This window comes from Chenopodium album, chromosome 24 (genome assembly GCF_948465745.1).
Source record: "Chenopodium album chromosome 24, dcCheAlbu1.1, whole genome shotgun sequence".
Lineage (NCBI taxonomy): Eukaryota > Viridiplantae > Streptophyta > Magnoliopsida > Caryophyllales > Amaranthaceae > Chenopodium > Chenopodium album.
This window is the reverse complement of record NC_137857.1, coordinates 5,750,405-5,822,077: the sequence shown is the minus strand read 5'-3', so window position 1 is coordinate 5,822,077 and position 71,673 is coordinate 5,750,405. Positions and strand designations below refer to the sequence as shown.

The 71,673-nt window shown below is 33.6% G+C and overlaps 6 protein-coding genes across 9 annotated transcripts in view; all 6 read right to left on the bottom strand.

Annotated features, from left to right (window-relative positions):
* LOC145611087 (dicer-like protein 4) overlaps window positions 1–12,233 on the bottom strand; it is a 17,447-nt gene extending 5,214 nt beyond the window's left edge. Inside the window, exons 1-19 of one of the 2 annotated variants that reach the window (XM_081666327.1) lie at window positions 11,987–12,233; window positions 11,567–11,744; window positions 11,343–11,456; window positions 10,748–10,888; window positions 10,594–10,666; window positions 10,011–10,051; window positions 9,525–9,665; window positions 9,301–9,429; window positions 8,486–8,624; window positions 8,197–8,299; window positions 6,865–7,051; window positions 5,858–6,018; window positions 5,564–5,770; window positions 5,223–5,479; window positions 4,871–5,145; window positions 4,265–4,692; window positions 3,366–3,466; window positions 876–1,081; window positions 526–735 (exon numbers count right to left, since the gene is read on the bottom strand). In XM_081666327.1, coding sequence (XP_081522453.1) covers window positions 526–735; window positions 876–1,081; window positions 3,366–3,466; window positions 4,265–4,692; window positions 4,871–5,145; window positions 5,223–5,479; window positions 5,564–5,770; window positions 5,858–6,018; window positions 6,865–7,051; window positions 8,197–8,299; window positions 8,486–8,624; window positions 9,301–9,429; window positions 9,525–9,665; window positions 10,011–10,051; window positions 10,594–10,666; window positions 10,748–10,888; window positions 11,343–11,456; window positions 11,567–11,744; window positions 11,987–12,093 — 3,198 coding nt within the window. In that variant the 5' untranslated portion in view covers window positions 12,094–12,233. Of the gene's footprint in view, window positions 1–525; window positions 736–875; window positions 1,082–3,365; window positions 3,467–4,264; window positions 4,693–4,870; window positions 5,146–5,222; window positions 5,480–5,563; window positions 5,771–5,857; window positions 6,019–6,864; window positions 7,052–8,196; window positions 8,300–8,485; window positions 8,625–9,300; window positions 9,430–9,524; window positions 9,666–10,010; window positions 10,052–10,593; window positions 10,667–10,747; window positions 10,889–11,342; window positions 11,457–11,566; window positions 11,745–11,986 lie in introns of those variants that run through there. The other variant, XM_081666328.1, reaches the window with a different exon arrangement.
* Window positions 12,234–14,971: 2,738 nt separating this feature from the next.
* LOC145611249 (uncharacterized) lies at window positions 14,972–18,809 on the bottom strand. The gene is made up of 2 exons (XM_081666559.1): window positions 15,721–18,809; window positions 14,972–15,601 (listed from the first exon to the last, which is right to left on the bottom strand). The coding sequence occupies exons 1-2, from the start codon at window positions 18,188–18,190 to the stop codon at window positions 15,306–15,308; spliced, it is 2,766 nt and encodes a 921-aa protein (XP_081522685.1). The 5' UTR covers window positions 18,191–18,809; the 3' UTR covers window positions 14,972–15,305.
* A 3,866-nt stretch (window positions 18,810–22,675) lies between these two features.
* LOC145612056 (uncharacterized) lies at window positions 22,676–23,810 on the bottom strand. Of its 2 annotated transcripts, none has more exons than XM_081667432.1 (3): window positions 23,434–23,810; window positions 23,198–23,221; window positions 22,676–23,104 (listed from the first exon to the last, which is right to left on the bottom strand). In XM_081667432.1, exons 1-3 carry the CDS (start codon window positions 23,645–23,647, stop codon window positions 22,800–22,802), a joined length of 543 nt encoding a protein of 180 aa, XP_081523558.1. In that variant the 5' UTR covers window positions 23,648–23,810; the 3' UTR covers window positions 22,676–22,799. The 2 variants fall into 2 exon arrangements, with proteins under 2 accessions (XP_081523558.1, XP_081523559.1); XM_081667433.1 differs by having other exon boundaries at window positions 22,676–23,101; window positions 23,434–23,807.
* A 5,684-nt stretch (window positions 23,811–29,494) lies between these two features.
* On the bottom strand, window positions 29,495–57,548 carry LOC145611070 (protein ENHANCED DISEASE RESISTANCE 2-like). Of its 2 annotated transcripts, none has more exons than XM_081666300.1 (22): window positions 57,114–57,548; window positions 55,536–55,610; window positions 55,329–55,382; window positions 54,596–54,661; window positions 54,231–54,289; window positions 52,830–52,906; window positions 51,401–51,523; window positions 46,444–46,478; window positions 45,299–45,399; window positions 44,795–44,890; window positions 43,770–43,834; window positions 43,508–43,579; window positions 40,126–40,299; window positions 39,458–39,651; window positions 39,318–39,381; window positions 38,440–38,615; window positions 34,565–34,666; window positions 34,283–34,330; window positions 33,315–33,458; window positions 33,104–33,199; window positions 32,499–32,600; window positions 29,495–29,823 (listed from the first exon to the last, which is right to left on the bottom strand). In XM_081666300.1, the coding sequence occupies exons 1-22, from the start codon at window positions 57,336–57,338 to the stop codon at window positions 29,737–29,739; spliced, it is 2,235 nt and encodes a 744-aa protein (XP_081522426.1). In that variant the 5' UTR covers window positions 57,339–57,548; the 3' UTR covers window positions 29,495–29,736. The 2 variants fall into 2 exon arrangements, with proteins under 2 accessions (XP_081522426.1, XP_081522427.1); XM_081666301.1 differs by having other exon boundaries at window positions 55,548–55,610.
* A 4,933-nt stretch (window positions 57,549–62,481) lies between these two features.
* On the bottom strand, window positions 62,482–65,676 carry LOC145610321 (sugar transport protein 7-like). Its single transcript, XM_081665648.1, has 4 exons — window positions 65,344–65,676; window positions 64,155–64,474; window positions 63,290–63,916; window positions 62,482–63,086 (listed from the first exon to the last, which is right to left on the bottom strand). Exons 1-4 carry the CDS (start codon window positions 65,486–65,488, stop codon window positions 62,631–62,633), a joined length of 1,548 nt encoding a protein of 515 aa, XP_081521774.1. The 5' UTR covers window positions 65,489–65,676; the 3' UTR covers window positions 62,482–62,630.
* A 4,865-nt stretch (window positions 65,677–70,541) lies between these two features.
* Window positions 70,542–71,673, bottom strand: part of LOC145611328 (adenylate kinase 5, chloroplastic-like) — a 5,316-nt gene continuing 4,184 nt past the window's right edge. The window contains exons 16-19 of the mRNA XM_081666650.1: window positions 71,628–71,673; window positions 71,367–71,504; window positions 71,210–71,236; window positions 70,542–71,117 (exon numbers count right to left, since the gene is read on the bottom strand). The exon at window positions 71,628–71,673 is cut by the window's right edge and continues 64 nt beyond it. Of these exons, the coding sequence (XP_081522776.1) occupies window positions 71,090–71,117; window positions 71,210–71,236; window positions 71,367–71,504; window positions 71,628–71,673 (239 nt within the window). The 3' untranslated portion in view covers window positions 70,542–71,089. The remainder of the gene's footprint in view (window positions 71,118–71,209; window positions 71,237–71,366; window positions 71,505–71,627) is intronic.

Below are 71,673 nucleotides of genomic sequence, written 5' to 3'. Positions count from 1 at the left end.
CCCATGACACGCAAACAATGTCATCCCATGGAATTTCCATAGTATTCTTGCCACCTCAATATTTCCCTTTTCAATCATCATCCTCATTGTTGTAGAAATTTCACATAGAATTTTGAGAGATGTTTATCTAATTTTTAAGTTTTTGAAACTTAATAAGTGTGAAAAAATCTTTATTGAAAATTTGTATTTATATAAGAAGAGGGGGAAGATAAGGGGTCAAATTAAAGAAATGAATTATGAATGTGAATAAATTGAATTGATAGATGGAATAATGAGAAGAGGAGAAGGTTTAGGAAATTTAATTTGTTATTGAATTAAAATAAAGATTACAAAATATTAAAGTTATTGAGAAATAAAGGGGGAGATGAAAAGAGAATTTCTTTGAAAACATAAGGAGGGAGAATGAATAAAGAAAGGTGAGAAAGAATGATGACATGTGTCAATTTTGGTTTGTGTTTTTAAATACTAAGTATAGATATAGATATAGATTCATAAAAACAGAAATCCAAAAATCCAGCTATTAACCTGCAATTTGTTCTTAATAGCCAACTTGCATAAATTTGAATTGTTCACTAAATTTGAACGCCTCCTAGTCAACTGCCCTTCGTCAAAAGCTTCATGCTTAAGAAATAGATGTCGCCCCACTGCAAACTTGAGAAAAGAATCACCAAGAACTTCAAGCCTTTCAAGAGAAAAGCCCTCATGGCATCTTTCTGTAGTCAATGCTTCAAAAACCTGGAAAGTAAAGCATAACGTCACCACTGTCTAAGTTTATACCGAAATGCATCTCTTCTTCAAGTTGAGAAAAGCAGTCAATTAATTAGACACAATCATAGAATTGAAACTTAATTATCCATCCATAAGAGTGGCCTTACACGTTCAGCAGTTACCACCACTCCCTCGGTAAATGACTTGGACAACATATCTTTCAATTCAAGTGCTACAAGAAAGCTTTCCATGCGATGCATGACAGATGGCAACAGAGACAATGAACTCCCGATGTCCTTAGAGAAGCCAATTATCTTGAGTTCACATAGCTCAGGAGGCAATTCGAAGAAGTGCTCGTCTAGTTCATGTGACTCTGATATTGACCAAGAAAAGTTAAAATCTCAGTAAGCTATAAACTGAAAGTAAACAGCCTTAATTGAGTGAACTCTGTATCATACTCAGTGTAACATAAAATAACTTGCTGGTGAAATTAAACTTCTTCAGTTTGGCCATGGAAAAGTTTCACAATTTCAATGGGGATTTCAATTACTGCAATCAATAGCCACAAACCCCAAGCAAAGAGTACAAAAGTAAATGACATAAATGAGCTTCATATTACATTTGTCTTTATCTCTATCCAAATTTCTAATGCAGAGAACATAGAAAAGGGAGCTAAATTTGCAATTTGCATTACAATATTTTTAAAATAAATACTACTTCCCTCCGTTCCCTTTTGTTTTTGACGTTTGGAATTATGCGCGGTTATTAAGAAATTGTGTAAAGTAGAGCAATATTGGAATAATTCAATGATTGAAAGTACAATTTTACTTTGGAAAAGAATATTGTACATGTGGGGAGAAGAAAGTAAGAAGGAAAAAGAAGAGAGAGGAGAGAGAAAGTAATAATGAGTATTAGAAAACCATTAAAATAGAACTAAAAATACAAATGCACATGACAAAGTAAGGATATTTGAGTATTTAAATTGTAAAGCAAGGGTAATTTTATCTAAAATTTATGACTATAAAAGGAAAGATACTAAATATAAAGAATAAAAAAGAACACCTAAAATGAAAATGTAAAGAACAAAAGGGAACGGAGGGAGTAGTAAATAAATAAAATCAAAATATTGGGGGGACAACATCTCAAATCTTCATCAAGAGTGTTAATTTTCCTCTCAATAATGTATTTTAATATAGAAACTACTCCCTCCGTCTCTTTTTGTTGTTCTTGTTTCGACTTTACCCGGTCTTCAAAACATAGCTTTGAATTAATATCTCCAATTATGTATGAACAGAAATTATCAAAACTTGAATAAAACTACAAGTTGAGAAGAAGTAGAAGAAGAAGAAGAAGAAGAAGAAGAAGAAGAAGAAGAAGAAGAAGAAGAAGAAGAAGAAGAAGAAGAAGAAGAAGAAAAAAACTAGGGTCTTATTGGAAACCCCAAGCAAAGAGTACAAATTAAATTTTAACATTAATAAGCTTCATAAAAAATTGTCTTACACTCTTTCCTGATTTTAAATTCTAATGGAGAGAACATAGAAGAGAGACCTATATAAGCATTCGATACAACTTACAGCTACAAGTATTTCAATCTTGGATTGATTAATATACAAAGAAATTGGAAGCCCTGTAGTAAACAGAATTTGATGATAGATTGCTTTGTGGTTGGGACAGCCATCAGCTATCCTACTATCCTAGCCAGTGGTAAAATTCTTCTTGACCATTTTTTCCCCCACTAAATTTTCATCACATATTTTTTAGATCTTAAATCATCATCGAGCGTGTTAGTTTCTTCTCAATAATGCATTATTATTTAAAACTACCTCCTCCATCCCTTACGGTAAAAAACCTCATCCTCATGCAAATCCATTTTCTTCATATCCTTTCTAACTCCTTCCAACCAAGTCAATTTCGGTATCCCTTTACCTCGTTTTAGCTCTCCATGATCCCACTCTTCCGTTTCTCGTATCAATGCATCCTGTGTCTCCATCTTACATGCCTAAACCAACGTAGGCAAATTTCACTTAGTTTGTATGCAATGCCTACAAGACCCATTTTCTTGCGAATAGCATCACTTCTGATTCTATCACTTAGAGTGTTCCCGCACATCCATCTTAATAAACACATTTCCGTAACTTCCATCTTTTTAAAATGCTTCTTTTTAGAACCCAAACATATTGTACTATAAAGCAACACTGGTCCTATGGCAGCCCTATAAAATTTCCCCTTCAACTGTATAGGAATGCTTTGGTCACTCCCGTGGACGCTCTCTATTTAAGCCACCCCAACTTAATCTTGTGGGCCACGTCTTGATCAATGTTGCTATTCTTATGGATGATTGAACCAATATATTCAAAACACTCACTCATGGTCAAATCCTTTCCACTTAAATTCATTACATCATCGTTGTCCCCCTCTGTGTACCAAAGCAGCATACCAAATACTCAGTCTTACTCCGACTTAGCCTAAACCCTCTAGATTCTAATCTATAAATTTTGCCCTAATATTCAATAATTCTTCTCAAAATTTTTCTTATTTCTAATATTAAGAGAATTCATAGAAATAATAATTTTCAACCAGAAAAAAAAAAAAAAAAAAAAAAAAAAAAAAAAAAAAAAAAAACCATGTGAAATCTGTGTAAGCAAAAGAGCCAGTACCTGAATTCCCCGTTGCACGGTCATGCAACAAATTGTGTAGGCAAAAAAGCTGTTTAACTTGTAGTAGAGGTTGTCCAGGGTGAGTTAGATTGATTTCAAACCTGGTTCAGAAAATGCATGAACAACCAATACTAAGAAAAAGGCCTTACAAAATTTGAGATCCACAAACAAATCCATTATACAGCATCGCCAAAGTCCATACAAAAGGAAAGAAGTTCCAAAGATAATTATTAAATTAAGAAAAAGGAAGTTCCCTATATTGAGTGATACACTGCTCATTTTCCTTTAGCTGGCCCATTGGTTATAAGCCAATTAGCACTTCCCGCATGGTTCCATTTACCTAACTTTTCCAACACAATTTTATCTGTCACTCAACACCAATGTGCTATTACTGATCATTAAAGAATCTCAAAGCAAAAATTAAATTATCATGTGACAGTTTTGATACCAACATGATACTGTCCGTGGGCATAGCCTTAAAGATACTTGCTAAGAAATGGAAGGAGCATATCTTGTACCTCTTAATCTCTGATATTTCACGGTTCCAATTCATTCATAAATTCTTCACTATTTTCTTCCCATAGCAAATGATATACTTTCCTTCCTACTTGAAATTTTGGAGGGTGGAAAAAAGATGAAAACACATTTGACCAAACATCACAAGGTGGAGAGCAAAAAAATGTGTTGCTTCATATGACTTAAAACATGTGGTAACTGCAACTCAAAATAAGGACTATAGTTGCTTATAAGCATTGTTATAGCGAAAAAGTTTCTCCCATCTACATAACTCATATTGCTTCATCCATTAAGAAACAGCTAGATAAAATAGTAATTTTTTCAGAAACAACATAAAACTTAATGGTGGATTATCAAATGAGACAAAGAAATTTGATACATACTTTTCACTCAGGTGATCTATATGGCTTGTAGAACTGTTGACAAGACTGTAGCCATTCTTGTCAGGAAGAATTTTAGAAACAAAGAAGAATGACTTTCTGTGGTCAACATATATTAAGCTATTTAGGATATCATTCACACTGGCAGGTCCATCAGCAAGCTGCAAATGACTATCCAGAGAAATACAGGTATCCGCTAAATGATCAGGAGGCGCGAATATTGGCGATGACAGACACCTCCTAATGGTCATCCAATCCACAGATATTGAGCTGTCATATTGTCGTGAAATGACAGGGAGCAACAGATAGAAGACAGATGAACTTGATTCATTAACTTTATTTTTCTCGAGGGGAACATGACCACACATAAATTCAGACCGATCAAGGATGATCTTCAGGTACATTTCTTGAAAATTCAGAGCCTGCAGCATCTGGGTGCAAAAAAACAAAAAAAAGTAAAATAAATAAATAAATAAATAAAGATGAAGTATTTCAGATTTTCAGCACTTCACCAGAACACATTCAATTCTCTATTTTCCCTCCAATCTCACATGAGAACTAATAATTGTTAAAAGTAATTGCCATGAAATGTGAAAATGATATAAGTACCTCTTCTTTGCTAAATTCAGCAGCTCCAGAGGGAACCAGATCAGTCAACACAGATCTACCATGGGCAAGATGAAGATCAATCTTCATTTGCTCAGCCTCATAAGGCAAAGGTGATTTTATAAAAAGTCCGAAGTCTTTATACTTTCTATCGTGTGGTTTAGGTTTAAACCTTATAAAGTAGGAGTTCAGACAAACAAGGTTGTCCACATCAGACCAAGGTTCCTTCAATGCAGCAGGAATTACCATCTCCTGTAGCTCATAAGGTGAATCCTCATCTGCATATAATTAATCAAACACTACCAAATTCATATTCAATAAGCATGGAAGAAATATCAAAATGACAATAGTATACCTTCAGTGCTCTCAGAATCAGAAACATCACGGCTTTCCCTCACATCATCTTGTTCTGGCAACAGATACTCAGTTAAGGCACCAACTTGATGCAATTCTTCACATGCCCTTAGACAAGCATCTTTCTTAGCTGCTTCTTTAGAAGATTGAGGTGCACTCACTATGTGATTAATAGGAGCGTTAGAAGGAAGAATAATGTGGCATATGATTCCTTCAGTATCATCAACATTATAGAAATCAGGCATAGGGGTAAAGTACCTGCGAAGATTTAAAAATATGTAATTTATCAGTTACTTCATTGACTAAAACTGGAAAACTCATTGGAACATAGGAAACACATACTCATCATGTGGCAATTTCGAGCAATAATGGTAGAGCAATGAAACGCCAGTTTGAGTACTAATGGTAGCACCAGTTGAACCCACTGAATATATTTCTTCTTTGTTATTGGCAACAACTCCGTTGGGTTTTCTGTCTCTAATATTCATGTTCATGAGGTTCTCATCTTTCTTGAAACTGTCCATCAGATTCATTTCTCTCTCGCTTTCACTGCAATGATATAAAAATGTATTCCATCTTACATAAGAACACACGAAATCATACTATATCATAGCACTCGTAAGCTCAGGAAAGAACCTGTCAACCAAAAAAACATATTCCGATTGAGGCATTCGAGCACGACCTCTGGATTGTATAAAGCTAGCCAAAGTTTCAGGAAGATCAAACCGTATTACAAGACAGCATGTCTGTATATCAAGTCCTTCTTCACCAACTTTAGTAGCAACCAACAGATTCAGCTGCCAAATCACATTATTAACCAGAGTATGGACATCATCAATAAGCAAGGAGTAAATTTCATTTCTTCTTTAAAAACAAAGAATAGGGATACATGTCATACAACTACTAGTTATTAGTGTCCAAAAGGAAGGATATGGGTTCTGCAACAGCAGGTTTTGAAAAAATATTCAAACAGCACACCTACATTTCACAACGATAAACTGTTGGTAATGCCAGTGCAATTCCATTCATTCTAAACATAATGTTCAAGTCATCCAAGAGTGATACAATAGCAATGTGCTACTTGCTTACAAAACAATATCTTGATCCCCTACCATGCATAATCTACATAATGTTGCAAGCATGCAATTCTGGCTAACACACACACGCACGCACGCGCGCGCGCACATACATACACGCACGCACAAGCACAAAGATAAAAGGCAGACACGAGAGGGAAATTAATAAAGTCAACATCAAAAACTTGCTTAGATTCTCCCAAGAAACATAAATGCTCTCCAACACAAAAAAAACTAATCCCTCTTTTTTAAAAAAAAGCTAGAGTTGGGATTGCGCAGAGGTTTAATAAAATAAGATGTATGTGGGGTAGATAAGGTAATAAAAATTGTAAGAACAGATAGTGGGTTATTATTTTATTGTAAAGTGAAGTGGTGTGAGAGGGAGTGGGGACCATTAGTGGGTCAAGATATATAATTAAATTGTATAGGTTTCCAAAAGAGAAAGTGTAGCTTTTAAAAAAAACGGACGAAAATAGCAATTCTAGCTTTTAAAAAAAACGGAGGGAGTATATTCAAGTTTATCTTGGGAAGCAGATGAATACAAAGTATCACAGCAAGAAATGTTACCTTTCCAGACCGGAATTCTTCTAAAATATTATACATGGTTTTTCTGGACATGCGCTTAGAGTGGACTCCAACCAAGTAATCGCACTTCCAAGCAGATAAGATCTTAATTTGTCCAAGGATATATGCCAAAGATCTGGCAATGATAATCCTATTCACAAATATTATACATTTCATATCAGGCCTTGACCTGAAAAGGAAAGCAAACCAGCTTAGCTTTGAGCAAAACAAGAAAACATGAAAACAACAGTCATGAAATGTGGACTCTGACATACAAAGGGGATTGGAAGGTGTAGATGTACACTGATGAATTTAATCTGATAGAGAGACCAGCTAACTGGAAGCATACAAATGATGAATCTCCACATACCAAAGAAATAAATTAAAACAAACCCCCAGACAACTTTGATTTTAATATTTCCCACTCATAGTATTACTAAATCTGTAAGCTATGACAAGGATAACAACAAACAAAGCTTTCTACATTAGCTATGATCCAAGCAATTTAACGTGATAATTTTCTCTTTCCAAAAGCTCTAAAAGAATGCAACAAACTCCAAATCCAAAAACCAAGAATAGGCAACCTAAAATGTCATTTTGCACTGAACTTATCCAGTCTGCTTATTTCAGTGAGTCTCACAAACAAATAACCTGTCAACAGATCTAACAATTACAACAAATTACAATGGCTCATCAGAACTGGATAATTTAGCAAGGTATATTAGGTAATTGTGGGTTTGGAGACTGGAAAAGTGAGGGGGGATTTCATAGTTGGTGTTGGAAATTTTGAAATCACAGAAAAGAAAATAACAATGACAATAATAGCCTAGGCCAGCAGGCCCAACATAACATATGTGTTCATTAACTCTTTGTTGTTGTAATTGGTGGACATTGTATTTGGAAGACTTTTGATGAGCATGGGTAAATGGGGTAGCCTTGAGTTGTTTTTTTCTTTTCTTCTTTTTTTTTTTTTTTTTTTTTTTTTTTGGGGGGGGGGGGGGGTGGGGGGTGGGGGGGTGGGGAGCTGTAGGGGATTTTAATTAGTGGCCTTTGAAAGGGCGAAGGAGAAGAAAAAACAATGACAAAATGCTTTCATCATGACCCAGTGGTGTCTGTGCCTAGAACAATATCCACAAATACTCTTAGGAATTGTTTTTAAGTGATTTGTTATGGGATTTAGTCAGCTATTTATCCCTTAATTGAAATTTGAAAGATCTCTTAAAAGACTCTAGAGCATGAAAAAAAAAAGGAAGGAAAATAAAACTCGATTTCAAACAACCACTACTTAGCACTAATGTCCAGCACGATCCCAAGCCTAAGTGCTCAAATACGAACCTGAAATTTGACAAGATTCCAACAAGACGCAAAACCTTTTGCGAGAAAAATGGCTCCCTTAGAAGCTTGTTACAATGCATATCAGCCGTTCCTTCAGTGACTTCTGCTAAATTAAGATATTTAAGTATAATATGTTTGCCAATTATAATACTGAACATGTAAGAAATGGTAGCACAAACAGAAATTTTCCAGTAAGAGATATTAAGCCTTAAACAAGACAATAAATTAGTAAGTTTAGAACAAAGTCATTAGTATTAACAATGCTAATATGCTGCACAATGCTTCATACCTCCCATACATTCTGCGTCTAGAAGAGATGCAGTCTGAGCAAGATACTCATTTTGTAACAAGTCATCACTGGAGTTTCCTTTTGCATCTATCAGCTCATCTCTCTCCCAGACCCCACCTTTCAGAAGGATGTGACATGCCTGAAACAACAACCAGAAATATGCATATATGAAGAATATCACATCTGAAATCAAAATCTATATATTTTTTTTCCAAAGTACACAAAAAACAAGTGTGATTTCTTATGATTTTAATAACATTGACATAAATAGTACATTCAGGTCACGAGTTCACCTCATTAATTTAAGACAACCATCTTGTGTGTGTGTGTGCGCGCGCGTGTGTGTCCACGCGTGTGTGTGTTTGTGTGTGCGTATTTAATAGGTGATACTGATTTGTATTAACAAGCAACCAACGAAATGTTACCCATGTTCAAGAAGAGGGCTGCAGAAAGCATCATGCCTTCAACCACAAATTGCATAGCAAAACATCTACTACCTCCGTTTTTATTAGTTGACACGTTTTGACTTTAGCACTATTCACACACCTCCCTTTGACCATGTTTTGTGATTTATATGTAAGGAATAATATAGTCAAGTGAAATCATGTTAGATTCGTCATAATGTATATTTTCAAAATATCAACTTTTTATAGTCTTTGCTTATCGGTAATTAAAAATAATAATGATTTAATTTGTGCATTGGTAAACGAGACTAAATAAACGTGTCAACTAAAAAGAAACGGAGGAAGTATTACTTATTTAGAAGAACATGGATTTCCATTGTAATGCTTTACCACAAGAGATATGAGACTTACTTGCAATGCTCCCCATAGGCCGAGGCTGGTTAATGAAAACACCATGTTGTTATGTAGTTTTTGCAGAAGTTTCTTGGTGTTCTGTACTCTAGCAAGATCATCTCCAGTCCTGGAAAGCATAGATGTACACTACTTGCAAGCCATAAGGCCCATAACAACTAACATATTAACACTAAAAGCTAAAACAAAAACCAGTATAAAGATGGTGTGCAATATTATAATACCTGACGTTTAACCTCCTCCAGTTTATCCAAACACTTCTTTTGAGAGCTCGACATTATTTCGCTTGAGCTATAGTGATACACTTCAACCACAGGAGATACAACAACTGTTTCCAGTTCTCTCTTGTCATTAACAGTATAAACCTGAGACAAGGAAGAAATTATGTTTATGGAGCCCAATGAAAGACGCATACTAACACACAAAACACATTACACAAATTGATACATGCATGCACACACATAGATGAGTACATCCTTGCATGTGAGGTATATGTACACATGCATGTAATATAGTGTGCTTGAATGCACACAAAACAAGCATGGGTGTGTATCTACCATGTGAAACACGTGCTGTACATCAACACTGCTGAAGAATTAAATCGATGTGTTATAATTAGTTTATTTATAAGAAGATAATTGATTCTATAATTGTAGCATGATGCATTATAAATGCATATGTTTGCAAGTTCTGAACAGTCTAACACCCACCTTAGCATGAAGTAAAGCTTGAAGACTATTGATAGAGGCGCCTGAAATGGAAAATCAAAAGGTTTGATTAAAATGGCCAAAAATAAATGACAACTGGCAAGCATATACTTTCATATAATTCCAAACTTTTACAACGAACAAAATATCATGATAATATCATATCCTGAAAGAAAGCACATTAATATATTTTGTTCCTAATGTAGAATATCTGGTCAGATGGAAATACAGTTTAATAGTAAGAGTCCAGCATGGAGAACAAGAGAAGACTCTGTCAATAACACCACCTTGTCTGAAGACAGTGTGTACAAGCAAAGTCACTGTTGGTGTCAATCATAATTAGCAGCGCTATTGCAATTAAAAAATATAATTAAAACTCTAAGCAAATAGCACATTCAGATGACCTAACTTACTCTTTAAATCCTGCAAAGTCGCAAAAATCCAGCAAACCATTTTTTGGTAACTCTTAAAGATGCTAACTTTGTTAAAAATAAATATTAAACGAAGGAAAATTAGAAGTTATATTTCCTAGAAATGGAGGAGGGTAGAAAAGAGAAAAAAGAACATATACATGAAACTCAATTACCTTTCCCACAAATAGGAGATGCAGTCATGCCAAAAATGCGCGGAACTTTATTTTCCTTCATATCGTAAAAGACCTGCAATTTGTTTATGCAAATAAGTCAAAATCTATGTACCTTCAAAAAATGGCATAAAATAAACATATACTAGACCTTTACCTTCATAATCTCTGCGTAGGGATGATTACTCTCAAGTTGTGCATAATGACACTCATCAAATATTAAGAGAGCAACTGTCTCCATCCTGATGAAGCAATGGCATAGATTACGTAGCAAAACTTGTGGAGTCATAACAAGAACCTGCACTCAATAAGAGATAACTTTTATAGTAGTCTTTACGGAGTCAACACAATTAATGCAGTAGAAGTGCAAGGAATTTATCAGACAGTTAACGGAAATTCTTCATTGATAAAGGTAAATGTTAGGTCAACACCTTAGCCAAGTTAATTCCAGGGTGTCCTGTCTAATGGCTTAGCTAAACATGAAAAATCTTTTATCAGAAGGTTTGCCGATATCAGACCAAACCACTCCCTTTTTGATTTCTCAAACCATTTCAAACTCTATATATTAAATAAAACTCAGTGGCCACATCCTAAACTTCAATCATCGTTGTAACTGTATAGTAATTCAACATAATCTTTCACTTTTTAAAGGCCATATAGTATCAAAACGTTAATCCAACAAACAAACACTACAGACCTAAGACAGGAAAACATAGATAAATACTAAATAGACTTAAATGATAAAGTGAAACCTCATATTGCTCGAGCTCTCTTTCCCAGCCGATATGAGTCTTCAAATGTTTGGCATCATCACCACAGTAGGTTCCAACCTTGAAATCAGTGAAGTGTTGAATAACCCTAGCTTGCTGCAAGAACAAACACATGACACGTAACCGCCATACAATACATTATAAACGTCGTAGAATCCAACTCGACAGGAACAAACAGAGAATGGATAATAGGAAAAAGGACAAACCTGATGAACTAATACGACAGTAGGAGCCAAGAAAATACAGACATTGTTCTGAGGCTTTCTTATAAGGTGAGCCATATCACACATTAACAGTATAGCAATAAGGGTCTTCCCACAACCAGTCTCTAAAACTACAATCACATTTTCATCCAAAGCTTTTCTTGCCAATTCTAACTGATACCTGCATAAATATATGATGACATCACTTTTAACAATTTGACAGCATCATACCCAGAAATGCAACGTATCCCAATAAACTGGAACAATTATAATTGAAAATGACAGATATCCACAATAATCTTACACACTAAGCAAACCCTTTACCAATAAATAAATAAATGGTATGAAAAAGACGATCATAATAAAATCAGAACACTGAAATGAAGTCATCAAAATAAAAACAAAAATCGAATGAAGTCATACTTTCTAGCAATAATCCAGGGATCTTCCTTCGGAATAGGGGGTGTTGAAGTGATCTCCGACTCAATTTCTGGGGAAAAATCATCAGCAATAGGAGAATAATCGCCCATGACTGTATAATTTAATTGTTAGTGTGAAATGTGGTCAACTCGAATCCAATTTCTGGGGAAAAATGATCAAGAATTGGAAAATTGAGGTTGAGGAGAGAATGAAGTGTAGAGAGAGAAAGTGATGTATTCGAAATCAAAGTAAGAATGGGATTCGTTTCGTCATGTTTAGGACGACGGGACTATTTGCTGAACCCAATGGTGGCCCTACTTTCCACCACTAGTCAATCTCAAGTCTTTCTTTTCTTTTTCAATTCAGGCTTCACACAATCACACTAGTAAGAATGGGTTTCGTTTTGTCGTGTTTTTCAGGTTCTGACTCGTTAGGACCCTTCTTCTTGATCTTTACCGGTCAAAGTTATGATAAAAAATATAGATTTTTAACATTTCTGTGGATTAACAAGCGGAATTTTGATAGATTTGTACTTCATGTGTCTAAGATTATTTTAACATTTCTGTGGAATAACAAGCGGAATTTTGATAGATTTGTACTTCATGTGTCTAAGATTAAGTAGTCATTTTGGAGTTTTATGATAACACGATAAAGTACACCTTTTATAGGCCATATTTATATGATATTTGTCGTGAATTCTTTCTACATTTAATTATTTAAGCGTTAATTTATATATATTTCGTTATTGCTCTCCTCGGGATCTTTTTCTTTGTTTTGTAGGAATAAGCTATTGTGTGAGTTGAGTTATGTATTGGAGATGTTTTAATATGACAAAGAAAAGGAAATTACACAAGGATAAACTACTCCACAACCGAGGTGTGGCATATGCCTTTCTACACAGCCTACCCGCGGAAGCACATTATAAAAAAGAAGAAGAAGAGTGGTGTGGCAGCCCATTCCACAGCCCGCCTGTGGCCAGAAGAGGTGCGCCACAACCAGGTTGTGGCCTGCTCGTGATTGGTACTTTGTACACGAAATTGGGCTTGTATGGGCTTGATTTCTCGGGAGTTTTAATTGTATTCAACTACTCTAATATTATCTTTGGCTCATTGCTTATATATAGCTTGTTATTAGGGATAATAAGGGGGTAGCCGCATGATGCAAAACTAGGAGCAGCAACTAGTTAGTTGTTCTTTAATGATTTTCTTCTTTGCTTATTTTCACTTTTCTTTTATTATGTATTTCTAGTCTTATTTTCTAGGGTTAGGTTGAACCCTAGCCATGATTGATACTTGATTTGTTCTTTTAAATTCTCAATTAATTGTTTATATTGTTCATGCTTAATTGATTGTGCTTATGCCAATACTATATTAGGGATAATTGGTATTGTTATTATTCCATTGTCTTGATCGCAACGGGAGTTGGGTTTTGACGGATTTGAATAGATCAATTAAGGGTATGAAATTCTCCACGGAAGTAGGTAGAACGGATTATTAGGAAGTTAGGGTGCCGAACTTAATGTCTTTAATTTACATGATTCCACGGAAGTAGGTTTGATTGTTAATTAGGGAAGCCATTGACAACTCGGGAGAGATCTTTGGTATTTTATAGGGCGTACCTTTCCTTGTGAACGTATAATTAATTGATTGGGGTAAGAATTTATCTTGTATTGATTATGCTAGTGGTATACTTAATTCTAGATGTTTTTATTATTTGATTTTCTTGCTTTAGTAGTATAATATTTTCAACCCTATTTTGATTGACTCGACTAGTTTTAATTCATAGTAATCCAACATTGATACTACCTTCTCTGTGGGATCGACCCTGACTTACCCTACTACATAATTAGGAGGTTTAGTTAGGTATTATTTTTGATAGGTGTACGACCGCCTATCATTTTATTTTTCATAAATTTACATATGTGGTAGTTTTATCTACATAAAATACAACAATTATAGACTTGTAATTTTTAGGTCATAAAATTCGTTTTACAAAGTAACTTAAAGTTAGATTCATTTTCAAATCCTTTTTCAATTAACTAATTATAGTACTACGTACAAAATAAAAGCTTAAAATAATAATATTCGAAGTACTCCGTATCTAAACTTTTAAAGATTACTCATCTTCCACAAATTTTAAAATGGGGTTGGCTACATCACATAACTATCCAACATGGTGTATAAGAATTGCAACAGGCCAACAGTCTTTGTATTTATTAGAAACTAAAAATGTACCTGTGCTACTGCACGGGATATACGTATGTTTAGTGAAAAAAAAAAGAGGAAGTTAAAGTTTTTTTTTTGTTAAGGAATTTATGGATAAGTGTTAATTTGGAGTTGTAGCATGCACTTATTTGGAAGTTATTTTATTAAACAACCACACATAAAAATAAAAATAATTAAAAAAAGAAATAAGAGTGCATGAGCATTGAAAGTTGGGGTTTTGGAGTGATGTGGTTAAGTGTTGCAAAAATGACTTACACATTAAAATACAATTAAACTTACAATGAGCTATAGTTACCATTAAATTGAAAGTCTTACAATAAAATAAACATAAACTCGTCTTACACAAGACTTATTGCAAATTCATATGCTTGTAAGTTAATTAATATGCTTGTTTATTATCTCATATTCTCATTGAAAGAACAGTCAATTCATATGGTTGGTCTTGGTCAGCTGAAGAACCTATGAGAGGAGGGTCTTGAATAAATCAGCATTACTGCACTATCAAGATTATTAGGCACATTAAAGAGATTGTACCTCACAAATCAAATTTGGTCGTTCATAAGGATCATCTATCCCAGTGAAATCTGAATGTTGTGGCATGACTTCGAAATACAATTCCATTTAATAATATCATTACTTTTTTTTTTTTGGTGGAATAATATCATTATGAATCAACAACGTTTCATTGCCGTCCAGACTTGCCAAAAGAACTTGACAAGGTGAGTTCTAGACTTTGAATACAACTTCAAGAAGACGACGGAAAGATCAGAAACTGTAGTATCAATTATTAAGAAATCACGAGCTCGATTTAACATCTATGTGAGCTTACATCACAACAAAAATAATTTACTTCTTAAACATGTCTTTTTGTCACAAATCTGCTAACAGGCAGCAATCTTACATGACAACAAAAATCAAGAAAAGGAAATACAAAAACACAGCAGAAGGAAAGAAAAAGCTTAGAACTATAGCCATCAAATGCATCAGCAATCTTAGCTGCATATGATTGGTTGCAAAGTCACTGCAGCTGTTGCCTGTGTATATTAGTATGTACTTTAATTTCTATAATCTAAAGTATGCTCTTTCGATTTTTACATTCAACTATTCGATCTAGATAAAAGATTCACGACATCCTTCATGGACGGTCTGTCAGATGATCTGCTTCTGGTGCAGAGTAAAGCAACTTCAAGCATCAAACTTAATTCCTTCCTCAAAGTATCTTGACGACTCACATCATTTTCCCTGCATATCTCCTCTAAGAGATCTTCAGTTGGCTTGTTTAGTATACTTTTACTCACATTTTGTGTCTTTCCATTAGTCAGGATTTCTAGGATGATGTTTCCAAAGTTAAATATGTCCATGTACAGCTCCTCATTAACTGATGTGTATTGACCTGAAAAAAAGAATTCAAATGAGCTTTATGTTTGCTTAAGATTGTCAATTGTGATTTATAATCACCAGATGACTAACTGCTATATGATTGAAAGAAGCTAAGAAAAAGTAGAAGCATACCTGGTTGCATTTTGGATACTGTGACTGGAAATGAACCTTTGTTAAGCTGCATCAAAAACCGGAAACCAAATTCAGTCAACTGGGGTTCCATATTTTCAGCAAACACTATGTTGCTCGGCCTAAGGTCGCCATGAGGAATGGCTGGATAACAGTCGTGATGAAGATAGCATAGGCCCTTTGCGATGCCCAGCACTATCTTATACTTGGAAGTCCAGTCCTGCCTTGCCAATATCTTCTCAGCTACATTTCCATTCGGCAAGTAATCATATAGAAGGTACACAAGATCCTTGTTGTAGCAATAACCAAGCAATCTAGTCAAGTTTTTATGCCTTGCATTGCCCATTTGGATGATGAACTCTTCCATCACTTCCATTCTCTGAGGATCCCACTCAATCTTCTTCACTGAAACCGTTATGCCTGTTGGCAAGGTGACTTTGCAAATCGGAGAAGATACTAACGGATACTGTAATGTGTCCATAAACTCTGGAGAGCTTAAGCTTTTCAAGACATCATATGCAGTGAAGTTAGGAAATCCAGTGAAAGATACCATTTTCCATTGGCCTTTTTTTCTCTCTTTCTGGATATAGTATACCCCAGAGACAGCAAGGGCTATGAAAACGACAACAGCTGCACAAAGTACCAGTACCCACAATAACTCAGTTTGGATTTCCTTAGAATTCCGGCATGCCTGCAATGGCACCCCACATAACTTTGGGTTGCCCTGAAAAGCACTGCTATCCATCAATCTAAAACGGTTGTTCTCAGGAATTGAGCCAGATATATCATTGAATGACACATTTAGTAGCAACAAACTTGCGGAATGACCTAGTCTTTCAGGAATTTCACCACTGATGTTATTATGAGATAGGTCTATGATACTAATGCCTTGGCAATCTGAAATAGTTTCTGGCATATTCCCTAACAGGTTGTTTGCACTAAGTTCAACAACAGTAAGGGATTTGCAAGATTGGAAAGGGGGAATATTGCCTGATATGTTACAAGAGGAGGCTGAGAAGTTGCTAAGAAGTGGCAAGGACCATAGTTTTGGTGGGAGTTTACCTCCAAGCCCCGGGTTGTTGGAGACATTGAAGTACTCAAGCTTAGAAGCCTGAGTAATATCCTCAGGCACACCACCTGTTAACTTATTACTAGACAAATCAACATATGAAATATCAGATAGACTGCCAAAGTTCAATGAGATAGGACCTGATAGTGAATTATGCTCGAAGCGAATTCGCACCAGAGATGAACATTTGGAGAGAAAAGAAGGAAGCTCACCAGTAAAATAATTATCGAATAAAATAAGCTTGGAGAGCATGCCATTAGCACAAAGATTAGGGGGTATGCTTCCACTGAAATTGTTTGTTGAAACGTCCACCAATTTCAGGTTTGAGTTAATCCCCAAGCTATTAGGAAGCAACCCAGAGAAAAAATTGTTCCAAAGTAGAAGAGTATCCAACATAGGAAGATCTGCTATGGCTTGGGGAACAGTGCCACTCAATTCATTTTGAAAAAGGCTGAGCAAAGAGAGATTCTTTAGCTCTGAGAAACTCTCTGGGATTTTCCCAGAAAGCTGATTGTCAGAAAGATCCAAGCTTTGCAGAGAAACCAACTTGCTCAACTGTGAAGGAATTAAGCCATTAAGCTGGTTTCTGAAGAGGAAAAGGGATTGAAGATTAGCCAAATTGCTAATCTCTTTTGGGATTGGACCTGAGAGATTAGCACCAGCAATATCAAGGTACTGAAGTTGAGTCATATTACCTAATTCCCAAGGGATGCCTCCTTGGTAGGAGTTATACCCAATTTCCATGTGTGTCAGAGTTTGAAGCTTGCCTAGTTCAGGAGGAATTTCACCACCAAGAAGATTCCCAGCTAAATGGATCAATTCTAGACTCTTAAAATTCCCATATTCTGAAGGAATTGGGCCACTGAAGTAACTTCCAGCAAAGTTGACAACTTTGAGTGACTCAACCTGTGAAACCTCAGCAGGCAAAGGCCCTGAAAAGCCATTGCTAAAGGCATCAAGTACCACAAGCTTCTTTAACCCTGAAACACCACTTGGAAATTTGCCAGAAAAATTGTTCCTACTAATGTCTAAATTCTTTAAGTTTGTGAGGTTAAAGATTGAAACAGGAAGCTTCCCAGAAAACAGATTATGGCTGAAATTGAGGCTAACAAGATCAACAAAGACAGCAAACTGTTTACCAGAAAGTTCGGCGGCGAGACCTCTGCCTGAGAGGTCCAACCCAATAACCATGGTGGAGTTGCTGTTGCAAGAAACCCCAGACCAAGAACAAGCAGTGATTTCATCAGATGGGTTTTTGTTGGAAGGCATAAACCAATCACCCAAGGCATTATAATTATCTGAAAACTCAGATTTTAAGCTCAACAATGCATCAGAGAAGACATCAGCAGAAGCTACTGCAACAATGGAAGCAACTAGAAGAAACAGCAAGGCTGAAATATCCATTGGGACTTGGAGTATCAGTATTCAGTGGCAGCAGCAAAGGGAAAACAAAGAAAGAGAGAGAAGAAAGACTTAGTTTTTGGTGGGGAGTTAAGTGGAGTGGTGTAGCTATTTTCAATTAGTTTAAAGTAACCAAAAATGGGGAATAGTGTTGGTGACTTTGTGTGGGGTGAATGAGGAGGAAAGAATCATCAATCATAATTCATAATTCATAATTCATATTTCATATTGCATGGGAAACAGAGATTAGTAGTAAGTATTACTCATGGTACACTGCACTACTCAAACATCAGTAACACTAACAAATAAAGGAGGGAACAAAGGGGGACCATTCTTGCTTTTATTTAATCTTGACTTATTGGGGTGATTTAGTATAAAGTTGCTTCATGATTAACATCTTTATCTTCCTTTTTCATTTTTTAATTACTGTGAGAATCCAATACTAATACTAATTGCATTGTAACAATGCTTTGGAGTTTTAAAAGAAGGCCCATTTTATATTATGAATATATAAGATGTGTTTTCCATCCCATCATCAAAATCAATGATTAAACATAGAGTATATAGTCATATGGCAGAAGCTTGCCGGAGAAGGTGCTAATTATTTAAAAAAAATAGTGCATGATTTCATCAAAATGTTTAATACTTTAATAGCTTATTCAGGACTCCGTATTATATAATCTAATGTAAGAGGTACATGTATAGTTGTATACAAAACTTTGTAGGAAGAAACAGGGGAAGAAAGTAGTGCACAAAAACCGGGGTAAATAATAATGTTAGCGAAAATTAAGGCAATGTACAATTAGTAGTACTTAATCTAGTTTAAATTAGGAGTAGTTTTTTTTCAAAATAAAATTAGGAGTAGTTTAAAAGTGAGAGAATTAGTCAAAGAAGAAAGAATATTAGAGAGGAGTGGCAGGGCAAGTAGCAGAGGATAGTGATACTAAAGAGTAAAGAATAAAGAATCATCTTTTTAGTAACTTGCTTTATAATCAGCATTTAGATTTCAGCCACTGCTTTTAATTATAAATAAAAATCCACGAATTTAGTAATTGAAAAATAAATTTATGGCCCGTTCTAATTGACTGAACTGAATTGAGCTGAGCTGAACTGAACTGAAAATAATTTGAAGAGAACAGACCCTTAATGATCACCTTAAAATGAGTAAAAGTGAGGTATTGGGCAGTTGTTGGATTTGGATGACAAACTCTATGTTATTTGGTTTCAAAATCAAAATATGTTATTCAAAATTGTAATGGAATATAGTAATAAAAGAAAAAGGTTTAGTTAGATAGTGACAGCAGTTTCCTTATTTTGAGGGGATAAGATTAGATTAGATAATAGCAACCTTTACAGGATTACCAGAATCCTTTAAACACAGACAGCTTTTAGGATGATTGCATTCAAATGGTATACTATACTTGTATGTAATAGGGACAAGTAACCAACTCAAGTTTGTAGACTGTAGTGTAGTAGAGTGTATAAACAATCAGCCTGAATAATTTAAGTGAACAACGGGTTTTTGGCGTGATAAATCAGTTATCCGTTTAATAGCAAGAGTAGTGATATTTAATGTAATTTCGTTGGTACATATTTATTTATGTACTTATAACACAGGAGGACATCAAAATCATGGCATTTATGTTATTGGCAGATTGAAGATGGTAAAATGCACTGCATTTATGATTTTACTTTGCTACTCTCTATAGTAGTGCAATCTACTCAACCAACCCAAGCATTTGCATTTACATTTGCTGCAACTAACAACCATTTATCATTTCCAACTCTTTTTTCTTTGGACTAAAAAAGCAGAAATTTTGAACTGGGTTGAAAAAGAAACATGATTAAGGCCCTATTCTATAGAGCTGCTCTGCTCTGCTTTGCTCCGCAGTATGTGGAAGCCTAGCACTGCTTTGCTCTGCTCTACTAAAATCTATTCTGCTCTGCTAAAGAACAGAGCCTAAATCATCCATTTTCTTTAACTCATGATCTTAGTTCTACAAATCAGCTTAATAGTAGGGAGGCTACAAAGCCCACTATTCAACCCACATAGCAATATAGCATAGCTAATAACTAGCAAGCGCCTGTAACAAAGCCCACACTATCAATCTCTAACTACTTTTTAATCAACGTCTTACCATTACTTCAGCTATGAGGTCTTAGCATAATCATACAGATTGAGCCAGATTCAATTCCCCTAAACAACATTCTCACATTTCAATTCATCCTACCCATTCTAAATATAACCCGATCGACTCCAATGCCTTGAGTGGACGCTGGGGGGTTACATCTAAATTTAAGCTTCAAGTTTTAGGTATATAAGATTTATTAGGTGGTTCAACTTGTAGCTAAAATGATGCATCAAAACATGATATAAAAAATAAAAAGCTCTACAGCTTAAAGAACACAGAGGGCCTTCACAGACATTAGGACGAAATTAAAGTAACTTCAAAAATAGCGTGGGCCACTTATCTATTACAGAATCTAATTACCAGAATATCAACAAATGAAATACAGGACAAAGCAATAATTAAGTGATAAGGAGTAATTTCATAAACCCTCCTGAAAGAGAATAATTGTACAGAAGCAGCTATTTATATAATCACTAATCAGGATAAAGTAAAGCATCAAATCGACAGCTAATTGCCAAAATAGCCGAATGAAAAATATCACGTTTCATAATAATGTTCCTGATATACTACCTATTATCTCCTAAGTACATTACTGTACATAACATTGGACATATTGCTTTGGGGTCAAGTCCATAAAAGTGTACCAATTTCTGTAACTGAAAAGACCACACTTTAACTTTCTTAAAAGAAAACACAAGCCATCAGTCACACGGGTGGGAAATTACCGTTAATTTACCCGCTTGAGGTAAACTTAAAAGGGTCGCCCAACTTTACCATTTGATTCCAAAAACATCAAACAACAGGGCAAAGGAAAATCAAGTAAAGCTAAAGAAAATACAGGAAAATAAGGATACATACAGAAAGGGGCATTCAAGTAAGACTGTATCACTTTTATTTGTTTAACGAAAGGAAACGAGATAAAGAAGACAAGATGCTGAGTTTGTTTTAATGGAGTTATGCTAGGGCAAATACCTTGTATATATAGTACAGTATATAAGTATGTATACAATTTGCAAATCATTCTGAACAGCAGCTAGGATTTATCACAGTTTCTATGATCACAGATTCACAGCTGAAGCAAACAGCATTGAAGAATACATTCTGATAAAGCAATAAAAAGTTATCAAGCAGTAAAGTGATAAAGTAAGCCAACTCAAATAATGGGGATGCAAATGAGTAAGGAATACATTATGGTTTGAATGGAGATCATATTGTCGGAGTATTGAACCCACCTCAAGTCCCTATGGGTGAATCAAATTCTAGACAACTTAACCGTAGAGTCCTAAGAAAGTGATGAGGAAGTTAAGACTTTGTTTGGATTGAAGGAAATGGAGGGAAAAGAAGGGAAGGGAAATGGAGGATAGAATCATCTTTTATTTGGATAACAAATGAGGAAGGGAGGTTTTTGAAAAGGAGGAAATAGGAGGGATTAAATTGTAAAAAGTTGATCTCTCCACTAATGGAGAGATTAGGAAGAAAAACTCATCATTCTTCCCCTTCTCCTTCTTTTCCTTCCCCTTTTTCTACCCAAACTACTGTAAGTCTCGTAATATTCCAGCAAAATTGACTAACACGTCATTTGGATAGAAGGAAATGGAAGGAAAAGATGAGAAAAGTAAGGGAGGAGCAATTTCTCTTATTTAGGTAGAGTATTAGGGGAACGAAGGTGAAGAAGATCTTTAATAAACATAAATCCATCCATAATTGGAAAGATTAGGAAGGAAAATGGAGCCTCACCCTCCCTTTTTCCTTTTTCTTCCCTCCCCTTGTTCCTTTTTCCCTTCCCTCCCCTTCCCTTCCTTCTTTGCTAACCAAAAAAAGGTGTTGGGTGTGTTTGGACTGAAGAAAATGGAGGAAAAGGAAGGAAAATAGAGGGACGAACCAACTTTAAAGGAATTGAGGGGGGTGGGGGGGGGGGGGGGGGTGGGGGTGGGGAGGGTGATTAAGAATTTGATCTCTCTAACAATTGAGAGATTCCCTCCCACCCCTTATTTTCCTCTCCCTTTCTTTAACAAAAAGTCAATATTTGAAACATGCATAACCATGATCTAGGCTAGCAACAAAGATGAAGGACATAAAACGAACATCACAAATAATCAGGACAAGTCAGGGAAGGGAATTATAATAGTACACTACATAATGAAATGTTTTGAATTCTTGGTCCTTGAGTACAAATTAAGCTGAATGCATGTTATGTGATTGTAAAACAGGTTCATAGATGAACATCAGTTCAGTTTTCTCATCAGTCCACCAACCAGCACATAGTTTAACCAAGGCGACATAGCCAAGTTTCAAACTATTGATCAATGAACCATAAGACAAGGCTAGTATACACTTATAACACATTGAATTGATCTGAATATAGACAAATGCAAACCATATATATAGAAACCATGTGTAAAAATGTAAAAAGTTATAGAATAAGATGCAAATGATCAAAAAAGAGTGAGGTATGAAGATGATACATGAGTTAGTTAGTATTAATGGTCCTCCCATCCTAAGTTACGAGCTCGACGCTCCCATAAAGAAGTAAGCTTGATCTCCTTCCTGATCAAATCCTGAGACCGCTCTCTGGCAGCCTCACAGGTTTCAGTAGCAGCAATACATTTGTCACCTTCTCTTTGATACTGAGAAGCAACTCTTCTTGCTTCTGTCAATGTGGCATTCATATGATGCGCGTGCTCTGCAGCAACACTCTCCTGTAGCTTCAGCTCTTCTGTTAGCAGATCCACAAATTGTTTCCCCATTTCTTTCTTCAGATCCGGGTCATTCTTCCCACAATCTGCTAGTGACAATTAATAACAATCTTTAAATAAAAACACCAATTCATCAATCAATATTGTTAGGGTTATGAATGAATGAATCAATGAATTAATACCTGGGACCGAAAGATTCACCAATCCTGGAACAAAAAGATTAACAAGAGATATTAGATATCAGAAAATATATAATCTTAATGTAAATAAACCCAAATATATTATTCTCTTAATGATATCTACAGAAATTACATCACACATATATATTCCGATATCTTATATCGGAAACAAAGAGAGTTGAATCGAAAATAGAAAGAAATTAAAAAATAGAAAGAGAGAAATGAATGAGTGAAGTTACCAGGAGCAATCTGAAGGAGAGAAGGAGGAGGAGGGCAATCGCAAGAGCAAAGAGGACAAGAAGAAGATAATTGAATTTGTTGATGATGATGATTGAACTTCCAATAAAGAGCAGGAGCAGATACGCAGAGTGCGGAGGTAACTGCAAACATCACTAAACACCATCTCAACCAACCACCGCCTGCTGCCCGAGAACTTGAACTTGAACCGCTCATTTCACCAAATCAATTGATCAGATCACAGTTATGTCAGAGAAGACGATTTTACAGAAGACAAATTATGGAGTAGATTGTAGATCCATCTTAACACCAACTACAGTGCTTTAACACTAACTGCTGTCACACACTACTGTCGACTACTACCCAGTCTACCACTGCTCTGTCGGCCTATCACTTTTTTCTAAAATGATATGACATTGGGCTATATTTGGAGTATGGGCCTTACTTCTAAATACATAAAGTATTAAATTGGGCTATGTGTATCATATTGATCCATTTCCATACCATGCTACTTACTGCCCTACAAGCCCAGTTAGACATACTTTCATCTACCTAGTATTTTTCTTTTTACTTCTTCCGTACTTTTTTACTTCCTCAGTTTTATTTTTTATTTTATTTCCGCTATTTACATTTCAGCCTTTGACTGTACTTCGTGTTTTATATGTAAGAAAATATATATTCATGTATGATTTTCTTAAGTTCGTCTCACCAAAAATTATCATACGAAGAATTATCTAATTTTTATTAATTTCATTTAATTAGAATTGAATCTATTGATGAATAAAGTTATGCATTGACATTTATTTTTATTTTTTGTAAAAAAAATAGTCAACCTGGTCAATGTATCAAACTTGATATACCACGTGGTTAATTCATATCCACGCCAGCAACGTATCAAACTTGATATTTTTTTTTTTTGAAAGATATCAAACTTGATTTACCCTTCATTTTTATTTGCAAGCTCATATATATTTATTGGAGGCCCTCAATTATTTTTGTATCCATACAGATTAATTTTGATACTGTCATATCTTCTTTTTAAGGAAGCAAATAAGTACTGAAATGGACATAATCACATCCCTTATTTCTAACATATCCATCCATCTAAGTAGTGTATCATTTAGGATTCACATATCCATCCATCTAAGTATTGTATCATTTAGGATTCATTGAATAATAATATCAACAATAATTCTGCATCATAAATGGACAGGTTTCCTAATAATACTAAATTATTAATATTAATGTAGGGGTAGTAAAAAGTAAAAACAAGTGGAATTAGGAAGAAATTAAAAGGGAAAAAATAATTAAGAGCATTAAAAAAAACAATTAAGATATTGTATATGTGAGATAATTTACCTTAATAATAATTTTATAAGATCAAAGCCGTCTAAGAGACAATAAACCTTTAAACGCGAGTCGTTTACCATCATTTTTTTGTGTGCACATTCACTTAAGTCTCATTTCAAAATTTCATAATAATATAGAGCCGACTTTTTAATCATCTTTTCTATCTTTCTTTTATCTTTTTTTTTTTCTTCAGTATTATCCATTTTTTTTTATTATTATTATTATTACCGAAATAATATATGTAACTGTTGGTCTCAGTCATGCTATAAGTACTTATACATTGTGACTATAAATACTGAACCACTGGCTTCATTTCTATTCTACTATAAAATTTTTACCAATCAATTATTCACATCTTATTTCTCTCTAATAATTCTATTCACCTTTTCTTTTCCTTTTTAATTTTTCCCCAAACTAGTGTGTGAAAATGGCCTCATTAGAAAATGAGCGATTTCCTAAAGGCTTGAGGGTTCTTGTTGTGGATGATGACAATACTTCTCTCAAGTTGATGGACAACCTTCTTAGAAGATGTCACTTTCAGGGTATGTATTTCTTTCACCCCTTTTTTATATTCTATTGATTTATTTGTTTTGATTTTTTCAATTATTATTTTCAAACCCTTTTCCTATTGAAGGTACCCCACCCCACACATACACACACAAAAATAGGTAGCATGTTTGTAGTTTTGAATCTTTTGATCTGATGCATGCCTTTTTCATTACACACACTTTTTGCCAGAAAATCTAGTGTATTCCAAAAATACTCTTTAAAAAAATTTTCATTACACATTTCTCACGCTAGGAAGACAAATAAAGTGTGTAACTTTGAATTATGTTTACAATTCTTTAGTCTTAGATTTGGTTTAAAAGATAAATTTGTATCAATGATAATCTAAAAATCATAGATTGTTCCTTTTTTTTTTGTTTTTATTACAATCCTAATTAATAATTGTATATATTTCTCGCATTGAATAGTTACTACAACCAACCAAGCAAAGGAGGCACTGCGTATTTTGAAAGCAAACAAAAATAAGTATGATATAGTGATCAGTGATGTTGAAATGCCGGACATGAATGGTATCCAACTCCTTCAAATCATTGGTCTTGAAATGGATTTACCCGTCATTAGTAAGATCCTCTTAACCCTTTTATTTTACCCCTTTCTTATCTCAATAACGAGGAAATTTGATAAATAAAATTTGTTTATCAAATGGCAAAATGATAAATAAAATAACATAAATGTCCAATCATCATGGCATTTTCGTAAATATATCAACAACAGTGGGACTCATATTTGATAAAAAGTTGTTGATTTATTTACAATTTTGCCATTTGATAAACAAATTTTGTTTATCATATTGATAAACTGGTATTTTCTGCTCAATCAACTTGATGAAATAATCTTTTAAAAATAAATATAATGTAATAATTACTTATTATTGTTATAAACATACCATCATAGATAAATTATTAGTACCATGCACCCAGATTAATTTGGATATCATTATTTCTTTGAATCTATGCTATATGCTAAGTATCACAGTAAGTATATTCAGTCAAGAACATTATTATTATTATTGTTGTTGTCGTTGTTGAGGGATAATGACATGAGTGTTTTCAACATTGACAGTGCTATCAGCTTATAGCGATATAAAACGGGTGTCCGACGGAGTTATGAATGGTGCTTGTGACTATTTGGTGAAACCGGTGAGGATTCAAGAGCTCCAAAATATATGGCAACATGTTCTTAGGAGGAAGCAGAAAGCAGTTGGTGGTGGTAAAATTGGTCGTAATGCACCCGGAAATAGGAGAGATGGCCCTGGGGAAGGTTCCAGAGATGACAACAACAACAACGATGACGATGATGATGATATGGATGACGGAAATGAAGACCCAGCAACCCAAAAGAAGCCTAGGCTTTTTTGGTCTGTTGAGCTGCACCAGAAGTTTGTTGATGCTGTCAACCAATTAGGCCTTGATAGTCAGTACCACTACATACATACTATTGTTTTTTAAAATTAAACAACGAAATTCTAGTAGTTTGCTCATTATAAATTGCATCAATCTTATTTTCTTTTCTTTTTTGCAGAGGCATTTCCTAAGAAAATTCTTGACCTAATGAACGTTGAAGGACTTACAAGAGAAAAAGTTGCAAGCCATTTGCAGGTCGATCTATATGCCTCTTATTTGATTTCTTTCTTTAATTTCACTTTCCGTATTCACAAAGTAGATGATTTAAGACATGAAATAATTGACAAAGGCCTAATACTGTTTTTTTTTTAAAAAAAAAAAAAAGCAGAAATATAGGCTTTACCTCCGAAAGATAAGTTCAGGATCGAGTCTGCAGCCTGCTGGAAACAGGCCTGTTTCTGTAGGGACTGAGGATTCGCATATAGGGGGAGGCTATGGAGTGTATCGTAGCCTCGCAGGGCCAGGAAGCTATCCTGGTTACTCATCCCTACCAGATCAGGCAGGACTGCTAGGTCGCTTGAACGCTGCTACTGGGTTAAGTTTTAGAGGCCTACCTTCTTCTCCATTGCTTCAAACAACCCAATTCCCAAACTCAAGCAACTCCTTCAACCCTACTGTTGGGAGGTTTGATCCATTGAGTTTTTCAGCAAACCAAAATGCTAATTTGTTTCAAGGCAATAATCCTACAACTATGCAAATAAATAATAGGCCTCCTCTCCTTTCTCCACCAACCACCTCCTCTATGATGTTAAACACTAGAGAATTTGGCAGCCAATCATCTCTGATTTCACCCTCTTCAAATCTTGGAACCGGGAGTAGTACCTTTAGTGTGTTGGATCCTAGTCGCAAAGTAAGTTGGGGAAATCCTATCCAACCTGTTATTCAACCACTTTCTTGCGCACCAAATCTGCTTCCAACCAATACTGTCTCTGGTGACATAACTACTCCTCTCAATGCTCAAATTCAGAGTGTTGATAACGATCCGCTTGAATTTTTATATGGAACCGATCAAAATGCACAAAGCCAACAACGTCCAACTAGTCTCAACATCCCAGGAAGACATGGACAACAGATTCAAAAGCCGAATTATTTTATGAATTTGTGCAACATTTCCAACACTTCAAGCTCCTTGATCCAGGCTGTAGCTCCGACACCAGGAGAGAATTCGAGGCAAATCAACAACATGATTGGTGTGGAAGATACTTCTCCACAATCTCAGCAGCAAATCGAAGCTCAGAAGGCTTTCGATGACTCAACTCAATTGGGTGACCCAAAACTCCAATACGGTACTGACCAGAATACTTCTGAAACCTTGGATGATATCGTGGGAAGGTTTCTTAAGCAGGTATGACCCCTTTTCACTAACTACATGCGTTCACATTTGCCCTCATATTAACGCTTTTTGCATCTCCATTTTTTTATTGTTGCTGTAGGGTAATGGTGAAGCTGCATCAGCACAGGAAAACTTGGAGCTTGATCCTTTCCTCATGAAGTAGTTGCACTTCTGCTGGAATTTATGATTTACTTCAAAGGACGCCTTTTTTATATTGTAATGTTTTATGCATGTGTACTTTTAAGGACACCTTTTTTTATTGTGATGTTTTATGTATGTGTACTTTCGAGGACACCTTTTTTATTGTGATGTTTTATGTATGTGTACTTTCGAGGACACCTTTTTATTATGATGTTTTATGTATGTGTACTTTCGAGGACACCTTTTTATTGTAATGTTTTATATGCAACTTAATTTACTTTGAAGGACACCAATTATTTTATTGTAATAGTTTATGTGTTAGATGATATTATCAGTTTCTTTCTATCACAAACTCACAACACAAATTGAGTCGTATTGCTCCTTTTGCAGTGATGCCAAAATATAAAAGTGGTATAAAAAAGTTAATCAAAAGTTAGTTATAATATAAGACATCTAATTTTTACTAATAAAGTTGCTCTCTTAACAATAAATTTAATTCTTTGTCAAAAAACAATAAATTAAATTTACCCAAAAAAAAAAAAAAAAATCACTCCAATTAGTATACTAAGTATTTTATTAACCTAATTCCTTGAATATTGCCTTAATGTACAATAAGAACTAAACAAGTAAAAAACGCCCCAAAAGTCACACGCTACCCGTAAACTGCTCCTCTACAGACAACCCTCATAACCCATCAGGAGTTCAGGACGATATCAAAGAATGTTCTTGGGCCACTTAAGCTATTACATAATTTAATGAACAAATAAAACGCAAGACAAATGAATTATCAACTTTGAAGTAATAAACTCATAATCTCTAATGCAAAAACATAATTTTACAGTGCAGAAGCAGCTATTTATTTTAACAGGATAAAGAAAAGCATTGGACCAACGAGCTAATTGCCAAAGTAGCAGCATTCAATTATCAAGTTGCTTCCTAATGTGCTTGATCATGACATGAGTATATGAAATATAATCACCGAATTAGTATATATACAAGTATTAAAAGGGGCGTTCAAGATACTCTGTGTCACATTTATTCAACAAGATTTTCTTCATTATTTGACAGTCATTTTAATCTGGCTCTGGAATTCCTGAGTTCTATATTAAACCTTAAATTGACGCTAGATTCATCTGCTAGTTTCTTTCACTTGACACTTGGTTGGATTGTTGTTGTGTTCATTTTATGGAGTTATGCCTGGGCAAGTTGTATATACTTTGTATATTATACTGTATATTAGTACATATACACAGGCCGATATGCAAATCATTCTCAACAACAGCTAGGATTTGCATTGGTACACTTTCTATGATAAAAGCTGAAGCAATCAGCATGGAGGAATACATTACAGTTTCAATTGAGAGCAATATAAACCTATCAAGCAGTACAATAATGATTTTAAGCCAACTCAGTTGCGCGAGAGAATGGGGACGCAAATGAGTAAAGAATGTGTTACTATGCTTTGAATGGAGATCAATAATGTCTGTATCGAAAATTCTTTTGATACTGCCTCAAGCTTCTACAGCTGAGTCAAGTTCGAGACAACTTAACCGTACAGTCCCAAGAAGATGCTCAGGAAGTTCAGTCTCCTCATTTGCCTGCAAAAATGACTAAAGTCAATATCTGCTATAATTTGCCATGCATAACTATGATCCAGGCTAGCATAAAAAAAGAACAAAGAATAACACAAATTACTAAGAAAATAGGTCAAATATGATCAACATATACAAGAGGGGTACGTAATCCATATTTTGTGTATTACAGGTTGGTGTGGATGAACATCATTGTTCTTCTGTTTCCTTATATTTACCACTACCCTCCCGTCTCTCAGTCTCAGAAGTCTACCAGGAGATACCTTCTTCATCCTGGTGGCTGAGAACCAAGGTGCCAAGATTCATACTTTAACCACTGAATCACTGAGCCGACAAGGCTATATTATTCTAGCATTTTGATCTCTCGAGCAGTATCCCAATTTTCTCTATATTGGAAAATGCAGAACAGAATCTTACACTTAAAAACAGTAACCTGGTATGGACCTCGTCAACAAAAGGGTCTGGGAATGTCAGATAAGCCAATCAAGAAAACTGAATGACAAGCAGTTATCCACTAAATTGTTATTTTTAAAAAAAAAAAAATAAAATAAAATTAAAAAAAAAAAAAAGAAAACTAAAAAAAAAAAAGTCTAAGCATGTGATATTAATAATTATGCTGGGTTTGGGTTTGTGTTAAATTACAATCAAGGTTGTAATGGGTATATTTGGTGGTCTTGTTTTAATTCCACTAAACTACTACGGAGTAAAAATTTTTTATACTTAGTTATTGTTTTAATGTTAATCTAGTAGGTATATTCTAGAATTAAACTTGGGATTTTATTTTCATCTATATAAAGCCATATTATGTAAACATTAGATAGAAAATTGATTTATTCAAAAAAAAAAAAAAAAAAAGAAAAGAAAATTGATAAGTGTTATGCTTGCTTATTCAGTTTGTTAAAACAAAAATACTCAATTTGTGTTCATCTTTCTGACTGTGATTGACAAGAAACCCTAAATCCTGTGAGAATTGAGTATTATCATCGTTCCTTTTTTATTAGGTCTATTTAGATCCACATTAAATTCGTATCAAAATAAGGTTGTGAATCCTTCTGGCATCCAAGTGAGTTTGGTGGGTCAATGACGTGGACAGAATTTGAGATTTCTGCATTGAATGTATTCGATTGGTATTATTTTTTAAAAACTCTGTAGTAATGTTGCCGTGAGAGGTTGCCTTGCATGTTCATCTCATGAAATTGTTGGAGTATTGGAGTTACACATGAAAGTGCTCTATTAATTTAAGTGAGATATCGCATTGGCATTTGTGAGATTTGTTAAATTTTTGGGCACAAAAGAAATTTGGTGGCTTTTATTTTATTTGCTTATGTAATATTGACTTTGTTGGAGTTTAATCTTTTTCATTGTAAGTGTTATCCAAATTTGATTGGGAAATATATGGGCTTCTGGTGTGAGACTAGAGATGGGGAGAAATTCAAGCTTAAAATTTGTCAATTTGATGGATAATTTTGTCACAATGAATTTAGAAGATGGGTTGAAGAAATAGATCGAGCTTATAGCATCTTCAAGTTTATTGATTAAGGATTTATTCCAATTAGGATTTCGTCATTTACAATTTCTGCTATGAAGGGGTGGAGAAATTTAATACTCAAATGGTTACATGAAGGTGAACTTATGATATATAGTTGGTTTAAATTGAAACAAGAACTTGAGCAGTGTTGTCGAGAACGAGATAAACAACAGTTAATTTCAAATCTTACAAAATATATGACAAAATATCTTACAAATATTATTAAATCTTTGGAGTTACTTTTAAGGGAGTTTAAATAGTTTGAAACAGACGCAAAAGAATCAAATGATAAAACATTTGATATTTTACTGGGAAAAGGGAAAAAAATCATTTTGACCCTTCTACTGATTTTGTACAAGGTGAAATATCTCATATAAAACTATTTTAATACTATTTATGAGCCACTGTTGGATTGGTTAGTCCGTTAGTTCATACTTTTGGGGTGGAGAAGGGTAATATAAATCTTATTTTCATGAGGTTGTGAACAAAAAAATGCACCTCTGGAAGGCTGGAAGCTACTTTAAATGTTCTCAGTAGATTTTTCTTCCTTCCTTGAAGACACTATAAAGTTGAAGATACCCATGGTTCTTGTATGTGATTTGAACTCGAAAATGACAAAATTTGAGGTCGAAGTTATTGTAAACAAGAGGAAAATTATATGGTTGTGAAGGGGGGCTAAATATTAATTATCTTGCTGGGCTTTATTACAAATCAAGGTTGTAATGGGTACATTTTGTGGTCTTGATTTAATTCCACTAACATTTATTTTAATTAGTTACTGTTTTTATTTAAAACTAGTAGGATTATTCTACAATTATATTAGGGTTTTGTTTTCAGCTATAAAGACATATGATGTAAACATTAGACAGATTGAGGTTTATAAAAATTGATAAGCGTTATGCTTGTTTATTGATTTTGTTAAAACCAAACACACTTAATTGCGATTTGCGTTCATCTTGTTGACTGTGATTAACAATAAACTCTTAAATCTTGCAAGAATTGAGTATTATCATCGTTACTTTTTATTGGGTCTATTTAGATACACATCAGCAAGGACGACGAACAATAAGCATAAATTGAGAGAAACAGATTCCGTAGTCCACAATATCATAATAACAACAGAACAGCTGACAAGTGAAGCAGAAGCACTAACCTCTATCAGAATTGCAAGATCAACCACTAAGCTTGTGACATATCCAAGGACAAGACCAATAACACTTCTAGCAACTGCTGAGGAACCAATATCCACATCAATCTGCCATATCAACATAGAAGAGGGAAAATGAAAACTGCAAGTGTCACTCATTTATAAATGACATGCTAATATAACATTCTTCTTATTACTGTCAGGAAAGCTTTCATAAAATACACGCATCAATTTGGACTTTGTAAAAAAAATTCAGGATATCTAAATGACAGCCAAATAAAATTCAGAAAATCAGTGACCAGTAAACTAGACACATCAAATCTATGCAGAAGCATAGAGTATCACTTCTAAATAAAATATTTATGACCCCTGAATCAGTTTTGCAAAATATTAATCAGCTAAATTTCTATATACTCCAAATCAAATATATACACCCCGATTCAGTTTAAAAAAAGCATTTCCTTAGAAAAAGGCACATCATATATCAAACATAAACGATGTTTGAAGTGTGTTTGAAGTGCAGCTCAGACATGAAATAAGCATCAGAAATTTTTTAATCTAATGTGTCAAGTGCATCTGCCTTCAACGTATTTATATAACAGCTTAATCACCTCCAAAAAGTTGTCTTGTCTCAGGTATCTGCAGGTCACAGCTTTACCCAACAGGCAGGCTTTTGTTCCTACTGCACGTTTAACCATCCAATAGCCCTGAATCAATACAAGAAATTAGTTTCTGAGTATTTTCAGTTACAGTCAATAAGCTTCCTAAATTTACTGAACATGTAACGAACACTTCCATAGTATGAGCCTATATTGTGTTTACCTTCACGATGCTCGGTATGAGCTTGAACCTTGAATCACGGAATGCATCAGTCCCATCAATAAATTTGCTCAATAATGAATCTTTATTCACAGGCCTGTCAGAGGCATAATAAAAAACCAGATTGTAGTTTGGTTTGGCTGGGATCTGTAACAACAGGAGCAACTCTAATTTAGTTGAGGTTGGAACTTCTTATATGGAAGTAAATAAGAAGAATATAACATCATGATTGCATTCCAAAGATTCAGCATATAATAAAACCTATTAGCAGTCTATCTATATACAATCTTCTCGTCAAAATAAAAGCTACCACCCTTATATTTGGAATTTATCAAAGTCCTAGGCATTCCAGTATATCATTAATTCTCTGATTGTACCAAAATCATAGTCGTCAAAGCTTTGAGAAACATATAAAAGACTAAAACTAAAGATACATCTAAATGTATCGTTAAATAAGAGATCCTACATTTTCAACGAATTATTTTCCTCTCAATTCAAACAGATGAAATGTACTTTTTCAAAAAAAATTAATTAGGAAGCCAGAAATTCTTCATGTATTAACATCCTAGCACTTGACACTCGCAATTCTACACCTATGAAAGAAGACAATTATTGCAGAGTTCAGCTGCATAGAGAAGCACTCTCAGTTTACTGCACAAGTGCACAGAATAAAAGGACAACTTCTGCATCACCTGTTGACTACTGTAGACCATTCTTATTTATGTTTGCCAAGTAGCCAACAGAAAGTATTTTCCAGAACAGTAATGATTACTTGATAAAAATAAATCTGAGGCATAAGCATAGGAAGAAAAAATAATAATAATAATAATAGATATTCTAACATGCATAAAACCAAAAAACAAAAAAGAAAAAAAAAAGTCCTATAATCAAAGAGGTTCATTCCCGAATGCAAAGACTGATCTTGAGAAATCAGGGTTGGGGAAGAGAAGAATAAACCTGGACAAACATACCTGGAGATTAAAAACGAGAATGAACGGAAGTTTTCTTCCAGCTTCTGACTGAAATAACAGAAGAAAAGGTGAGGAAACAGAATTCTAAGGCCTTAATTAAAGTGAAACTAAAACACAGACTAGGTAAGCTCAAACCCCCTTTACTCTGGTCCTCATATCTACCCGTAAGTGGGAGAGGGGGGGGGGGGTTTAAATCAACAATTAAAAGTTGAGTGGAAAGCAAACTTGAATCTATTTGCTATGTCAGATGCAAAGTGGGTTGTCAAGGGGTATTTGAATTACCTGAACAACACAGGATGGGCGCAATGCAACCTTGTCAATGCTCTGGTCAGCCTTGAGCCAATCCACAGCTATGAGCTTTAAAAGAGGATCTCCACCTATTACCTTGAAAAAAAAAAAATCAAGAATTTGTTCAGCTATTCATTACAAAACACAACCCAATGATATACGTCATATAAAAAAACTATCATTGAGTGTGCATGAATACAAGTAAAATGGACACCGATCTGCTGTATATACTTCTTCCGTTAACTATTAATTGCAACAAAGGAATATTTTATGTCTCACAAATAGTACCCCTTTGTTGCAATTTATAGTTAACAGAGTAGATATTATCTGTAAGTCTGAATCAGTATCCAGTCAATTGCCCGGATTGAGGATCTAAAGAGACTCTTTACTATTGTGTAGTAAATCCATGAATGACATTATGTACATCTTACCACTTAACCTGCTCAGGGCAGTAGCTAGTTGGGAAATTGGTAACATATGGCATAATACTCCAGTAACGCACTAAATGCCAATGATGCATGAACTTCCTTCAATCAGATGATAGACTTCTTGTAACTATGACATGATATTGAAGGGTTTTCTAAAATTAATAAGCCTCCTAGACGTCTACCAAGATTGGCCAACTTATGAAATATAATTCTTGTGGAAAATATGTTTATTTGTCTGTTGACCACCAGTCCATCAGGAAGAAAAGCTCAAATTGAAAGAAAGGAAAGGTCAAAGGCTATTTTAACAGATGAGGCTAAATTGAAGGAAAGTAATTAAAAAACAGTTGGACATAAAATCAAGAATAAACACTTCTGTGTAATTTTTTTCTTTTGACAAAGGCTAAATCTGTGTGAAAATCTTAAGCATACATTGTTATACTGCAAGTCAACAAAAAGAACTATTCTAATCTAACTTCTTCAAATTTTGTACTACAACCTACTTTTAGAATGGGGAAAAAGCGAATCTTTCTCAACATGAACAAAAGTGATCCAAACTCTTTCTTCCCAGGATTTCTCACACTTAATACCCATAAACAAAAATTTAGATAGGATTAAACGTGATGATAGAAGTGAGCCAGTGATTGACAGAAACCCAAGATAATTTCAATCAAAGCTAGCCATCATCAGAAAAAAATAATTTCAATCCTAATGGATATCTTTGTTTTAAATAGATACAGAGACATATGGTAAGATTTCTGCATTATACGATCAAACCCCCAAAATAGAGAGAGTGACTTGTATACAGCTGATACAACTATACAAGACAGCTGCTAAAATAGACCCACCAGAACTACAAATTCTGTCAGAAAAATAACTCGTCTCTTGTAAATTCACATTACAAAGTGACAGATTGTAATACCCCAAAGGAAAAAGACCAAAAAATTGCTGGATGAAAATAAAAGGCATATTCTAATTCAATAACCATCTTAGGCAGGAAATTTTAACCATTGAGATCTGCAAATATTATTCCTTTTGTTCTTTGCACATGTGAGTGGAAAAAAGAAACTAATGCCACTGAAATTTTGTCTGCGCTTGAGTGTTTTCATTTGAATTCTTACACCAACAAGTACAAGTTAACAAAAAAAATATATTAACCCTTTTTTGTACTTCATTAATTTGACGAGAAAATTGGAACTCGTTTGGGATATGATAGGAAATAAACTAAACTTACCAAAACCAGCGAGTTTAGATTTGTTTTGGGAAATGATATAACATATCTTTTATTCACAATGCTTTCCTAGCTAGATAGGTTTTGTAATTAGGAAACTAGAAAGAATTTAGGTATGTAACTAGGCTTAGGGAGAAAGCAGACAAGTAGTTCTTGAAGAAAATATAAATTCACTCGGGAAGGAGGATGGAGGTTGGCTTGATCCCCCAATTACAAAGTTTAGATGAGAAAATTGAGGAAAAGCCAATTATATCGTTGACGTCTCTCCCTAAAAGGTATAATTTTGTTATAACAAGTTTACTTGTAGGGAAGACAACTTTGGTAGCCCTAATTAAGGCGGAGAGATTTATGAAGCAAGAAGAATATTGTGGTTGCCTTTGGACGATATTGTGGTAGCCTAATCAAGGCGGAGAGATTTATGAAGCAAGGAGGATCGCCAATCCATCCACGCTGAGAGTGGTAGCCGAACCAAGTGGTGGAAAAAAAGTGCAAAAGCAAGAAGGCGAGCAACCCTAACATCAAGTGATGGTGTTTTAAAGAAAAGGGACACATTCAAACAATGTATTCTATATAGCAAGGAGGACTTGAAGGCATAGGAGAACTTAGGCGAAGTTTAGTTTAACTTATTTTACTTATTACAGAATAAATAAGTTTAGATTGATCATCATTTTATGTGCAGTTTTTTGTCTTTAAATATCTTTAATTGTAATGAGAAAAAATTATGAAAGTTACATTTTTAATAAAATACACATTATTACGAATCTAACAAGACCCCGCTTGTTATATATTTTTTATATATTATCATACACATAAGGTCAAAGTTTAGTTAAATCAAACAACCAAATCAAATCAGACCACATCAAATTAGATGCAAAAATAAGATGAACTAAACAAGCCCTTAGGGATGGAATTGTTGCTATTACCGTAGATGATGATGATGTGGTTGTCGTAGTGAAAGAAAGTAAGGATTCAAAAGAGGGATAAATCTTTAGATTTGGAATGCTTCCAACATATTTGTTGTAGGAAGATGTGGTTTACTCCTTGCAAACAAACAAATAAAGCAAGGGATTGAGTGTTACCTTGCCTAATGGTGGTATAATTAAGGTTAAGATCAAGAAAAATGATGATAGGACTCAAAAATTTCGAGAGGTAAGGTATATTTTGAGACTTGATCGCAATCTTATTTCTTAGGGGCGTTTGGATGGCTTGGGTTGTGCTATTCGTATCGAAAGAGGTTGTATGGAGGTCACTAAATATAGAAATGTGATATTGAAAGGCTGACCAAACATATAAAAACGAGGTAGCGTGGGACGAATTATGACTAAAGTTGGTAAGTTAAGTTTAAGGAGAGCTATTTCAGGATATAAACTAAATTTACCAAAACCAACGAGTTTAGATTTGTTTTAGTTTAGATTTGTTTTAGGAAAAAAAATAACACACGTATTTTATCTATTTGTTTCTATCTTTTATGCTTTCCTATTTAGATGAGTTTTGTAAATCGAAAACTAGATGGAATTCAGGTATGTAATCAATCTAGGATTATTTAGGCTTAATGAGCAAGTAAAATATCCTAATTGATGAGGGTTTCTAGGTTAGCCTATAAAAAAGAGTTTTAACTTACTAGAAAAGTATGATGGATTGTTGAAGAGGAAAGTCATCAGGAGGGTTATAGTCTTGTTTTGTAGAAACTTACTAAAACAATATTATTTGAGGGGAAGAATCAAATTCCCTCATAAACACGTGTCCCTTATATTATCGCATTTTGTTATTCATTCCATATTGTGTTTAAGGGTGAGTTCCTAAATTATTTCGTGGCACGTATAACAGGATATTCCAACAAACAATATGGAAGTTAATCCTGGGACAAAGATAAAAGTATTAAATCCCCAACTGGCAACAGTTTGAAATCATTGAACTATGAAGTAATAACTATCATTAATAGGTAAGCAGGCCCTAAATCAACACAACACAATCTTAATCAGCAGCATTGAAAATAAGACAAAAAAAAGGAATTCAACAACATGGAACAAGGATTGTTGATATCAGTTCACTGTCTGCTATTTCCATTGCATCTTACGGATACTAAATTGTTACGGCGAAATAACAGATGCATAAAACACTAAAGTAATAAAAGATGTCTGCTAAGGACTCTTTTTTTCTTTTTTATAAATGATGAGTAAAAGGCAATAAAAGTTAGGAATAAGAAAACTTACTTTGACATAGTCTTTCAAGTATGTATTTCCTCTAATCATGAATCCCGCACCACCTGGATTTGTCCAGCAATTTGTGTCATCATCATCTTTTCCTTTACGCAATGAACCATTAAACTTGCTTGAATCGATTGACACTGGGGGTATAGCTGAATCTAGTACTTTGCTTGAATCATTAACTGCAGGATGAGAAAGCTAGTAATTTATTGATGGATTACACTGCATAATATGGAGTTAAAATAAACAGCACATTAACATAAAGCATATCACTAGCAACTGAGCCACAGATGAAGTGGTAAAGGTTCGTCTTTATGACAATTGGTTTTCTTAAATCCTCCCTCCCGCTTTATTGTTTCCAGTGCAACTTGGCACTAGGTGTATTTTCCCCTTTTTAAACAGCAAGATACTCAAGGAACAAACCAAATTCAACAGACATGCTACCATTAAAAATGAATATCATAGCCTTATCAGCAGAAGAGCAGAAAATATGAGATGATGCAACTGTCTTCTTCATAGCTAAAATACCAAAAAATGAAGGAAAAATAAAAAGGCTGATCCCCAATTGTGCAAATAAAACCTCAAAACGGGATGAGTGAGCAACTGAGCAGATAATTTTTTGTTAACGAGAACTTGAATGGGAGTGATAGAAGTTTAATTTCTACAGAAGTACAAATTGAAGGAAAGCGTAGTTTCTAGTACAATTGATGTACCTTGTAAGAGAATCATAGATGATAGAATCTTATTGGTGAAAAATGATTAGTAATAGCAGCGTGACAACTAAATTGGAGGATATTCATGAAAAAGCAACTAATAAATTCAAGTAGGTGGAGTAACAGTCAAAAGTTACACAAAAATTTAAACAAAAAGTTAAGTAAGGGAACCTGAAGACTTCTTCAAAGACAATCTTGCTATGTCTGATGATACATTATCCAGCGTCACAATGTCCTGGCACAGCTTATTGATTTAATTTATAATAGAGGGTTCTACTGTATTATCCAAACATAAACAAAAGAGTTCACACCTTCTTGTCAACTTCAATATCATCATCACTATCTTCACCATCAGATGTTTCTTCAGCAATCGCATCATAAAACTCTTCTGCAACGTCGTCACATTCACTGCTGGAAACACTATCACTGGAGGAATTTGAATAAAAATCTACTGTAACTGAATTATTTTTAAGAATTGGATTTGCTCCAATATATTCCTTGAGACCTATACAATGAAAAACAAGAATAAAAAAACAAGCCATGCACTCTCCCATGAAAAATGGATTGTAAGCACATTTTTTTCACAGAAAGGCACTGCATTAAAGGTTGCATAATCAATGTCTTGCAACTCTTGCTATCATTATAAACACACAAATTATTCTTTCCTATGAATTTGTTGCAATGATTATGCATATAATGGTAGTTACGGTACCAATATCAAATTCTAACATAGCTATCCCGATTCTGATCAATTAGGCAACATGCTTTGATTAATAAAATAATGGCTCTTTAACCGGGAACCTATCAGGCTATCATAGATAATAACTGCAGCATGAACAATAAGTAACACGGATTTGCCACAAAATTAATAGTCACCGCTCTTTAAATAATTCTCCATAACAAGATTAACTGCTTTAAGCCTTTACCATGTTGCTACTCAGGCAAGACAATACTTGAAAATCCACAGGAAGCAGCTTACCAGCAACTTGGCACAACAATGCATAAGGGATAGATTTCTCAAACTTTGAAGAGCGACTTTTCTTCCAAGAACCCCAGCTATCAGATTGTATCTCCAACATATGTGTCACAAGACATCTTGGAGATTCGGCTGTGGCATCAGATGTGTCCAAACTTTTTATCTCCCAAGTAGAAGCTACACAAAAATTATAAATAAAAAAACTATTCACAATATGGTTAAAGCAATAAAGTTACAGGAATCGATGCAGTACCATCTCTTAAACCTGAGAGATAGATAGGACCTTAAGATTAAAAAATAAATAAATAAATTTTAAAAAAAAAATTTTAAAAAAAAATTTTAAAAAATTAAACAATAATAATAATAATAATAATAATAATAATAATAATAATAAAACAAAATAAATAAAATGTGAAAAAAAAAAATCTAATTCCTCCTTTTTTTTATTATTGCACCATAGGGGTTTGGTACAAATATTTTGGTACTGGAAAAAAGTAAGGGAGAGAAAGGTAAAAATACAAAATTGCCCATGTGACATATTGATAAACTAAAAAGTAAATGTAAAAAAGCAAGGGTATGTTGGGTATTTATAGTGTGAACACAAATAATATTTTTCCCTAAATAGGAAATGGTGCAATATTTGTGAAACTTCCTAAAAAGGCAAGTGGTGCAATAATAAAAGAACGGAGGAAGTATAAGAATTTTGTAAAGATAAAACACTTATGGTCTGGATAGAATGCCATCCAGAATAGTTTCTAATGATGGAAAGTAGGCATAACTTTGCTACTCTCTCTGACTCTTTCAATAATAATTCATCCAAACCATTAGAAAACTGAGCTCTTCCCAAGAAACACTCAAGAAATAGACAAGCCTACCAAGTTTAAATTAGTAATGAATACTTCCTCTGTTTTATTATACTTACAACACACCTTCTTGGCACGTTATTTGAGCAATTTCAAAATAGTAATGACATACTTCCTTGGTTCTCCTCAACTTCCAATGTGGGAGAGCCATAGGAACCTTATCTAGTGGGCTCACGGTCTCACGTTCACCTGGGGACTGGGGTATTACACTATTCTTATCGATGGTAAAATTATTTGTATTAATTTGTCTGTTTACCTAGTCTAATATCTTCCATCAATTGCATGCCAAATTGGTGTGTTGCAACTTAATAAAATGAAGTAACTATTTATATTCTAGTTGAATGGATCTTTACATGTGTACTCCATCATTTATTACTATACAGACAATCCAAATCTTACAGGATGCAAAATCTAAAACCCTATCGAGCCTGTATTATACGGAGTGTTCATGTAATTAAACAACGAATTATATAATACTATCAACACTCAAATCGTGAATCAATCCTGTGCATTAGGCAAACCATAAGCTAAAGGGAGTCGTCGTCGTTATTATTATTATTATTATTATTATTATTATTATTATTATTATTATTATTATTATTATTATTATTATTATTATTATTATTATTATTATTATTATTATTATTATTATTATTATTATTATTATTATTATTATTATTATTATTATTATTATTATTATTATTATTATTATTATTATTATTATTATTATTATTATTATTATTATTATTATTATTATTATTATTATTATTATTATTATTATTATTATTATTATTATTATTATTATTATTATTATTATTATTATTATTATTATTATTATTATTATTATTATTATTATTATTATTATTATTATTATTATTATTATTATTATTATTATTATTATTATTATTATTATTATTATTATTATTATTATTATTATTATTATTATTATTATTATTATTATTATTATTATTATTATTATTATTATTATTATTATTATTATTATTATTATTATTATTATTATTATTATTATTATTATTATTATTATTATTATTATTATTATTATTATTATTATTATTATTATTATTATTATTATTATTATTATTATTATTATTATTATTATTATTATTATTATTATTATTATTATTATTATTATTATTATTATTATTATTATTATTATTATTATTATTATTATTATTATTATTATTATTATTATTATTATTATTATTATTATTATTATTATTATTATTATTATTATTATTATTATTATTATTATTATTATTATTATTATTATTATTATTATTATTATTATTATTATTATTATTATTATTATTATTATTATTATTATTATTATTATTATTATTATTATTATTATTATTATTATTATTATTATTATTATTATTATTATTATTATTATTATTATTATTATTATTATTATTATTATTATTATTATTATTATTATTATTATTATTATTATTATTATTATTATTATTATTATTATTATTATTATTATTATTATTATTATTATTATTATTATTATTATTATTATTATTATTATTATTATTATTATTATTATTATTATTATTATTATTATTATTATTATTATTATTATTATTATTATTATTATTATTATTATTATTATTATTATTATTATTATTATTATTATTATTATTATTATTATTATTATTATTATTATTATTATTATTATTATTATTATTATTATTATTATTATTATTATTATTATTATTATTATTATTATTATTATTATTATTATTATTATTATTATTATTATTATTATTATTATTATTATTATTATTATTATTATTATTATTATTATTATTATTATTATTATTATTATTATTATTATTATTATTATTATTATTATTATTATTATTATTATTATTATTATTATTATTATTATTATTATTATTATTATTATTATTATTATTATTATTATTATTATTATTATTATTATTATTATTATTATTATTATTATTATTATTATTATTATTATTATTATTATTATTATTATTATTATTATTATTATTATTATTATTATTATTATTATTATTATTATTATTATTATTATTATTATTATTATTATTATTATTATTATTATTATTATTATTATTATTATTATTATTATTATTATTATTATTATTATTATTATTATTATTATTATTATTATTATTATTATTATTATTATTATTATTATTATTATTATTATTATTATTATTATTATTATTATTATTATTATTATTATTATTATTATTATTATTATTATTATTATTATTATTATTATTATTATTATTATTATTATTATTATTATTATTATTATTATTATTATTATTATTATTATTATTATTATTATTATTATTATTATTATTATTATTATTATTATTATTATTATTGTTAATTTGGATAGTAATCACTACATCTAAAATTTCATAAAAATAAAAGGATGAGGAAGAAAATATGTAGCACAGTAGAAAGGAGCCATAAAACTTGAGAGCGCAATAGCTTACGATTTATTTTTGTTCGTTGATAGCCAGGTCTAGCAGGACACTTTTTATGTGCTGCTGGGAATTGTAAAATTGCTGCATCCATAAATAAAATTTGTCAGTCATGATTAATAAAAGAGACAAACTTAGAGAACAATAGGAAATTTACATATACTCCTCTATCTATTAAAGTTCTACAGCCAGGATATGCTTGGAATAAAATTCAAATATCTATGGTCAAAACATATAAAAATAATTGTAGAAGCTTTGAGAAAGATTTACGAACTATATGTTCCGTCTTGTCCATGAAACCATTGCCTTGAGAACACAAAGTCCCTTCTGGAGCTCCACCTACGTGAGGAATAGCAAGCACACATATTATTCAGACATTATCCATCAGGAATTTTGCTGATAAAGATTTCACAGGACAAATGAAAGTACTAACTTAAAGAAGAATGCAGAGTAATTAGCACCGTGTAAAATTCGATTATTTTAATTTGGTTGACATAGAGTACTCACAATTCACTGCACATATTGTATATACCCCATCAGGGGTACCGAATTCATAGCCTATTCTGCATTAGGATTCTCATATTGATTTACAGTTTTAGCCATCACAATATCTTCTAAAACCCAACCTAATATTCTCCAAACACATACCTAGACTGCAACTCTCTATTCAGTTTTCTGTAGAAAAATCTCAGTACATTGTTAGTTGAGTCATATTTACTTCATATTGGAGAAATCAAAAGATTTATCAGCTTGTTCTGCATGCATTTATGTTGAAGCTACTCTTTTAAATGACCTTTTTTAAAAGTTAAAACCATAGTGAGGTTCCTTATTTCAGTACCCTTCCTTTTTCAAGGTTTGTGAAATTGACCAGCTAGAGTGTAGAATTTGCTTCCCCCTACAACTTTCACCAGGGGCAATTTGAATTTTTTTTTTTTTTATTTCCTTTTATTTTCCAGGAAGGAACCTATGTTCTGAGATGAGCTTCTTTCCCTTTTCATATTAAACCAAAAAATGAAAATGGAGGGGGGTACAAAAAGAATAGTAAGTTGTTGTGGTAATCCTGTCGTAAATGGCTTACAGTGAAGATAAATGCAAAGAGCCCAAGTTATTCCACATACAACTTGTGTAAAGAAACATTCCAGCTTTAATGTTAAAAAAGTTAAGAAAAATGCAGGTTAGAAATTGCTGTGTAGAATAATGTAAAAATGCAAAAAAATTGGCCATTGGAATTTAATTTCTAGCAGCACAACACAAACTGACAAATCAAGATGAGATAGGGTGAAGAGACAAATATATTACCAAGTGAAATATTTTGGATCATATGTTCCATATACAACATCATAATTCCCATCTATGCTTTCAACAAGCTCCAAGTCACTAGTCAACATATCCCACCTGTAATGATGCACAGATGCTACCTCATAATTAGTTTAAATGTATAGCATACTCAAAAATTCACAAAGTAAAATGATATGAGAAAACAAAATTTACATATCCCTCTATGAATTATATCCAATTCTTCCGTTTTTTAATAGTTGCAACACACAACTTTTCACGATATTCAAGAAAACTGGGGTTCACATGATTTAATGCACTTTAAAATGGGGTGAGAGGTTGTTAGGAGTAAAATTTAGTGGGCCATGTGCTTTAAGTAAGGGAAATAGTACAACTTTTCCCTAAAATAACTTTCCAATTATAGTGTGTTGCAAATATTGTGACATTTCCATTTTAGCAAAGTGTTGCAAGTATTAAAAACGGAGGAAGTATATATAAAACAAGGATGAAAAGAGAAAAGAAGCTCACTCATATCTCCTAGAGGGAACAAGGCTCATAAGAACCTCAAAGACAGTATCTGATTTGGCATCAATTATCCCCACGGACTTCACAAGAATGCCTCTACCAGCCTAGTATTTTAACAAAAGAAAGCGTGAATGAAACTTTTGCAGAAAATAAACTGGAAGCATATTACAGCTCCTGATTCCAGAAGCTAAGAAAAGGGGTGAGCAGCAAACAGCCGAAATAGGAATAAAAAAGATTGCAATCAGATATCAGATTAAAAGTAATGAAAATCAAGAGAAATAATGATCCTCCACAAAAATTAAAAAGTAAAAAGGTCACAAATTTCTTGGCAAATGAACTCCCTCCATCGGAGTCCATTTTCAGATTAATGTCCTCTTATGCTTGAGCATGCACATTAATTATAGTAGAGTAGTGCAGGGTTTTTTGATATATAGTGGAAAAGTTAGAATAAGAAATTGATTGATTGGGGTACCACATCCATTAGATATAGAGAGACAGTGGTGGATCCCACATTACATGGGATGGATGAGATGAGCGGGGTTAATTATCCATTTAAGTAACAGGATACTTATTTGGTGATAGCATTTAAGGACAGAAGGAGTAGTAAAATAAAAACCTAAATAATACAATTGGGCCTTTAATTTGGTTTTTAATGCCCTAGAGACTCGTTTTCTAAAAGAAGCAAAATTAATCACATAAATACATGAGCTAAGTATATGGAAATAACTACAAAAAAAAAGTAAAATATAAGCTATCGCATCTGTCTTTTCTTCATGGCATGACCCCATTTTCAAATTCAGAAAGGGTGCAGATGCATACAGGGAGGATATCTGCATTGCTATTGTTACCAAGAGGTTTCAGTATTCCACTAAGACAGCAATTGGTTGATTGCTTCCCATACTACATCATTTTTTATTCACTTTAAGCATACCCCCTGCTTTCAAGATTTTATTCAACACAGATTCTTCCTATACAAGTTCAGCACTATCAGCAGCATGGAAAAGCAATAGTGTTAAGAGTCAGGAATGAAATTAAGTGGGGAAAAAAAAACCCTATTTCACATTGTCAGGGGCATAAGCAAATAAAATCACAAGATCTGGTAAAAACTATAGAGTGTAATTGAGAAAACGATATGACATTGTGGATACCTTGGACTCTACAACATCCTCAAAGATTCTAATTCCTGCAAATGAGAAAACAAAGTATCACCAATACAAAACTAAAGAAAAATGAAAAGTCACCACAAGAATCAATAAAAGATATCATTGTAGATTTGTAGGCAACAATCAGGCTTGTCCTTGAAAAATTGAAATATAATAGAACATATTCTGGTAAGACCGTAAAAATGCAGAACAGCAAAGCTTGGAATGTACCTGCTAATGAAGTTGGAATTTACTAAACAAAACTTCACCATTACGTTTTAGATAGACAAAACTTCGCTATTAAGCTTCTCCCCCCTCAAACAAATTCATAAAAGAAAGATGGAGAGGAGTATAAAAAACAAAAATAAAAAGAAGCTAAATCAGTCAGATTTATTGTTGCATCTCTCCTTAATTTGATCGACAATTTTGTAGTTGTGTGTTCCTCATTTCTTTCTCAATTTGTAGATATGCATTATTCGACATACCGTGAATTAACTAGTGAATTCTTGTCTTCTCTTGTTATTCAAAATCATAAAAGTGGTCCAAAATTAATTTTTAGGCTTAATAATAGAAACATCACTCTTTCTTTTGCGGAATTCTGTAAATTATTTGAACTGGAGCCTGATTTGGATAGGCAATGGAATGCTGAGTTTAAAATGGATGATGTTTATTTTGCTTTGACTGGTATTCCCCATGTTTCTGCCCAACATGCTAGTGCTAGGCCCATCCACCACCCCGTCCCTATAATGTGGCAAAGATTTGCCGGTGTCTGTTTCCTAGGTAGGAACGAACCCCACAACTGTCAGACCAATGAACTAGCTGTAATTGGCCATTATATGTTTGGGTTCGGGAAATTGAACATAGCCCGGTATATCATCCACCACCTAGGTAGGCACGCTACGGCTAGCAACCAGGTCACTACCCCTATCCGTCTTGGTGGCATTATCACTAGGATAGCCATCAAGAAGGCCGGCTTTGTAGAGAGTGGACCCCACCGCATGACTAACATGGGACCCGACACCTACATTACCTCTAGGTACCTTGAGGAGCTTGGGTGGTTACGGGTAGACGGGAGCCGGGTCGCCCATTGGTGCATTGGGACAGGGACTGAACAACCCTTACCCATCTTTCCTTTGCCCAACCCCGACTTGACCGCCTTTCCCCAGGGCAAGAGTCCTACACTTATACCCTGTTAGTTGCCCATGCTAGGGTCAGGATCCACAGCAGGCCCAGGCTCAGCCACAGCCTGTAGTTGAGCCTATTCCACAGCCACCATCACCACCCCGACAGTCCTATTCCGTCCCTCACGGTGACTCTGACCCAGTTTGGGACTTGCAGAGTATTGGCCAGGCCATAGGTCGCATAGAGCAAAACCAGACCGAGTTTAGACAGATGATTGGTTCTGTCGACCATAGGCTAGGCTACCTAGAGAGGAACCAGGGTAGGGGACTCTACCCCATTTATGATGATTATGCTCGTCGGGGCAACATTCCCGACGATGCTGTTTACCCAGACTGGTTCCAGCCCCCACCTCAGGGATACGGTAGGGATCCCACTGCCCATGGTATCTACACAGACTATTCTTCGTTCCATGGGTACGGCCAGGACATTCCTTTTGGGGGGACCGCCGGAGGGGACTTTTCATGCTAACTATTTTGGTGGTAGCTCCTTTGGTGCAGATGGTGCAGGTTCCAGTGGTGAAGCAGGTGGGTCCTCACGGATGGACCAGGATGAGGATGAGTAGCCAGCTGGGCTAGCTTCGAGCCAATGAGGACATTGTCTGATTTTGGCTTGGGGGAGATTTTTGGATTTGGTATATATTTCTTCTTCCTTTTTCTTTATTTTTGTTTATTTTTAGTGTGTTTTGTTAGTTTAGATTTATTGCTTTTTAGATTAGTTTATTGCTTTTCTTATATGAAAAATACAAAAAAATTGAAAAAAACAAAAAATAAAAAAATACGAACCAATGAACTGTAAATCATGCTTCTCTGTGCCCCATACTTGAGGAAAAATTGTTTTGATTCTTGGTATTTGATTTTGAGCATTGTGGATTTGTTGATCATGATTTGAAGTTTAATTACTTGGATTCCTAAACATGCGTCAATTTTGTCCAACTACATGTGAATATAGTGCTTGACTAGTTGATTTGGTTAGGAATGTGTGTTTAGTTCCTGGTATGTCAATGAATTTGAGTATTGGTTTGCAACTATGAGTAGTGTTTCATGGCTCATTATTATGCACATGTGGAGGACGAAGGCATTTGTTCTTTAGGTAGCCTTCAGATTTATTTAGATATATTTGTTCCCTTCTTGCTACCCATGTTGTTGCCTTGACTTTTTATTGTTTTTAGCCACATTGCAAGCCGTATTTGCCCCATTGGTTACTAGTCCCAAGCTTGGCTTGGGGGAGCTATTAGTGAGTGAGGTGAGGGAGTTTGTAGTGTGCACATTATTTGCACAATTTGGGTGGGTTTGAGAAGTTATTTGTTCTTGATCATATTTTTGTTTTGATGAGTTTTATAGTGTATATATTTGAAAAATAAAAGTGTGATAGAAAAAAGAAAAAAAAATGAGAAAATAAAAAAAAAAAAAAAAAAAAAAAGGTGAACTTCTAGAAAAAAAAAATGAAAAAAAAAGAGCAAAAGAAAAAAAAGTGTTTGATGTTCAAATTATCTAAGTGAAGGTTTATCAAAAGAAAAGAAAAAAAAAAGTTGAGTTTCAATGTAAATATTTCAAGTTATGAGTTCAAAGTTTGTTATTCACTCCTGTTCCATATTATCATATTTTTATGAGTGAAATTGTGAGTGTTGGGATTGTTTATTTTGTTTGGAGTATATTTGGTGGATTTGTGTTGGATTTAGTTTTGTTGGAGATGTGTATGATCATTATTTTTGGTCATGAGTTTATTAGGATATGGCTCCCTTTTAGCATAGCTTTTCTCTCACATATTCCCAAATTTATCCTACCCTTTCACCCTAGCCTTACATTACAAGCTTAAAAGACCTTTTGACCTTGTGCATAGAGTTGTGTAAATGTGAAAGTGTTGTTTATCAATGCAAGTTATGACTTGACATATTCCGAGTCGACTATTAGGTTGAGTGTATGTCTTTTTAAACACACGAGTGTTGTGAGTTTGGGAGGGCATTGTTCACATTAAAGGGATTGGGATGGAGAGCGATCGAGTACATCTTTACTCGCCACATAAATGAGAGTTGAGTGTGTGAGCACTAGTCTTGAATTCTATATGCTCTTGTGGTTTGCTCTACTTGACAATTGTCGGGGAGGAAGGGTGTTTAGATGGATAGGATTGGTTGATTTTGAAGCATGTTCACTTGATTTGCCTTGAATCGTTTGTGCTTGATTTTTATATTGGGGTGAGGCGTGTTTTATTGTTCATTGAGGAGCTCTTTGCTTAGGGACAAGCAAAGGTTTGGCTTGGGGGAGTTTGATGTGTTCATTTTACATATATATTAATCCCCGTCCCTTGGTCGTAATTAGTAGTGTTTTTGGCTCCTACGAGCCACTTTTATTACTAATTTGTGTTTTCCAGTGCTTTGGTAGTTTTGCTTGAGTTTTGTAGGAATTTGCGTGCTTGGAGCATTTTCCCGGGGTTTTTTTGAGGAGCATCTACAAGTGTTGGAAGACCGCGACCCAGTTCGTTAGCCCAAGACCGATCGGAGGTATCGACCGGTGACTAAGGGCTTGGTTATGAAGATCCAAGGAGGAAACTCGGATTGGGCCGAAGAATAAAGGCCCAAGCGAAGTCCAATTGATTGCCCCAAGAGAAGAGGCCCGGACCATTGGCCCCGCCCGAAGGCGCGCCCGGCCGGGCGGGGCGAAGCAAGGCTTGACGACTTCTCGTGCCCGGAGACGCGCCTGGGCGGGCGCGAGATAACTCTTGAGGGAAAATAGGCGGGCCCGGTCGGGCGAGCCATTGCCCGACCGGGCGCGAGTATAGCTTTTAGGAATTTTAGCTTTCCGATCAGTTTTGCTTAGCGAATAATACTTGCTTAGTATTAATGTGTTATTATTAGGCAAGATTAGATACTTCTTCATTACTTCTCTTACTCTAGTTTTTATTCTCCTTCTCTCTACTTAGACTTTCTCTCTCTAGACTTTTATTCTCTCTTGTTCCTTAACTCAATTGTAATTCCGCCGTCTTGGTACGATTTCTCTCTAAATTAATCTCAGTATTTTATTCATTCAATTTCTTCATGTCTTGTTTAATTATTATGTTTTGTTTAGTTTTACTTATCTCTGAGTAGTTTAATTCTAGGGTTTGGGGGGATCCACAATTAATATGAAGGGATAATTTATTATTGTTGATTATTGATATTGCATGATAATTTCTTATTGAATTGTTTTAACTCTTTGCAATTGGATTATGAATCGAGCAGATGTAATTTGATTGTGAATGTTTAGCAATATTGAATTGATGAATCGAGCAGATGTTAATTTGATATTAAAGGCTATTTTCAATAGGAACTTAGATCTAGTAAATTGCGAGAACCTGTTAGATCTATGTTGGTTAATAAATTGCGAGAGCCTGTTAATCATGTTATTTGTGCAATGCCAATTATTGATTGTTATGTTTTATCCCGGAATATTAATTATTGGTGAACCTGTGACCCTAGGCATTCTTATTATTGATTTTCTCCCTAAACTTAATCTTCGTAGTATAGTTTCATATTAAAAATAACAAATTGGTTACTTTAATAATTTAGATTATATTAATTAATTAGGAGTAGAAAGTCCAGTTTCCCTGTGGATTCGACCCTACTTCCCTATCTACTTTAGTTAGAGGACTTAGGTATTACTTTTGATTAGGGGAGACGACTTTACCCTGTCATGGACACACAAGGAAACTGGACAATACAGTTAAGAAGCTAGGAAACTAAGAGCCAAATTATTTACAAGAACAACTTATCAATTAGAAGTCTACACCCTTAATAACAAATACTAACCATTCAAGGTGCATACACATTTCCATGTATGTGCTTCAATTGCATCAGCATCTCCGTCAACTCCCATATAGCCATCTGTCCGGGCATTCTCTGCCAAGGATGATGATTGTCGCAAAAGTGGCTCTGTATTGATAATAGAGAAATGAATAATTATTTCTCATTAAAAGAGATAAGTTCAAGAGAAGTTCTTATATATCTAGAAAGTGTTTAACATTGTATTGGAAGCAACATACTTCCACAACATAGGTATATCTGTAATATAAGCCATACAGAATCCAAAACGCATAGACACTTCACAGATTTACCTTATTAAAATTCTAGCGAATATAAGGGAAGACTTTACTACTTTCCTGACTAGCCATACACATATTCTACAACTCACCAAGTGGCAACCCTCTCTCTGTCCCTCTTCTTAAAAGGGGAGAGCAATTCTTTTCCTGTTTGGATTTGATAAATATGAGACTTAAAGTAATGAAATAGGTCCATTTTATCTATTTAGAGCAAAACTAATATAAGCTATGGCAACTTCACAAGGTAGTTCTGTTTATTGTCTAAGCTTTTCTCTTCTTTTTTTTTTTTTTTCCTTTCTATAAGTAATTTTAATTAGCCAAAAATAACTGCCCAAAGTGTGTTGGAAGGGCAGGCTTGTTGTCATGAGGATTCAATAATTCTTTTGCTGAAATATAAAGACATAATTCAAATTAACATAGGAGAAGAAAGGTAGTGATTTCTACTGTTGTTGGTCACTTAATGTGTAACAGGAAAAAGAGTAGTGGTGTTTAGACATTGGTCATGATGTTGGAGTAATCAGAGGCAGTGAAAATCTTTTACCACAAAATTGGAAGTGATGATCTTTTTGTGTTAGTGTTCAAGCTACAACAACATAATAAAGAACTTCCAAAAAAATAAGGAAAAAGAACATTGAAGTTGAATAGGGAGGTAATCCTGCTTTAAACTACTAGAGTTAATGAAACCCATCAGCTCCATATTCACAAGCTTTTTGTTGAGTCCAGGGTAAAGGATCAGCTCATTTTCCTAATATTACATCCCTACCAATGATGATACCTAAACATTAACACAGGGCACTGATCTTTGGCATCTTTTTTGTTTGTTCAGCATCTTAATAATATAAGATGTAGTTGAATGAAAAATATTAGGCACAAGAAGAATTTTTGCATATCCCAAACTATATGGAGCAGCTTGTCTAAGTTTTATAAATTAAAATGGAGCAGGAATAATTTCTTTTGTTCAACCCAAAGATAGAATCTCATTTCAGAGAGTACTGCATTAGTTGTTTCAGAAGAAACCACTATAAAAGCACAAATTGCCATCCTAGTGTCCCGCTCCCTAACCACCATTAAATTTTTCAATTTTTGCTATTAGAAGATGGAATCACCATTTACTGCTATACCAGTTAACAACAACTCACCTTGTCCGATTTTTATAAGTTTTATGAAGCCATGTGCATATTTCCTCACCCTGTGGCGATGTGCGTCAAGATCAATCCTTTCCACAGAAGAGAGAAGATCATAAGTTATTCAAAAGATTGAAATCAAACCAAGAAAATGGAAACATGTAAGGCATGAGATATTGGGTCGATGAATAGGCATTGTAACTATAAGAAAATCATGAGAAAACTGCAGCTTATGGAGCACACTGCAATCAATGCCATCTGCCAATTAGTAATATGTTCCAATTTTGACAAACTGTTGCAAGTATAAATAGACTAACAGAATCTATCCCCTAAACAATAGAGGTTCAATGCCCTCAAACCAATAGAATCATCAAAAAAGGCAGATTAGAGCTGGAAAAGACTAAAAGAGCTAGTCAATCCTGCATGACCTGATACACTGGATTGAGAAAGGACAGATTACAGTCATCATGCAGAGTATAGCTATCTGACTTAGCACAAGCTAGAAAAAAAAAAATCAATACCCAGATGGAGCAAAAAGAACTTTCAACCTTCTACTCTACCAGCACCAGTGAACTTAGGCCTGACCCCAAACTAAAACACCTGCAGATTCTCTAGCTCTATTAGCAAGAAAGAGGTAATTGAAAAGAATCTCTTCTTTAAAGTACATCTTTAGTAGGACAATAGACAAGTATAATTGAAAAGAGGAAATCTAAAGCTAAAAGTCACCAATAAACTTCAGATACGTCCAACTCAAATCAAATAGTAGGTTATAAACAAACAGTCAAGCAAAGAATAATCAAACTGAAACAAGAAAAGAAAGGTCTGTGCAAATTGTCAAAGGGTCAAAAAGTTGACTTTAGTAACTAGTCTGCCACCACCTATCAAGCATCAGCAACAACTTAAAATGTGCTTCTCATATTTATCTTGCCATGAATTTGGATCAGGATATATATATTCCAGTGATATATTCATTATTTGACAGGATCACTTTTTTACTAACTAAATGTAAGCTCCTGAGTATATCAACTACCTTCGATGCCTAAACTATTGAACTTAATATTGATCTTTTGGGACAAGTAAATGGAACAGTTGGACATACAATGATGATGTGACCTTTGGAGGAGGAAAGGGAGGGAAACAGGTGTGCCATCACAACTTAGGAGCAAGAATGTGTTAATTGAGGCGTTGAGAAAGCGCACATAAAAAGAATTCCAATTTATTCTACCAAGACAAGATATACCTAGGAGAAAGACAAATGGAACCATCCAATGTGTTCAACTACATATCAATTACCATTACAAGAAAGAGCACTCTAGCAGGTAAGTAGAAACAGGTATTCTTTGGGCCACAAAAACCTAAGCTTACTAGATCAATAATCTATACAAGAATCAACATTTACATGGATAGTAGACATACTCGGCTTCCAAATTCAGCTTGTCTCTGGCTCTTCCACCTCTTGCAAGCTCATATTCTGCCTGTGTCAACAAAGTAAACGCTGTGATAACCAATAAATAAATAAATAAACATATGAGTGGTACATCCACCTTAGAGAGCATAGCATCATACTTTTCACCCAATCAATTTTTATAAATATTTTAAGAGGGGCATTGGAAAGGAGTTTCCATCCTTCAACAATAATTAACAGATATTGGATGAGAAAGTAATAATTACAATAGAATCAGATTTAATCTCATCTAACAATTTGTATAGCAACATTTAAGTAATAATCTTCACAGCATGAAACAACCTGCTAAAATCAACACCAAATTTTAATCCAATACCTGTTGCTTTGCTTGCTCAAAAGCTTCCAACCATTTTTGAGCTTCTCCAGCTGTAGCACAAGCAATCTTCAGAAAGAAAATAATCAAATTACTCAAAGAAATTCCAGTTCTAATACCACCCACCCAAAAGGAAAAGGCAACTCAGAATATACAAAGGCAATAAAGTAATCAATATGAATGCAAATACAGAGGCAATTCCATAATAAACAATACATTTCACAGTCGAAAAATACATTGCTGTCAAATTAGGAAAAAATAAATAACCCGGAGGACCATCAATAAGGAACAAGCAGCAAATAATAAAAGTCTCCAGGAGTGTGAGACCAAAGATAAGCTAAAAACATGATTGGCTCCCATAAAATAATCAAAGAAGATTCCAAACTACAGAAAATCTTGTCATTCTTTACAAGCCAAATCACCCACTTTATATTATATCCTTCCTGCTTATTGAACTTCATATAACAAATCTGCAAATGAGCTAAAAGAGAAGAAATAGCAATAAACCCTGACAATGCCATATAACCTCTAACAAGGCTAAATCCCCTAGACATTAAAAATGGAGTAATTTAATTAATTGAACATGCCAATTTTACAACTTTTTAAAGTTCTTCTAACTCCCTATATGGCTATGCTTGCCAAAAAACACACCATCAGGAATTCAAGATCCATTACAGTGAAAGTTAACATAATCAGGTTCCATTGAATCATGCAAAGATATTATAAATTCACTTACTTCTCCCTTCTTTGATTCATCCAATCGATTGTAGAATCGAAGAACATGCAGATCCTATTGAAAAAAAAAATCAAAAAAAAAAATAAACAATGAAAAGTGAGTACATATAATAATCTTAAGAAATTAATTTAGAAGTTGATAATGAGCTAGAACTAGTAGAGAAAATATTGAAAATAGTATCATTGAATTCAAACCCAAGTGCCTTACACTACAATTAACCTTTCGGCATCCCAACTCTTCCACCATAAGAGTTTGTCCCACAACACCTCTCCGTATAGGTTTCTGCAACAAGAATAAAAATAGTGCAAGTGATGCTTAAGGTATGTTGGTTATTAAGATAATGACGACATTTAAAAAAATAGTTAGGAAAGCAAATAAACTATGATTGGAAAAGATGCTAAATACAAGTACTTCCTCTGTTCTAGAATACATGCAACAATTGACTCCCCATTGCACAAATTTGACAATAAAGATATGCAATTATGTATTAGTAAAAAAGTGTAAAATGATTTATGTGAAAAATATATATCAAGACAAATCCAACAACATTACAGTAGCAATTGATTTTAATATATATTAGTGAAAATGTGGTCAAAGTAAAAGTATAAATAGAGCAAAAGTCAAATTATTGCAAGTATTTGGAAACAGATTGAGTTATATTCACATGTACAAACACACCAGCGGGAAAAATAAAGATGTTTAACATGAATTGAAAAGGAATGGGTTTCATTGTGATATAATAATGATCAAGTATGATAAGGAGCTATGCTAAGAATATTATAATGAGAAACAAATAGATACCAAATTTAGTAGGATAAGGTATAGCCTTCATCACGGATCATGGCTCGTTATTTGTTAATGCATATAAAAATAGCCATTAACCAAAACATTCTCACTAAGAGAAGATAAAATAGAGCATAATTTTCAAAGGAATTAAAGAAAATGCTAATTTTTGTTTGACAAGAAGACAGAACAAAAAGATAGAAAGGAACACTTCCAACTACTTTCTAGTTTCAAGTTGAGAACGTCGTAATTTATAAATGACTGGTGATTTGGTGAAAGTAGCCACTAGTAAGCCCCTGAAATCCCGGGGGAGAAAAAAGAAACAAAAAATTCCTTTCCTGAATCATATCACCCAAATTATTTGACGAGAATTGGATTGTTTATTTATCGTTTCCATTTAAGTTTAATTTCAATTTTTTTGGTGACTCCGACATACTAATTATGGTGCACCCATGATCCCTTAATTTTGGTGTTGTCCACAGTTAAACAAAAGAATTTAGGCTCTCTATCAATGAGCTTCCCCAAGACCTGAATATCAGCCTAAAATCATTTCTAATTGTCCATTATTAAACCCCTCTTATCCCCAGTTCCATGCTTCGGTTACATCCACATGTTCTTTTAATCTAAACAGTCTAGCAAACAGCAATTTCATCGTCGTGTTATCCCAACTCATGTACAAGTTCCAACTCATTTCAAGTTGAAGTTCCATAGCACACACATCCTATTCCTGTATCTACTCCCAAATTCCACCTCATTCAAATAATACCCACTAATTGAATAACATCACCGTCTTTATCAAAGGTTTTAGCTCAATTCTTCATTTTAAACCGTTGTCATAATTGCAAAAATTGAGCATACCACTAATGTTGCATACTATCAACAAGATATCAAACAAGTAAACCCAGAATTGAAAAGCATAACCACTCAAACATCCAGAAATAAAATCAAAATTAATCAATAATCAAAAACAGATTAAATAAAAATAGAGAAGAAAGTACTGACAATGCCAGGATGATCATGGGGATCACGCTTATACATCTCAACATACTTGCCACGAATAAACAAATAGCGAGGATGACAATATTCATGGCCAATCTTATTAGTACCCAGATGAAACACCCAACCAGAATACTGAAACTTGGGTCTCTTTTTCTTCAACTCTCCGCTCAATAGCAGCGATGATCCATCGCCGTCAGACAAGGATCTCAGCCTCATTGGCCGTGACATAATTGCCGATCTGAAGATTCAATTTTGGGGAAGATGGAGGGAAACCCCACACATTTCACTGATTTAAGATTAATGGCTTAATCACATTTGACACGTTGCTGGTTTCCGCTTAATTTGTGTGTTTCTTTGATGGAAGGAGTCTTTAAAGCTCTAAAGCTATGTTTTATTTATTGTTAACCTACCATTATTTTTTTCTTTTTTCTTTTGCTTTTTAGGCCACAAAACTTTATTCTTGTTTTGATGTTGATTTGTACCTTACACATTCTTGATTCTTCATACACTATGAGGTTCACTTGTTGTGGTGGGAAATTTGGAATCTATGATTGATGGTGTCAATGAACCTACACGAGCTATGCATATGAACAAAATACGAATCAAACGAGTGCACGTGTTTTCATGTTCAGACGAGTAAATATATATATTATTTAATTTAATAATAAAACTTGATTTGGTTAGACTCGTTGTACGGTATTAAATATGCCTACATATATGGTATTTAGTGAAACTTCAGTAATTTTTGGATCTGAGCAATTTCCCACATATTACATAAATGTTATGATAAAATCCTTATTTATATCTTACATCGGAAAAATAATATGATTAACACAAACTGATTACATACTTTAGTACTCGTATTTAAACTTGAGGGTGTGGGTTCATATATGAGGAAAGATATAACCAATATAACTGAATTTATAACAAATATGTACTATGTAGTATGTATGTAAATCTAATTTAAATAGTAATAGACTAATAGGCAATTTACAACTTTCCTCACATAAATTGAAAGTTTTTTCTGGGATAAAGTAATTGAAATTGGATCAAATGATATTACCTCAAAACTCGATACTTTGTGGTGCTATATAGATTACAAAGTATAAAATTTTATGAATAGTATGTGATTTTAAGACATTGTTGACATTTGATAGAGTATTTATTACGTTATACGCAGAATGGCCGGGAAATTTAAGAAATTTGTTGGTGAGAACATTAAAACTAGACGGAAATTTTCTTTCATTTTTTTTTTTTGAGAATTTTATGGAATTCTAGTCGAAATAAAAATCGAACCATGATCAAAGGGGATCCATTAATCGTTTATAATATAAAAACCATAAACCGACCGATGCGTTGATTCGATTCGTTTCAATTAATTGATCGAAGCCGGTATATTATATATGGAAATATCGAAAAGATCAATTAATGAGGTTTTGGTCCAATACATTAAGACAAGAACTGCTTAATTATGCCACTAGGATATGACACTTAATGAAAGCATTGCTATGAGACTGGTGTGTGCCCATAAAAAATTAAAAATAGTACAACATTTTAATAATATATTATTTATGTGTTGCCGGGTTGGGGAGATGGTGGGATTGGTGGGTAGCAAGAAATAGAAGTGGCTAGTATGTGTTGGTGGTGCCTAAATGAAGTTAGGTGATGGGAAGAGGATGAAGTAAAAGGAATTTATTGAGACTTGATAGGTTAACAATATTGATAAACAAATAAAGTTTATCACGGGTTAAGAAAAAGGGTAATCTATGTGCTTATTGAAGAGTATGTGTAATTGACGCTGTATAGTAATAAGGGAATATTGGTGTTATCCTTATTCGTAGTGTCTTGTTTTAATCATTCAATCCCCATTTTAGATCTTTACATGAATACATCTAACTAAACCAATGGAAGAAGGATGAAATTTAACAACACAGTTTAATTTAACATTGGAGGATTCCGAACCCTAAGAAAAATATGTTAGAAAAATAATCAGCCAGCGTCAAATTCAGCAAGGGAGACAACACCTTGCGTGAAGTTATCGATATACAAATGCTCAAAGCCATTAGATGGGTATTGCCTCGTAAGCAACATAGTTTCCCAACCTTTTAACATGAAAACAATCAAAATTATCGAAAGCCATGCTCATAGATAGGATATCATAAATAACAAGATCCAATGGTGAAATTAGTTTTTATTAATATGGTAGTAGGAATATCAACCCTATTTATCTACTGAATTGCCATTAAATAAACTTTTCTTTCTATGCATTTATCTAGGTGATAAACAAAGGTGTTAATTAGTCAAGTGATCAAACAAGGTGATGTTGTGGAAGGGTATACATTTGTGGTGGTGGTGGCAAGTGGGGAGATTGCATAGAGAAGAGAGGACCACGAGAAGGGCAAATAGGGCAATTGGTAAGATGGTAGTGAAAAGTTAGAGGCGATATTTAGCAATTCATCACTTGAAAAATCTAGAACTATTGGCTATTTCGGTAACACGTGTAAGAAGACACGTCAGCCAAACACAGATATCGTAAATTCAACCAATGATAGCGCGCGTGAGAATCAATCGTGATAAAGGCGGTTCCTACTCCACGTTATATTATACATATGGAAAATTAAAATACGAGTAATTTAAAAAAGGAAACCAAACCGAAAAAATAAAAATCATAACATCGCTTATAAATAACCTAATCCTCCTTTATAAATTTGTTCCTCAATTCAAATTAATTAATCAAAAAAACCTTCTCTTCTTTCTTTCATCTTCTCTCTCACCTTCTCCTCCAAAAATGGCAACAGCAGCGATTCTTCAACCTCACAGCATTATTCAAGATCAATTCACCTCTCACCGTTTACGAAACACAAACCCTAACCCTAGAAACCACAACTCTCTTCGTTCTCGCCGTCGCAAAAGGAGTCCTTCCGACGGAAATCGCCGACGTAATCTTGATTCTCTATCTTCATCGCCGCCATTAAAGACGCCTGTTATGGGCCAGGTCAAGATCCTCAAGAGAGGCGAAGAATTGAAGGCCAGATTGTTGTTCGGCGGCGAAAATCTTGATTTAGGGTTACAGATGTGCTCCACGAAACGATTAGGTCCAGATCCCGATGTTGTACAGAATCAAATTAGGGTTCCGGATCTTTACGCTGGTACAACTTCCATGGTTTCCTCGCCTCATCCGAGCGCGCTACCGTTCCCCGCGAGTTTGGTCCGGAAAAGCGTTGCGGAGAATGATCTCAGAAAGTTGCTCAAGATGTAATTTCATCGTCCAAGAATAACGAATTCGATTTGAAGTAGTTGAAGAATTGTTGAAGAATTTGATGATCAAATTCAGTTTCCGATCTATCTGCAAGATGTTCTATGGTTTCCTTGATATTTTTTACCAGAAGGAAATCATAGCTTAGGTACTTTAATTTGTCTTTTTAGAAGCAGAATTATGGCAGCTTATTGTAATATACAAGTAATGTTCTCTGGTGAAGATAGGCTAATATTAGGGTTCTTGGGCAGAAGTTGTTGATTAGTTGTTATGGAGTAGGATATGATATGATCAATTGCAAAGTACTTCGTAGTTTACAAGATATAACACTATCTTTTTATGTATTTCGTTCACGTATTGGAATAAAAGTTGTGCTTCAATTCAATCTTTTACTATCTATCATATACTGTATGTAACAATATGTTGTTTGCGTAATCTAGTTTTGTATGTTGTCATTGGACATAATTCTCTGCAAGTTTCAACTGCTCAAGTGGCTGTCATCAATGAGGATTAGATTTCGTATAAGTTTGTGGATCAGCAATTCAGCATATATGATGTTATAATCAGGAAGTGTGATTGATGATGGTTCGGTTATGTATTGGTTTGTGAATTTGGTGCAGATGCTCATTATTTTGTTCATGTGTTTTAAGATTGGTGATGGTTAGATGGTGTGTTGGCTTATGAATTAGTGTGGATGGCGTTTGTCGCCCCTCCTATGATAACATCACTATGCGACCGAGTTCAATTATGAAGGAATCTCATATAGCCTGTCTGGCCAAGCAGAGGATCATCATTTTGGATGAATCTTCTTTTTTTCCAGCTTATGAGTTGCATCTTCTCACTGAACATCTAAAGTCACCTAAATTGCTCAAGGGGCTATATTTGAATATGGTGATAGTGCATATTGGTATGTGGATTGTAGCAGATGTTCATGATTCATGTCAGTGCGATAGATTTATAGAGCATACCAATATAACATCTGCAATTACTCAAGATATTGTGTGATCTCTGATGGTTCGCTTGTATAGTGGTAAAAGGATTTGGTGCTGATGCCCTTTTTATTTCTTGCCGCATAAGTGATTCTTGAAAGACCAGTTAAAGGAGTGGGTGTAGCAGAAGCATTAGGCGCCTTTACCATCCTTGATCCTGTTTAGTGTTAATTATAATAGACATGACTTGAGTAGCAGAGAGTTATAAGAAGCAACCATGCACTTTGATGAAGGTTTGTTATTATTTTATTGCATTTGAACTCTTCTGCTTGTCATTGTCCTTTTAGCTACCAATACTTGAGTTTTGTACAGGCCACTTAAAGTACAACTGAGTTTCAAGGCTGCAGATTAAGGTCCTTTTTCTGATCTGTATCCAACTTTATTGCTGTACCTGTATAACTTCTGAAGTCATGAACCTCATTTGTTTATTTTTTCATTCGCAGAGTAATGAAATCATGATGCATTCTGGTTTCATTATTCAATTTTGGAAGGCTTTGATAAATCATCTAAATCCATACCATCTTCCCCAGCAGGTGTACCGAGTCTTACAGGTTGCAATGGAGTTATGATTCCATCTATTCCAGCTTCTACAAAATCAATATGATAATGACTTTCACTATGTGGTGATTCAATTGACAATGTCTCAGCTGCTATGGTGTATGTCACTTCTTTGTAATTTTTATGTTTCTTTGTCTAAAACGCGTCTCATTTTTCATTAAGGGAACTAGATGTCAAGATACCTTTCTTTTTTTAAAATAATGATATGTTTTGAGATACATTCTTTTCTTTGTGAAGAGGGAACTATATCACTGAGCTTCCTGTTGTTGCTAGTTTATTTCCTGAAGCGAATATCCAACATTATTTTGAGGTGAAGGTAGGCAAATAGCTGAAGGAGGTAAGTTTTGTGCATTTAGACCTTCTTAGGGTCAAGAACATGTGTATAGTGTTATAATTTCATACTGTCACATTACAACTATATGCTTATGTTGACAAAGCAATGGTTAAAGTAGTGATTTTATCTTGACAAAAGTCTGTATACATTACATAACAGTGTGAAAGATTACAAATTTTATTTTATTTTATTTGAAAGGAATAAACTGTGATTTTGAAGATGTATATATAGCAATTGTGGGAAAGATGTTCAGGGCTAATGCTCTCATTTCAAATTATGTATATATATATCCAAGCCTCTCTTGTATGAGTGTACACACAAAAATTATCAGGGCCAGAAAAAAAAAGATATGAATACATTCTACAACGGCTATGCAATTAGTGCTAATTAGCAGCACCTATTCCACTATAGCTACCATTAATTACAGACTCCTGGGGCATGATTCTCTTCCAAAACCAATGCTTTTGCCATAAAAGGATCATCTCTTCAATTGGTACATTCTTAGTCTCAGGCAAGAACAAGAATACAAATATGGTCATGACGGTAATCCAGCCAGCAAAGAACAAGAAAATCCCGAATTTGAGGTGGCATAGCAGGTATAGGAAAGATTGTGCAATTATGAAAGTAAACAGAAGATTGACTGCTACTGTTATACTCTGCCCTGCTGATCTGGTTTCCAGCGGAAATATCTCACTGGGGACAGTCCATCCTAGGGGTCCCCATGACCACCCAAAGGCCAGCACAAAGAGGCATATTACAATCACCACTATAATGGAATAGCCCCTTGAAAGTTCCCCTGCTGTTCCTAATTTTACTCCCAAGATAATTGCCACAATAACCTGTTTGATGATGCAAGTTAGTAACAATTGTTGTTGTAGTTTATGATTAAGACAATATGTTAAGATATTTTCAATATAAGAAAAGAATATAATGCAGTCATGCTAAAAGTTATAAAAATTATTCTAAGTCATAATTTACTGAAGTCTAACTCTACAGTTGTTTTCAGGGAATTCATATACAGAGTGGATTCATAAAGACTTACTTGACAAGTGATCATCGTTATTCCTCCACTGATAAGCAGTGCTCGTCTTCCTAATCGATCAACAGCTGCAATGGAAATCAATGTCGAGGAAGCAAGCACAGCTCCTGTTAGAGCTGAGGAATAAAGAGAGGCGTTTGCAGCAAATCCCATACTCTGAAATAGCACAGGAGCATAAAACAGAATAGAATTTATTCCTGTAAGGATCTGAAATGTTGGCATGAAGATGGCCATGATCAGCTGTGGTCTGTTCCTCCGCTGTAAGATGTTTCTGAAAGGGTGCTTAATTGACTTGGCAAACTCACTCGCTTCAACCATGTCCTGGTACTCTGCAGAAACATTCTCTGTCCCTCTGATCCTTTCTAGAACCTTGCGCCCTCTCTCAGTCAATCCTCGTTCGATCAAGCTGTTGGGTGTCTCAGGGACAAGTATTCCTCCTATTGTCATCAATGTTGCTGGAAGTGCTGCTAGGCCAAGTGATAGCCTCCATCCCCACGGTTCGAGTTTTGATGTTCCATAGTTGATCATGTTTGCTGTGAAAATCCCTAGGGTGGTTGCTAACTGGAACATCATGTTCACACCTCCTCGTATATGTGTTGGTGCCATTTCAGACAAATAAAGAGGAACTGCCTGAAAGCAAATTATTGCATTTTAGTCATTACTTTTGCATGCCATGGACCGATGGTAAGTGAGTGACAGCATAAATTTTTCAGGATGCTTTTCCATATGCCCTATATAGCCAATTTATGTACTAGTATAACACTCTTAATGTGCTGCTATATCTCACAAATCTTCCATTTGGTTCAAGTTAAGAAGTGATATATTTTCAATTTTATACAAAGATAAAGAGGAAAACAAGGGAGTGAACCTGATTTCCAAATCCGATGCCAAATCCAAGCATGATTCGGCCCAAGAGAAGCATGGCAAGGTTGACTGCTGAAGCATTAAGAGCAGCCCCGACAAGGAAGAAAAGGCCACCACATATAATGGTAATCTTGCGGCCATAGTTTCTGGTAACATTGGAGGCTACCAAAGAGGCAACCAAGCCAGCAAGGTAGAGAGAAGAGGTGAAAGCAGCAAGGCCCTGATCATTGAATTTGCAATAGTTGTTTTCAAGGGCGTGTTTCTTCTTCACGTATACCCCATGGAAGAAATGTTGTAGAAATCCATCCATGGATGTCACTCCACCTAATGTTTCCATAAATGAACATATTTTAACAACCGATACAAATCAAACCAAGTTGTTGATATGACGACCCATTGAGGTTGCTACATGAGTTCACAATTCACATCTAAATGAAGTATGGACTATGGAGTACTCCATTTTGTCCATAATTACTTAATTAGTTGTCATTTTAAATGTACTCTAATTTAGTATTAGCATTATAATTTATTAATTTTTTTTTTTCATTTTATTAGAAATCCAAATTATTTGAACTTTGATGTTCAAAACAAAGCATATAATTTGATGCATGTATCTGTGTTAAAAAAAACAAAAAAGAATACGAGTAAAATGAGTAATAAAGGTCCAAAACAAGAAATTGGTAGAATTATGAGTTTTCCTTTTAACTTGAGGTGATGAATTAAATGATATACGGATAAGATAAGGTTTTAGAAACTTAATTATTGCTCATTATCTTTGGTTTAATTTTAGTTGTAAGTCTTGTAACATATGACGAAGGCCATCCTAAAAATTGATACATTAGTACGGACCAACTTATTAGAGTGTGGTTGACCAGAAAAGTACTCCAACAAACTCTGAGTTGATAATTACAGTACCAAAAAGATCTTAGATCAGACAGCATAAAGAATGGAAGTGCGTGCCTTGTTTTTATGATGTATTATGTTAAAATAACTAAATATAAGTAATACAGTTAATTAAGACCCAAATTATTAGGCAGGATGCACGTTACTTCTTCTTGTATCTGTAATAATACATACGACTATATGAGTATTGGCCTGATTATGTTAGATCCAATAACTTAATTCTGGGTTAATCATGGTGGAATTACATTTATGAAAGTATAATATATGATAAATAAACGAAGGAAAGAGACCTGAAATGCCGATGTCATAACCAAACAACGAACCACCAGTAGCAGCAACAATACAAGCAATGATAACATAAGATGTCACCTTTCCTTTGTAATCTTTTGCTCTCTCCTTCGCCACTCCCACCGCCCCTATCGATCCTCCTGCCATTATCGCTCACCTCTTGCTAGAATGAATGAATTCGAAATAAAATATAATTCTTTTTATATATATGTATATCTCTTTTTTCTCTGTAATATGTTATATATGTAATTACCAACTAACTTAGAAACAAACAAATAAGAAATGAGGACAGGGGAGAAGAGGAGAGGAAGGTTGGTGGTGGGCAAGGGATAGAATGGGTTCTCTTTAGTATTTGTATTTCTTTATTTCCTTAATTGCTTGTCTTTATCCCTAGCTCAATAATTACTTCTAATTAATACCCCAATTTTCCTATTATTATCCTAATGTAATTACAATGGCTAACTTAAATCACTCATTCCTTGCTTATTTTATAGTGTGAATCCATTTACTCTCTTTTTAACATTTTTGCTTCTATCCTTTTCATTGATTTTTTAACATTTTGCTTCTATCCTTTTCATTGATTTTTTTTCTTTTTCTTTATTACCTCAGCTTCTCAATTTAATAATCCGTAATACTTCCTCCATTTTTTTTCAACATATATATATGACTAGTCATATAGACTATTTTTTCTTTTTATTCTAACAAAATAACGAATAACTACATGGTTTTTTTTTTTTAATATTATTTTTTTTAGAGAAATTACGAGTAACTACGTAATCATACATAAATCTACATTGATTTTAATAGGATAAAGTACAGCTAATACTCAAAATTTATTTACCATTTGTAGTTATATATAATCTAGATTATGGATGAGTGTGTATATATCCACTGTCATATCATCATCATCATTTATATCCACAACGAAACTTAAATTACAACTTATTGTACTATTTTAAGAGTGCAATCCTATTGTTTTTGTAAGTAGTTTTGCCGTGTTATGTTCAATATTGATAAATTCTTTACGGTATATATTATATAATACGAATTACTTTTTGAGATGGAAAATGACATTAATAAGTGAAGGAAATTAGACAATCGTGTAAGGTTGTGTTTCCTTCGAACTTTAGTGATTAAAAGATGCAATAATCATTTTTCTTTTACACTCTATAGATTTTAAATTAGCTAATATACTACGAGTAGTATTTAGTTTTATTCATGGCCGTTTCTGAGGTTTTGGGGGCCCAAGGGCGAAAAAATAAATTGGCCTACTTTATGTAATTTTTTTTTTTAATATTGGAGAATTTTTTTTTTTTTTCATTATTACTTTGATTTGAACAAATAATCTTTCTTCAAAAAAAAAAAAAAAAAAAAAAAAAATTTCAATAAATAATCTAGTTTTGACTACTGTTTAAAAAAAAAAACCCTTATAATAATTAAACTATATACAATGCCAACAATGGTAAAATATAATGTACTTCTACAACTATATGTTATGATAAGGACATAACGTTATGATCGATTCTCTCTTGCGAATGAAATTGATCTTGTTCATAATCTATAACCATTATATTTTATTTTATTTTATTTTTTGACATATTTTATTATAATAGCAAAGATAATAGAAACAAGAATTTAAGCTGTAATTATAATTTTACAAAAATAGTTAAATGAAAAATAACAAGAATTTAGGCTACAATTATAAATAAACAAAGAAATAAAAAGTTCCTTAAAAAAAAAAGAAAGATGGTTACATAAAGTGGTTTATATATAGTTTTTAAAAAGTGGTTTATATATAGTTGTATACATCAATATATAGTATTTTAAGGAAGGAAAAAAAAAAAAAAAAAAAAAGAGCAAAATGTGGCTAATGGTAATCGACCTGCAGATCAAGAAACAAACTTTTACCTTTAATATTTACCCTAACCACCAAGCTGCACAAACAAACATGATGACAAATGTATCTCTAAATGTATATCAATGATTTTACTGAACTTAAAAGCTGAAAAATGGGCCCTCCCCATCCGTGGGCCCTGGGCGGTTGCCCCGGCTGCCCTGGGTCAGATACGGGCCTGGTTTTATTATAGAAACAAGTGTGTTCGATGTCACATTGCTACAAGAAGTCAAGAACTACCAGTTTTTAGAACTTAGAAGTATTTGTTTCTGGTTTCAAACAAAAAAAGAAGTATTTGTTTCTACAAAAAATTGATATAACATCAATTACTTGACTGTCTAGCCACATAGGGTATTAGATGCAATTATTTTGCTCTAAATAATAGAAATTTCAGTTTTTTAAAAAACACGTAGATAAATGAATGGTATTCGTCAAAAAAAGATAAATAAATGGTAGAAAAATGAATATTAAGTATAAAATTAAACAAAGTAGCAGAAAAATGAAAGTAACTAAAAATGATCATAAAACCTTAACTTAGCCGACCTATGTGACGTGTTGCTTGGGTTAGAAATTAGAATGATACTGTAAAGAAAAGTCAAATAAAGAAAAATAAAAGCACTGATTACAAAAACATGATGTAATGAATTTATTAGCGGATTGAAGATCCCATAAACAAAGAATTCAAGTTTCAACAGTAAGGGGCCCAGTCATTCAACATAGTAATAGTGCACCTCCATATAATTAAGGAGTACTCCGAGTACTTTTTTTGATGTCAAGCTCAGTATAATTACGAGTACTTAATTAGTCCGTCAACTAATCAAATTTTTTTTCTAATGTACGTGCGCAATACTCAGCCACGTTGTCAGACTAGATTTTTTTTGACGGGATTGTCAGACTAGAATTTATTCGTACATATTTTTATAACATGCCAAGTTTTTCTACTATTCTTACTAGAATTCCTATTTTTTACTATCCCGTTTATTTATTAAAGTGATAGAACTAGTCAACCGAAATAATAATACTCCGTATCATATTATTGGTGTACAATACGTAGCACTGTCAAAACGTTTTGACAGTCCGGTTTCGGTTCGGTTTGAAATCGGTTCGGTATTCAGTCGGGTCGGTTTGGAATCGGTTTAATTGTCTCACGGGTCGGTTTTGGTTCGGTTTAAATAGTTATCGGTTCGATTCGGTTTCGGTTTATTCTTAAGCGGTTTTAATTCGGTTCGGGTTGTAAACAGTCCGAGTAGTAAACGGTTCGGTGCAAACGGGTTGCGGTTTGTTAACGGTGCGGTGTAAACGGTTTTTATCCCGGTTCAAACAGTTTCGGGTTGGAAACGGTTTCGGGTTAGAAATAGTTCGGTTCTTTTTTGGTTCAGTTTATAACTAGTTCGGTTCAGTTTTTAATTGGTTCGGTTCAGTTTATAACTGGTTCGGTTCTTCGATGGTTTAACCACTTTAACGTTATTCATATCGGTTCCATTTCAAGTTTACTAAATTACGGTTCGGGTCGGTTTTCGGTTTCAAAAAATAAATTGTTTATCGAGTTGTTTGGATTCGGGCAGGTAAATGGTTTTGGTTTGAAATTTGATAGTACTTGCTAACCTTTTGCGTTCACAAGTTTTATATAAAGTCGCGAATCATTTTATATTTACTATTTAGGCATCATATTATAAACAAATTCTCATTGATTTTATAAATACATATTATGTTCTGTTTCAAGTTTAGTCATACTGATCTTACTAGTTTATTACGAAGTAGATTATAAGAGTTAGTGTATTAATGTATTATTGTGTTTACAATTAGGTTATTATATGCTTCTTATTTAATCATTTATATACATGACTAGAGGCAGTAGTGTTGCTAATAGTTTGAGGCAGTGCCTGAGCCTGCTTGTTTTGCTCTTGTTTGTGAACACTGATTATCCTTGATGAATGATAGCGTTGCTATTTTAAAAAAAATATTCTAAGATTTCTAATATTTAATCCATTTAATTATATTCCCGTAAAAAAAATCCATTTAATTATATAAAAAAGTTTGTAAACGGTTCGATTTAGAAGCGGTTTGGTTCATAAACGGTTCGGTTTATAAACAGTTCGGTTTACAAACAGTTCGGTTTTTAAATGGTTCGGTGCAAACGGGTAGCAGTTTGCTAACGGTTCGGTGTAAGCGGTTTTTTTGCCAGTTTAAACGGTTTCGGGTTGGAACCTGTTTCGGGTTAGATACGGTTCGGTTCTTTTTCGGTTCGGTTTTCTTTCAGTTCAGTTTATATTTGGTTCGGTTTGTTAACGGGTTAACTTTATTCGGGTCGATTCGGTTTCGGGTTTATTAAAATACGGTTCGGGTCGGTTTTCGGTTTTTAAAAAATCGGTTTTTAATCGGTTCGGTTCTCATTTGGGTCGGTCGGTTACGGGCAGTTAAACGGTTTTGGTTTGAAAAATAAGAACCGAAAACCCGACCCGAACCGTATTTTAATCATATTTAGTATAATTCTATCATACGGTTCGGAGTATATTATCTTTGTATAATTATATGAGATGATTATACTATTTTATTGCGCAACTATGAAATTAAACTAGAGATCTTACCTCTAGATCTAAATGTAAAGGGGCCTAATTAACTTGATTACTAATCTATAAGCAACACTTAAATTGGTCAACCAACAATGAAATTTAAATACAATTTGAAACAATATGTTGGAAAATCATATGAAGTATTTGTCTTTCTTGCTAATTTCAAATACTTCAACTCCTAATTGGATGAGAATTATTAATATTAGTTTTCAAAAGGATTAAACTTTTTTATCTTTCATTTTATTTTTGCTAGCACTGGATGCGTTTTTTTACCTTGAGCAATTGAATTCCCTGAATAATGTCCAACTTGCATTGTTAAACAACTCAGATACACAATTAGTTATTTTTGATGCATGTGCTAGCTCATGCAAACACTAGCAAGTTGTAACATGTTAAAATGATACTTGAGTAAAATTTTAATTTTAATGAAGTGAGTTTAATACATAGTGAAGTGAGAATAGAGTCAATAGACGCTACATTCAAAGTCTCTAGACTTGTATATCATTAGTCATCCGAAAAAAAAAAAAAAGAAAAACCTTGTAGCTAGGTTATGGGTCATCCAACAACTACTCTCCTACTATATCACCAAAAATTTCTAATTATTTGTGATCAACTTTCATAGTCAATGTTCAATCAGATTCAAACTAAACTAGAACAAATCTTGTAATACTCAAATCTAGCTAGAATATGATCATCAATCATATACTAAATATTGAAAAAGAGGGTAGGTCTGTAGGAACATAAGGAGCATCTCATTCATTAATTGATTCAAACAGAAAAGTCATGGTACAAATAATGTGCCTGTTAATACATGCTATTCCACACAAATTAAACCCAAAACCTTGGCTTAGGAAGATTCACATTCACGGATTCATCTCATAGCAATGAAGCAGTACAGGATCGGAGAATGGTTACATGATCCTAGGATGATCATCTAAGCCAGCACAGTTCGTTGGACACGACAAAGGGTAGATAATAGAATAGAGATATCTGTAACATACAATTTGCCACTATTCACTAAATTTGAATAAGAAATCTATATGTAATATGAGGTACAAGTCCCTGCATAAGATAACAAGTATATGTGATTGTAAAACAATACCCTCAATTCTATGTGATTTTGTGAAAAAATTAAGGGTGCATCATTTACATAATCATGCTACTTTAAATCCTTCCTCTATAGCCGAGTATTCTGCCAAACCAGAAAACTGATATGGCAATGAAGTGGAGGAGTAATTGGTCGCGATAAGACAGTTCAAGATGCTACAATATGTTTAATATTTAACTCAGAATGGCACTCAAGAAACCCCTGTAATAAAATGCAACATAAAAAAAAGTAAGTATCAAGGGGCTTACAAAAATAAACTTCATGTTAAATATCAGGTTCTCCTCTGATCTTACCAAAAACCAGATGAATTCTTCAGTTCTCTGCAACACAACAATGAAGATGTAATTAGCCAATTTCACTGGGATTTTGAAAAATATAATACAAATTATGTACAAAGTTAAATCATCAAATTTAAATGTCACTCTTTTTTTCAGACAAATTCAGATTTACCTTGGCTTCCCTAGGAATGCATTGTTAATGTCATCAGAAGTTGGCTTCTTCTCAAATGTGGACAGCATGACATACTTTTCTTTTCCAGGAGCTTCGTCTACCCTCTTGTAGACTTCGTATGGGAAGGGATACGACATTCTGTTGAATTAATATGTTCATATGATTTTCTTGCTCCACATAATGCAAAAATTTTTTGGCAACATGAACTTGATTTTCTGATTAAGTTCAAACTTCAAAATGACAAGTTCATGGCAAAAGTACCTGAGAGCACCCATAATTGGGTACTGAGTTCCTGCATAGTAGAGAA

Bases quoted from the DNA above. Each gene is read 5' to 3' on its own strand.
- LOC145611249 (XM_081666559.1), bottom strand. From the start codon at position 18,190: ATGGATATTTCAGCCTTGCTGTTTCTTCTAGTTGCTTCCATTGTTGCA. The intron at 15,602-15,720 runs GTATGCTTCTAC...TCTTTTTTTCAG, and splicing joins AGTATCCAAAATGCAACCAG to GTCAATACACATCAGTTAAT.
- LOC145612056 (XM_081667432.1), bottom strand. From the start codon at position 23,647: ATGAGCGGTTCAAGTTCAAGTTCTCGGGCAGCAGGCGGTGGTTGGTTG. The intron at 23,222-23,433 runs GTAACTTCACTC...TTTTTGTTCCAG, and splicing joins TCTCCTTCAGATTGCTCCTG to GATTGGTGAATCTTTCGGTC. The intron at 23,105-23,197 runs GTATTAATTCAT...AATTGTCACTAG, and splicing joins GGTGAATCTTTCGGTCCCAG to CAGATTGTGGGAAGAATGAC.
- LOC145610321 (XM_081665648.1), bottom strand. From the start codon at position 65,488: ATGGCAGGAGGATCGATAGGGGCGGTGGGAGTGGCGAAGGAGAGAGCA. The intron at 63,917-64,154 runs GTTCACTCCCTT...ATTTGCTTTCAG, and splicing joins GCATCGGATTTGGAAATCAG to GCAGTTCCTCTTTATTTGTC. The intron at 63,087-63,289 runs GTAAGTCTTTAT...ATCATCAAACAG, and splicing joins TAACGATGATCACTTGTCAA to GTTATTGTGGCAATTATCTT.
- LOC145611070 (XM_081666300.1), bottom strand. From the start codon at position 57,338: ATGTCACGGCCAATGAGGCTGAGATCCTTGTCTGACGGCGATGGATCA. The intron at 44,891-45,298 runs GTGAGCTTCTTT...GCATCATTACAG, and splicing joins GTTCCCTCTAGGAGATATGA to GTGGGATATGTTGACTAGTG. The intron at 33,200-33,314 runs GTAAACACAATA...GTATTGATTCAG, and splicing joins TCATACCGAGCATCGTGAAG to GGCTATTGGATGGTTAAACG.